This window comes from Lolium perenne, chromosome 6, assembly GCF_019359855.2.
Source record: "Lolium perenne isolate Kyuss_39 chromosome 6, Kyuss_2.0, whole genome shotgun sequence".
Taxonomy (NCBI): Eukaryota; Viridiplantae; Streptophyta; class Magnoliopsida; order Poales; family Poaceae; genus Lolium; species Lolium perenne.
Window position 1 is genome coordinate 91880736 of NC_067249.2, and position 72089 is coordinate 91952824.

The following is a 72089-nucleotide window of genomic DNA, read 5'->3' on the forward strand; positions in this document are numbered from 1 at the left end:
CTTATATTGTAAGCTAAGTTGGGTTCGCCTCGAACCCAGGAGTATTCCTCTTAGGACCCAAGAGGAGCTCCGAGATGACATGTGTATGATATTTGTAATAATAAATGAATGAGTTATGGACCTGCTATGTTCTGTTGTACTACTCTGAGGGATGTAATATTTGCGGAATGGTACTTCGTGAATGTTATATCAACGACTGGCATACTACAACATGCAGTGGTATGCAGGGTCACCACAAATGATGTTACTATATGTAAGATATTAACAATGGAGATGGTTGGCTTGTTTTACTAGTTAAGTAGCTTTCACGGGCTTGCAGGGAAATTTTTCCGAGGTGGAACTTCCGAATATGCCATATATAGGGCATGTGCACCAAGGGCATATTCGAGAAGTTCCGCCACGAGAGATTTCCCAACCCTTTCCCCAACATTGTTAGAGGAGATGGAGTCTTCCACGGGCTTGCAGGAAAAAATTTCCGAGGCGGAACTTCCAAAGATGCCATAGGGCGTGTGCACCAAGGGCATATTCGACAAGTTCCGCCACGGGAGATTTCCCAACCCTTTCCTCCATCCATGGTGATGAAACTCTCCATCCATGTTGGCTTGTTGAGCTGCTTCCCATGGTGTATCGATGCTCCTTCTATAGGCAAGGCGCCGCTTCTACTTTGTCTTCTTCTTCCTCCGACAGGGCGTCGTGCGCTACATACTTTAGCTCATCGAGCAGGGCGTCCTTATCCTACCGACAGCTTTAGTACCGGTTGCACCCACCAACCGGTACTAAAGGTTACCCACGTGTCCTTATCCCACCGACAGGGCGTCGTGCGCTACATACTTTAGCTCATCGAGCAGGGCATCCTTATCCTGCCGACAGCTTTAGTACCGGTTGCACCCACCAACCGGTACTAAAGGTTACCCACGCGTCCTTATCCCACCGACAGGGCGTCGTGCGCTACATACTTTAGCTCATCGAGCAGGGCGTCCTTATCCTGCCGACAGCTTTAGTACCGGTTGCACCCACCAACCGGTACTAAAGGTTACCCACGCGTCCTTATCCCACCGACAGGGCGTCGTGCGCTACATACTTTATCTCATCGAGCAGGGCGTCCTTATCCTGCCGACAGCTTTAGTACCGGTTGCACCCACCAACCGGTACTAAAGGTTTGCCTCTGTCTTCCCGCCTATTTTCTTCCCGCGCTTGCCACCGGTTCCCGCCTCTGTCTTCTCGCCATTTTTTCACTATATATATGTAGGCTTGGCCACCATTTACATATCACATCTAGACTCATATCTGCAAACCTCATCATTCTCTCCCATGGCTTCCATCGTATCTCTAACCCCCCGGGAGGCGGAGGCGCTTTGCGCCTCGAACTACCCCTGCCCGCCGGGCTACCGCGTTCCGACCGGCTGGTTGCTAAGCGTCGGAGGCGTACCGGTCCCTCCAGTCCCTCTAGGTGTGGCACGCGAGATGGCCATCACGAACCACTACTACTTCGAGCTCACGCCAGAGCAGCGGAGGAATCCCCAGTGGCATCCGACTACAGCCCGACTTGGGAAAGCTTCTTCATCAATCGGCGTGAGAGGGCGCTTTCCAGGCACGAGGAGGGCGGCCCGCCTCCTTCGAACTTCAACGAGGCCGGCCGTCGCCTGTGGTGGCGCGGCCAGACTCTCCAGGGCGTCATGGCCTACCGTGGCCCCCGCCTGCGCTACCCTCAGTCCCAGCCCACGCGTGCTCACCCGCTGACGTTCCAGTACCGCGACCCCGATGCCAGCGACGATGATGACGGCGACTACGACGACTACAGTGGCGACTACTACAGGGCTAGGCACGAGTATGACTGAATGACTCCAACAGTAGAATTTGGCCATGTATCTTTAATTTTCAGTTAAGCTATGTACTTTTAATTCGAGTTCAATCGTAATAAAATTTTATTCCCGCCCTTTCTTTCCCGCCTTTTTTCTCCCACGCGCGGCGTCGTGGCGGGAAAGTTTCCCGCGCGGACGACGGGAGTAAAGAAAAGAAATAGTAAACAAAAAAGAAAAATAAGAAATAGAAAAAGAAATAGAAAATAAGAAATAGAAAAATAAATAGAAAATAAGAAATAGAAAAGAAAAGAAAAAGAAAAAGAAAAAGAAAAGAAAAAGAAACAGTAAATAAGAAATAGAAAAATGAACATAAAGGAAATAGAAAAAGAAAAGAAAAAGAAACAGTAAATAAGAAATAGAAAAAGAAATAGAAAATAAGAAATAGAAAAGAAAAAAAAGAAACATAAAAGAAAAAGAAAAAGAAACAGTAAATAAGAAATAGAAAAAGAAATAGAAAATAAGAAATAGAAAAACAAATAGAAAATAAGAAATAGAAAAAGAAATAGAAAATAAGAAATAGAAAAGAAAACAAAAAGAAACAGAAAAGAAAAAGAAAAGAAAAAGAAACAGTAAATAAGATTTAGAAAAAGAAATAGAAAACAGCAAAACAAAAAGAAAACAGCAAAAGAAAAAGAAAACAAAAAAATGAATTTGGTACCGGTTGGTATCACCAACCGGTACGAAAGGCCTTTCGTACCGGTTGGTGGTACCAACCGGTACCAAAGGGCTATCCCCCTTGTTAGGACTTAGCACGCGCGGGGCAAAATTTCCCAATTCCTTCTTCCACGCGCCAGAGACCTCACCGAAGCCGACGCCGACTCCGTCATCGCCGTCGCCATAGCGGCCGCCGTCGCCATCGCCATCGCCCTCGCCCTCGCCGTAGCCGCCGCCGTCGCCCTCACCGAAGCCGCCGCCGTCGTCGCCGCGTCGCGCCGCGCCGCTCCACCTCTCCCCGCCGCCGTCGCCCTCACCGAGGTGAGCACCCCGGCCCTCCTCTCCCTCCCTCGCCTCGCCTCCCTCGCGTCGCCTCCTGGCCGCCGCGCGCCTCGCCGGGAGGAGCCCGCGCGCGCGCCGACCGCCGCGCGCGGTCGCCGCCGACCTCCTCACGCACGCGCTAGGTGTTCGAGGAAATGCCCGCGTGGCCGTCGTACTCGTAGCAGCGGTACTCGCGGCGGTGGATGAACTGCGCGGCGCGGCCGTTGTCCTCGGCGATGGAGGCTGCGAGGGTGCGGACGTTGAGCAGCTTGCCGTGCATCCGGGCGGCTGCGGCGGCGGCGTCCTCCCGGCGGACGAAGAGGACGAAGGCAACGCCCTTGCTGCGGCGGGGAGGCGCGGTCCTTGAGGACGGTGACGCGGGCGACCTTGCCGAAGCGGGAGAAGAGCCCGCCCGAGCCGCTGCCGCCCCTGCCGGGCTTGCCGCCCCCGCCGTGGGCGCCGGAAGCGCCGGTGGCGGCGGAGGAGGAGTTGGAGGAGGGCAGCGGGTAGCGGTAGAGGAAGCTGTCGTCCTCGCCGTCGGAGTCGGAGCCCTGCCGCCGCCGGTGAGACATTGTTATTAGCTATTTCCCCAATGCCCCACTTTCTGAGGCTATTTCGGTGCTGTCACGCAAGGGGCGCACGGTGTTGCTGTCCATGCTCCAGTGTTAAGTTGATATCTCATGCTTCTAGAATTAGTGGAGTTCATTTTTCAGTAATGAGTTCCTTCTGGAGTTGAGGCATTTAAAAAAGATGTGCATTGTTGCTCCCAGCTGAGTTTTTTATATGTGTTTATCTTACATAACTGAGTACTCAGTTCTGGACATTTGCAAGATGAGGATACTCTGATGTATTTTTCATATAGTTATTCATATGTGGTATAGGGAAAAAATGACAGTGGGATGCATACCTACACCTCTATAATCTGAGTGTAGATTATTCAGACATAACATGCACTGACGGGTATAACTAACTGGGATTTCTTATATGTTAGGTAGTATCCTAGCCACACCGCTCACAGCTCTGGGGCGCGCCGCCGAGTAGTGTTAGGGTCGAGAAGAGCCAGAGGGCGCGCCGCCGAGTAGTGTTAGGGTCGAGAAGAGCGAGAGGGGGAGGGGGAACGCCGAGTAGTGTTAGGGTCGAGAAGAGCGAGAGGAGGAGGGGGAACGCCGAGTCCGTAAACGTGGCGCCGCGACATCGAGTCAATTGTTATCCATCTAGCAATCTGTTATATGATCATGACATGATGAATGAAATACAATTGCTTTCTTAATTTTGTAGTGACATTGAGGTATGGAGGACGGCACCTTCGTCCGAGATGAGGAGGGGGAAGAAGCGGTGCAGAAATTGATCTATGAGAGTGCCCGTGATCCGGAACCCGACGATGGAGATGACAACGAGTTCCAAGACTTTCTGAATGATTTCGGCGAGGGACTTGAGTCTGAACAAGTTAGAAAAGACAATGAAGTGTCCATCACAAACTCCGGCGAGGTGTATATCTTTGTATCAATTAGTCTATGTTCATCCCTAGATGCATTCATTTATTTGTATTGCACTTATTAACGAATAATTTTTTTCTTTTAGCCTTCTGGATCATCGAGCAAGTCTGTTAGAACAAAACGAGGCCCGACGCGGGTGCTAAAGGGCGAGGGCAGGTTAGCCCTCACGGCATTCAAGGATAATGGTGAACTAGCATCCCAAGGAGTTTTGCCGCAAATTTACAAGTCAAGCCGGAGTCATTGTTAGGGACCATGTACTGATCAGCATTCAAGAGTGGCATAAGCCGAAGAACGCGGAGAGTGGTGCTAGTTATGTCAACGACACGATGAAAAAATTTCTTTGGGACACGCTATTGACAAAGTTCAGCCTACCGGAAGACATGACGGAAGGCCAGAAGAATAAAGTCAAGGAATGGACATTGAAGAAGATGGCCATACAATTCCAGACCTGGAAGAAAAATTTATGGGACAAATATAAGAATGAAGATCCAGTATTCGATGATAATCTAGTGAAGATAAAAGATCACTGGCCCGCATTTAAGGAGTATAAGCAATCGTCTACTTTTGTGTCCCGATCGAAGAAAAATACCAAAAATGCTTCAAAGAAGAAACTTCCGCATCATTTGGGGTCAGGTGGCTACAAGAGTGCCATTCCTAAGTGGACAGCGTTTGAGAATAAACTGATGGATGCAAGAATCACTCCACAGACATGGGACTGGCCCGAACGGTCCAAGTTCTGGTTGTTCGCTCATGGGGCAGGGTTGGACCCAAAGACAGGGTTGATCGTTGCGAAGGGAAAATGGAAGGAAAAAATTAAGGCAATTGTACCGAAGCTTGTAGATGCAATTGAAAAGGCCAGAAAGGGAGAGTACAATCCCGATCGAGAGAATGACGAGCTGACACTCGCTCTGGGGAACCCTGAACACGTTGGACGGGTACGAGCTCGCCCAGGTCTCACCATGAAGGAAGCGTGGCCGGACAGCGCTGACACTTATAGAAGCCGTTCGCGAAAGAAGAAGAAGGACGCCGACATTGTAACGGAATTGTTAACTAGGGTGGAGGCTCTTGAGAGAAATCAGAGGGCACCTGATCAGCCGCTGTTTCTACAGGATCCACAAGCCGATGCTGCCCCATCTTAGCGAAGAAGCAGTGTCGGTTCCTCGCATCTTGACGGATGTGGAGGAAGCTACCCCGTGGATTATGTCACGGAGAAGACAGATTGCGAGCTACATATGTTATTCAGGACCGCGTCCGTTAAGGTGGCGGTCGGCTATGTGTACCCAAGTGAAGATGGAGCAATGCACCATCATATGCCCATTCCACCTGGCTGTGTTCGTGTCGGGGCGGATGAAGTTGTTCCGGGTTTTGAAACAATGGAGCTTGATATTCCTAGAGGTGAAGATGAGAGGACACTGGCCGATGTCAAGCACGGTTTCGCCCTATGGCCGAAGAAGTACATCGTCCTTTTGCAAAGGCCGCCGACTCCTACACATGAGCAGCAAATGCCATCGACTCCTCCTGGTGGCAATCCTGGTGAGCAGCCAAGTCCACACCTACCTGAGAGGGACCCCAGCGTGAGTCCACCATCTCGAGATCCTCCGCGTAAGACAGCGTCCGTTAAGCGGAACGGTACGCCGCCTAGGAAGAAAGCTAGAAAGGAGAAAGAACTGCCGCCTACTGAGAAGTTACCTTGGGAAAAAACTCTAGAGGAAAACGCGGAGGCCGTTCAGGCCGACTTGAAGAAATTTTTTGCACCGAAAGTGCCAGAGATACCTTTCGAGAAGACACTAGATTCGGTGAAAGTTGTGCGTACCATTGAGAATCTATATGACCCTGTACCATCGCCGCCATCTGACTATGCGCGTTCTATTGAAAGGTCGTATGACAAGATGATCGAGGCGACAAAACCCGTTAAATCGGGTATCAGGGAGATAAAAGGGATACACCAAGTCTACCAGCTCGGACAACAACCCGTTCAATCGGTCGCCCCTCTCAAGGTGTTTGACGGGAAGACCGTTCAAAGTTCTCGACAAGACACAACTGATTACGCCTTCGCTGAACGAGCATATCAATTTGTTCAAGGGAAAGATTTGGTCGAGAATCTCAGGAAGGTACCAACATGTATGCGTAACTTGCATTCGTGGTACCTTAATGCCTCAAAGGAAGGGATCGAGACTATCATGGTGCGAGTTAGGGAAGAGCACTACTTCCAGGAGTACTGTGTGAACGTTGACTTCGCCGAACTCTTTCAGTTATACAATCTCCGGGCCCTCGACAAATCAATCATCAGTTGCTATTGTCTGTAAGTGATTTATTTATTTAATTTGAGAAGTCTTTAGCTCAGCTCGTTCATTGTCTGCAGATTATAATCTTTTGTGCGCTATATTATGCAGATCGAAGATGCTCGAATGCAAAAGGGACGATATCACAGACATTGGGTTCATTGACCCGCACACAATGCATGTTAAAACCATATAAAATCCCCTCTATAACAAGGATACACCGCAGACTTTGCTAAGGTTTTTAAAGCGACAACGTGACAAAAAGCTAATAATTTGGCCTTACAACTTCGAGTGAGTCTTACTGTCTTATAACACATTATATTTTGCTCACCGTATGTCAAAATTTTAACTAATGACTTATATATATGACACTACATATTGAAACGTGCGTAGGTTTTACTTTATTCTTCTCGTCATCAATATGGAAATTGGAGAAGTTGAAGTCTTTGACTCACTAAGCAAAAAATCGGAACTATACGTGTCTTGTTATTTAATGCTCAGAAGGTAATTTTAATTCTTATCGGTTTGTTTCGTTAATTTCCTGCTTTGAACTAATTGATGACTCTTTTATGCATTTTCTTTTGTCGAGCAGCGTATGGCAAACTTTTATCAAGGAAGATAAGTCCCGTGAATGGACACCGAAGCTGCGATGGCGTGCAAAAGTAAGTAGTACTACCTAGGTCCACACACCTTTAATTATCATACTTGACTATTGTTTGATTGAATTATATTCTTGTAAAGAAATGCCCGCAACAACCACAAGGGACCGATCTCTGTGGATTCTTCGTTTGCTAGTACATCCGCAGAATTATCAGCGAGAGAACGAATAATGAAAGAAATAAAGAGGTACAAAAACAATCTTCACAAATTTGTTTTCTTATCATAAGTTGTGCTGAGTTTCAGTAATAGTTGTTTCATGTATTCATTTGTATCTTATTCTTTTATAGTTGGCAAGAAAGCGGAACAAGCTCTCAATCGATGACCGCTTCATAGCAATAGGCGAGGAATTGGCGGGATTTTTCCTTCGGGACGTCATACCACCATTCGCAGAGTACCACTATGAATGAAGATGTACATGTTACATATATAGTTGACTCGAAGAGTACCACTATGCTACATGTAATAGACATATATAGAGTACGCCTCGGAGAGTACCACTATGCATGAAGATCGATCTTCATGCATAGTGCTACTTAATTTGCGATCTTATGCAATTACATGTGTGTTATATTATATGCACCAACTTGCTATGCATCATCTTGATCTTCATGTACTACCTAAACCCAAACGCGTTTCTGGTGCATCGACGCGATATGAAACAACCGATATCCCTAAACCCCTCCAAAAACCCTAAAAATCCAATTCTCTGCCGCAATGAAGATTTGGGCAAATTCCTACCGCATGGTGGGAACCTTTGGTACCGGTTCGTATTACCAACCGGTACCAAAGCTTCTTGGCCCTGAGCTCTCCTGGTGGCCCACGTGGAGGCCCCTTTTATACCGGTTCGTAAGCAACCGGTACGAAAGGGGGGGGCTTTAGTGCCGGATAATTAATACCGGTTTCTCAATCGGTACGAATGCCCCTCTGGAACCGGTATAGATGAGCGTTTTTCTACCAGTGGTAGGTTTAGAACTTGTAATTTAGTAGGATTGGTGGTGTTGTCTTGTCTGCGCGTGTATATAAGTACACGGTCAGACCTGTAAGCTGTACCACCGTGAGTTGAGATCAATAAACAAAACACAAGGACCGATACGGCCCTTTGGTGATCAGATTGTTTTGTGTTATGTTGCGGAAGTACTAGCTAGCTGAATCGTATCAATCGATTAGAGGCTAGCTGATTTGGTGTACGAGTACATCCAGGCGGAAGTGCGTGCGTCTCGCAGAAATCACTTCGTCGTCGTACGTCGGAAAGTACTCGACGTACAGGGCTGTGTTTGGTATCAGATCGGCGAAAGTACTGTCGGGTCTGGACCAACACCCACAATACTCCCTCTGTTCATAATTAGTTTGCATTCAAGATTTAGTCAAAGTCAAACTTTGTAAAATTTGATTAAATATTTACAAAAAATATCAACATTCACAATGTAAAATTATAGCATTTGAATCACCATAAGCTATATTTTCATACTATGTGCATCTGGTATTATAGTTGATATTTTTCACTACAATTATGGTCAAACTATTACGTCCTCGCGATAACGAGCGTAACGGGTAGCTGTGCGAGGTCGGTGGCCGCTCCTTTGTCGGCTTCCGTCCTCTGGGTTTGGTCACTGTGTCGCCAAGACGGCACACACGTTTTGGGTATGGGGGTGAGAGAGAAGAAATGAGATGAGAAATAGATTTCTTATTGCCTGCTTAAAAATATTACAATCCGTATGTTTATATAGTAGTTCTATCTAGCAGGATAGGGCTCAAAGACATCTTGAACTTCTAAACACACACGTACTAGCTTCAAAACTCTGACGCTTTCCAAACTAATTTTGAATCTGACGTGATATCTTTGTACTGCTATGCTTCAGCCACCAGCCGTAGACTTCCTTGTATAAGTCTTTCCCCACATAACACAAACTTAATAGTGCTTGACTTTAGAAAATGCTAGAACGCAATCTAATAAAAAACAGAGGGAGTACCATCTCTATTTTGATCTAGCCTGTGTGCATATATCAAATTGAACATGCTCGTTTGATGGAGCACCAATTCATGGTTGACGGCAGGTCTCATCTGTGCCCTGGAAAACCATGTTGTAATTTTCCTGCTAACAGTTTTGCAGTGGCAGCACATAAGCCGACGAAGCGATAGAAGATATGGTACTAGTACAAATTGCATGTTGGTAGTGGTAAAGGCCCCTAAGGTTTATTCATCGTGGTGGTTCGATGCCAATAAGTAGCAACTTGAGCAGAATGAGCGGAAATTAACTGTATTTGATCTAGTGCTCGAACCGATGAGAAGAAGTGAGAAATCTAGAATAGCTTGTTTTGCTTTGGATGCTCACACATCAACTGAGCTCGCCTGGTGCAGGAGCAGCTTCCAGTTTATTTATCTTGAGATACTTGTTGCCTCCGCGCCCTCCTGATGTAGGCATCTCAGATATGTACCACCTGCGAATCTAGCTGGTTGTCATGGCTGACAATGTCAAATCCACAGAAATGAGCAGCTGGAAGCTTGACAGCCAGAGCGGCGACTTGATCGGCCGGCCTTTCCTGGGTTTTGTGCTTCCAATGCAGTCTCAAATCTAGCTAGATCCTCCGCCCATTTGATCCGTGCTGCTACAGATGTGACACGGCCAAGGTAACCGCTATCTTCTGATGCCATCTCGATCATGTGCACCTGGCATTTTCGCCTGCTCCATTTGAAATCTGGCCAAGCTGTATTTCTCCTGGTCAACCCATTGCCCGTGTGGCCGTATTTGACAATTGCCCGGTGATCTAGGCCAAGATGCTGCGCGCGCGCGGAGAGCTGTGCAACATGTGAAATGTCAACGAGATTAGCAGAGAAACGCAGTGGGTTGCACTGCTGGTTTTTTACTTATGACAGATTCTTTCTCCCGCTCCTAGCTGACAGGAACAGGTGGTCCGGAGCTGACCTAAGAGTTAACAAGTGCAGGCCGGTGCGTGACGATGTCACAAGCTTCTGCTACTCGGATCTAGCTAAATTTGGCCAGTACCAAGACCACCACTACAAAGGCTAGCAGTGCCGCCCCTTCTGCACAGCCCCGTAAGCCAGCAAAAACAAAACAGCTCCTCTCTCACATTACTATGAGAATGGCGCTGCTGGTTCTAGCTCTATCCCTTCTGATTCTTGCCCTTGCTGCCCATGTGTCCCGAGCTGATGACAAAGGCTGGGCCGCCGGACATGGCAAGGGTAGATCAAATGGCGTAGGGCCGGTGAAAAATCCACATTGCCCTAAGCCTGGGCGTGGCCCGGATCCCCATGGTAACAATGGCCGCGGACCACCCAAAAATGAGTGCGACGATGAAGAATCATCACCCTTACCGCCTAATGGACCAGCCGGACCTCCCCCTGAACAAGGTAATGGTTCGCCGCCACCTACTTCATCCCCATCGTATTCCCCTCCCATGGTTCCAACCGATCAAACTAATACCCAATCACCATCACCACCATTATATTCTAGTCCCCCGACTACACCTCTACCCTACAAACCCATCGATCCTCCACCACCACCATCATCTAGCCCACCATCACTAGCACCAGCCATCCAACCAACACCTCCATCCAGTCCTCCAGTTACACCTCCACCCGATGAACCTAACAATCAATCGCCACCGCCTCAATCGAATCCTCCATTGAATGTCCCACTGCCTCCATCTAGCCCACTTGTGTCACCTCCAATGGATCCAACTATTGAGCAACCTCCTCCATCTCCAACCACTAATGCTACACCCCCACCGCCACCCTCTAGCCCATCTGCCACATCTCCAACAAACTCAAACAATGAGCACGTCCCTCCATCGCCGCCGCCATCAAGTCCACCAATAGCTCTATCAAGTCCTCCACTGCCGTCATCAAGTCCAACAATCGCTCCAATTACTCCACCACCGCCATTGTCTAGTCCTTCTGCTACACCTCCAATATACCAACCTAATGACCAACCCCCTCCCCCTCCATCATCATCTACTCCGACACCAACAGCTCTAGAAAGTCAACCACCTCCATCAAGTCCACCAGAAATAGCTCCAGCTACTGCTCCACCACCTTCATTTAGCCCCCCTACGGAAGCTCCAGCGCAGGAAGCCAGTGACCACTACCCTCCACCACCGCCATTGTCTAGCCCCCCTGTTGCACCTCCAATATACCAAGCTAATGACCAACCCCCTGCCCCTCCAGCATCATTTAGTCCGCCACCAATAGCTCTAGCAAGTCCACCCCCGCCATCGGATCCACCAGAAATATCTCAAGCTACTCCACCACCACCTTCGTTTAGCCCACCCACGGAAGCTCCAACATATGAAGCCAATGACCACTACCCTCCACCACCGCCATTGTCGAGCCCTCTTGCTACACCTCCAATATACCAAGCTAATGACCAACCCCCTCCCCCTCCAACTTCATATACTCCGCAACCTATAGATTTAGCAAGTCCACCACTTCCATCAAGTCCACCAGAAATAGCTCCAACTACTCCTCCACCACCTCCATTTAGCCCCGCTATGGAAGCTCCAACGTATGAAAATTACCCTCCACCATCGCCATTGTTTATCCCTCCAGCTACACCTCCAATATACCAAGGTAATAACCAACCCCCTCCCCCTCCAACATCATCTACTCCGCCACCAATAGCTCTAGCAAGTCCACCATCTCCATCAATTCCACCGGAAATAACTCCAGCTGCTCCTCCACCACCTCCGTTTAGCCCCCCTATGGAAGCTCCAACGTATGAGGCTAATGACCACTACCCTCCACCACCGCCATCATATAGTCCACCATTATCTCTAGTCAGTCCTCCACCACCATTGTTAAGTCCACCAATCATCCCTCCAACGAATTCCCCACCACCGTCATTGACTCCACCATCGTCAAGTCAACCGGGAAGCACTACAACGCCACCCCCATCTAGTCTAGCAGTACCTCCAACGTACAAAGCTAGCAACCAACCACCACCTCCTCCTTTCAATCCTCCATCATCTCCGTCCAGTCCTCCTGCTCCACCGCCAACATACCAAGCTCACGAGCCGTCTCCGGATCCACCACCATCATCTAGCTCTCCACCAATAGCTCCCTCTACTTCCACACCAGACACATATAGTCCATTTACTCCCCCTCTACCTGCACCTAGTGCTCCATCTAGTCCTCCACCACCTGCAATGCCTAATCAGATGCCACCACCTCCGACCAGTGCTCCATCTAATCCTCCACCACCTCTCACTAACCCTCCCGCTACACCTCCAGCCCACCAAGCTAATGATAAGCCACCTCCTACACCGTCATCATCTAGTACCCCATCACCTTGGTCTAGTCCGCCAGCAACACCACCATCACTGCCAATAATTTCGCCCGCCACACCTCCAACATACCAAGTTAACCAACCACCGCCACCACCACCTAATCCCCTTGCAACACCTCCAACATCTGAAGGTAATAACCAATCACCACCTCCACCACATCTTAGCCCCCATGTCACACCTCCGAATAATCAAGCTAATGGCCAACCACCACCTAACCCCTCGGCAACAACTCCTCCACCCGGCCCTCCTACTGGTACTAACGGATGGGTGCAAGTTCATAACTTCCACGACACCTTGTATTGGCAAATTGGGCGCTTTGCGGTGTTAATATTCAAGCTCGTAAACAAGAAGGACATTTCCCTAGTCGATGTGCTATACGTGAGCATGCAACCTGCGGGAATTGGCAGCAACTACTTCCTCGTGATAAAAGCTGCAGATGAATATAAGAAGGTCGGCAAGTATAATGTGCTCGTGTGGGGTGTGGCCGGGTCAACAGCACAACCATGGAAATTATTGTCATTCCAATTTGTGGGGTACTAAACACACAATGAAGATATTAATTTAAATCTAGTCAGTGCCATTGAATAGCAGTTTAGGGGAAAGATACATAGAAACTGTAAGGTCAAGGTGCACAGGTTCTTACATTACTTAATCATTGTAGCAACGTGGGTTGTGATCCTTCTATATGATTTTCATTTCAATGGTAAATTTTGTTTTTGTTCTTCCGAATTACCCTGAGACTCACGTACTACTAGTAGAGCTGCAACTAGGTTAGGTTTTATTTTATTTTATTCAAAAGACTTTACATTTAATCAGCATAGGAGAGTAAGCTTCGCTAGTGTATAATAACCTATGTTTGCATACCTATTACTTTTTTACATGAATAACTTCAAGCATACAGGGTGCATAACATACAGACATGTGATGCTAGCTTGTGGATCCTAAGGAAATGAATGGTTTTGACACATCCTGCCTCTAGCACGACATGCGAGCGCGTCTTCATCCATATCATCTGCTACAACCGCGTACCATTTTTTAGTTCTAAAGCAGTCGATCCTGCCATCCGATTAAATAAAATATGGTGTTTAATTACAGAAGTCTTTGCCGGAGCAAAGATAGTAACCCAACAAGATTAAAAACAAGAGAGTGGGCAAAAGTCCTCTGCGAGATCTCCTCCCAAACTAGATGAGCCACCATGTCCGGTTGCAACGCCTTATTGTGGAATACCCGCCCAGTCCTCTCCTTCCAAATTCCCCACATGGTGTATCCCTCCGCTTTCCTTTAGGAATCCCCATCATCACCATGCCGTCCCACCAAGAGTCGATGTTGTGTCCCAAGGAGGGGCCACTCCAATTTTGGCTTTCCACTCGAAGATTTTCTCCCTAACCAACTTGGAGAAGCTGCAATCCAACGGGTGTTGCGCTGTTGGGTCATGAGGCCATCCCCGAATAGCCAGATTCTCTGCCTTCAAAATATTTCCATGCCGCACCAACCAAGCAAAGAAATGACACTTTGGCTCCGCGTGTGGCTTGCAAACCTTTACCGTTCTAAAGGGCGAGAAGGCTCCAGTGAACTGACAGCGATATGCTGAGGCTGTGGAGGATCCCCAAGGTTGTCCATCTCGAGGGGATGGCATCGGGGCGAGGCTGTAGTTGTACCTCCTGGAGTGCGGCCCAAAGCACCACGAACTGGGAGAGTTGCGTCGGCCTGGAGAGGTGGAAAAGAGAACGCATCCAATTCCTATCTTGGAGCTCCTTTTGGACCGATCTAGACTTCCTCGTTGCAATAGAGAAAAGGTCGGAAAATTGCAGCTTCAGAGCACCTCCGGGCATCCAACGATAATTATGTCTTTGCACTGTCTCCAATGGAAATATCCGTAGATGCTCTGAACAGATCCATGTCACCTGCATCACAAGCGAGAGCCATACCTTGCCAAGGGTGCGACTCATCCGTCCATGCAAACCAAGGCCGCCGTAGTGTCATAGCCCCACCAAACTTCTCGATGTTGAAAATACCCAGCCCGCCTAACTCCTTTGGTCTACAAACCGAGCTCAAATTAACCAAAGAGTGTGGGAGGGATTCTGGAGCCGCCCCTGGCTTCATCCAAAGGAAGCTGCGTTTTATTCTCTCGATTCTTCTGATGATCCTCGTCGGGAGGTTGAAAACTGCAAGGTGGTAGATAACCATACCCAAGAGAACGGATTGGTAAAGAAGAACCCTTCCCGCTTTGGTGAAGTTCTTGCTCCACCACCCAGCCATCCTGACGCCAAGCTTATCGACGAGAGGCTGAAAATGGATTTCCTTGAGCCGGAAGTGGTGCAGCGGCAGCCCAAGGCACGTGCAAGGGAAAACGCCCCGCTTGGACGGGAAAATTGCAACACCTATGAAATATTCTCCTCAGCGCACCTTACTGGGAAGGCTTTGGATTTTCCCAAAAAAAATTGTAGCCCGCTTGCACCACCAAAGTTGTCCAAGATCTCGCGAACCACTCTAATGTCATGTGGGTTGGAACCCACAAAAAGGCCCACGTCTTCCGCGTAAAGAGACACGGTGAAGCATACATGACGCTGATGAATCGGCTGTAGGATACCCTCTTGAGTACCAAGCCGGAATAGGTGATGGAGAGGATCAATTGCCAAAATAACTAACATGGGAGAGATTGGGTCTCCCTGGAGTAGCCCCCGAGCATGCAGAATCTGTGGCCCTGGCTTCCCATTGGGCAAGATCCTGGAGAAAGCCGAAGATAGCAACATGCAGATCCATCTTCACCATCTATGGCCAAACCCCAACCGCTCCAACAGTTCCAACAAATACGGCCATCTCACCATGTCAAAGCCTTTGCAATATCTAGCTTGAGGAAGAACCCCGAATTATTTTCCTTGAACATTTATTTGATCAAACCTTGCACATGGAGAAAATTGTCGTGGATGCATCTCTTCTTGATGAATGCAATTGGCTATGTGATGGGGATGTGCCCAATGGGGTGCACCATTGGGCTCACTCGCCGAGGTGATGATGGGCTAGAAGGCCTCCAGTCGCTCATGACGACTGGGCTTAAACCCCGGTCGACTGGGCCTAAACCCCAAGGAGCGAGGCGACTGACCCGCATGCCCGTGCGACTGAGGCGCTTGAAGACTTGGGCGCGGTACAAAGGATCCCTGCCTTATAGTGGTCGGTTTAGATACGATCTTATTTCGTGTAACCCTAGATCGAGGGATGACTATATAACCCCCTGGGCTAAACCCTGGAACGGATCCAATCTCGCCATATTCCATCTCCATAGCTCCTAGTCCCCACGCCGACTAGCTGAGCACCCCCATTGTAAACTCTATCAAAGCAATACAACCAAGCAGGACATAGGCCTTTTACTCCTCGGGAGGGGCTGAACCTGGGTGAAACCCGTGTCCCTGTGCACCTCGATCCGAAGATGGCTACGCTTCCCTTGCCCGCATCGATGAAGTGCTAAACCTTTGTCGGCTATGTCGGTATCACCGACTCCGCCGAAGTCCGCCCGACCAGCTGCACGAGCCCTATGTGCCAGGCCAGCTTCTCACCGGCACTCTCCCGCTTTCGGTGGAAACCTACATCGAGGATGAGTCGGCCCTGCAGGACGACGACGACTCGGTGGCTACGACATCAGTCACCGGGTCCATTGTCGCGGTGTCGGTCGCCGATTCCATCACCCCGGTCTCCAACCCAGGCGACTTCGAGGATAACTCCATCTCCTGATCTTCGACAGCGACTGGGAGACCGACTCTGTCGAGGCACCGCTGTACCGCCACATCGCCGTGTTCATGGCCAACGACGACCCGCTGCCGCCGCCCGAGCCATTCACCATGCTGCTCCCAGCGAGGGCGATTGCAACCGATGTCGAGGCGCACCGCGTGGCCCTCGAAGAGCAGAGGAAGAAGGAGCTCGTGGAGCGGCAGAAGTTCCGTGTGGAGCCAGACTTGGCGACGGCGATGTCACTTCACAACCAATGACGCACTCGCTAGCGCATCGAACGCGGCCTTAAGCAGGGCTTCCATAGCACTCGCCTAAACTTTGATGACCCACACGAAGCGGCCCGAGCCGGAAATGACGACGCCCCGGAGACGAGCCGAGCGGCCGCTGATTGAGCAGGCAGAAACCGAGGGGCTCCTCCACCACCTTATTCACCACCACCACACACCGGGGGCCACACGATCCCCCCGCTAGAGGTCGACACCAATGGACTCTCTCTCCACTCATCACCGATGGTCAACGTCGTCGCCGCGCAAGCCTCCCTCACCCATCTCGCTGACAACGATGCCGATCCAACGCACGAAGGCTCTAGTCGCCAAAGCCCTCAAGCAGCAGTACACAACCCAAGACTCTCAGAAGCGCCTCTATTCGCGCTCGTCGGTGAGTCGCACGACCTCATTCGCCGCAGCGTACGCCAACCGCGTGGTTGCCAATGTCAACAACTGCTCGCCATCGGAGCCGCGCGCCATTCGGTCGACCAACAACCCAGTCGACCTGCGCCCTCGCGAGCGATGGTCGCCGCCAGCGGACAGCCAATCGACGTGCACACGCACATGATGAATGACCAAGCCTGGCGTGAACGCAACCACCTCAATGCCAACTACAACGCCCGCCCTGACAACAGGCACGACGACCCAAACTAGGCGCACCAGAGCGCGTTCTCCCGGTTCGGCCCCACTTGCTTCGGTCCCATGATCCGAGGCAAAAAATATCCTGCCGGATTCAAAGGCCCCCGCGACATCGTGAAGTACAACACTTACCTTGACAATGCGGTCAGGATCGAATTCTACACCTTGGCGATGGGCATCCTCGGGCATTCCGAGCTACTCGCCGCTCGCTACCTGCCCCTCATGATGTATGGCGCGAATCGCCAGTGGTTCAACACCCTTTCTCTAAACAACATCAACTCGTGGGAGGAGGCCCGCACCGCCTTCATCCAGCACTTCGCCAACGCGTATGCCCGTGCCACCACCATCGAGGACCTGGATCGCTGTATCCAAGGACACCACGAATTGACTCGCCGATGGGTACAACGCTGGCAGGACATGTGGACAACCTCCAACGGGATCAACGCCGACGCCGCGATCTACTGCTTCAGGCGCTGCTGCCGCTACGAGCCCCTCGTCGCCAAGCTCAAGCAGATCGAGGGACCCCATCACCATGGCCGAGCTTTTTGACATAGTCCAGCGCTACGCCGATGAGGACCCCACGGTCGACTCCGACGACGAGTACGGCCAACGACGCAAGCGCCGCCCGGCTTGCAGTGACGGTCGCCGCAATGACTACCGTTTCGGCTGCACCCGCCCGGTGGTGGCAAGCGACGCAACAACCAGGGTGCCCACATTGACTTCATCACCAACGCTAGTTACGGGTAGCGCGACCCCAAGTACTCTCGCTGCGACAATCGTGGCCCACGAGAGGAGTGCCCTCCTAACAAGCGCTTCGACGCACAGAGCCTACTCGGCGCGCCCTGTATCTATAACATCAAGGAGGGGAAACCCTCCACGCATACGACTGCGAATTGCTTCTCACTCAAGAAAATCGAGAAAGCCCGCCGCACCAAGGAGAACGGAGGCGGTGACTAGCACAAGGATCACCACAAGGACCAGGGAAAGCCAAAGGACAACGCCTTCAGCTGCAGCGCCGGATCCCCTGCACACCTTCACCGGGGTCGGCGACCGATGCGACACGAAAGTCCTCTCTCGCGCGATGGCTATCAATGCAGTCGTCACGGAAGTCTCGCGCTGGCTTAACTGGTTCGAACAGAACATCACCTGGTGCCGGGACGACCACACTCCACACATCGAGTACCCAGGGCGAGTCGCCCTGATTGTCAAGCCCAACGTCGCCGACTATTGGCTCTCCAAGACTCTGATGGATGGGGGAAGCTCCATCAACATCATGTACTAGGACACCTTCCAGCGGCTCCAGCTACCCGACTCGCGCCTCGAAAGGACGAGCGTCAAGTTCCACAACATCGTCCACAGTCGGAAGGCCTACCCGGTAACATTCGGCACGCCGATGAACTATCACACCGAACGAATCTCCTTCGAGGAACCCCTACCACTGCGTCCTCGGCCGGCAGGTGTTCGCCAAGTTCATGGCCGCGCCGCACTACGCCTACAACATAATGAAGATGTCGGGCCCCCGCGGCGTCATCACCATCCGTGGAAGTCCAGAGATGGTCCTGGAGTGCGAGGACAACAACACCAAGATCGCTAACGCCATCATCACCACGAACGCAACAACGCCACCGAGCTTGCCAAGTACCCGATGGACAACAACAACCCCGCCATCCTAGAGAAGTCGACCGAGCTCCACTCGAAGTTGTTGACCTTCCAGGCCACGACCGATACACGCCGAGTCGACGTTGTATATGGTGATACTAGTAGACAAGTTACCATTGGGACGGGCCTATCCGCCAATAGGAAAGCACACTCATCAAGTTCCTCCATGAGAATCGAGATATCTTTGCATGGAAACCTTCTGATATGCCAGGTGTCCCGAGAGAACTTGCTTAGCATAAACTCCACGTCGACCCCACGGCGTGTCCTGACAAACAGACGATGCGACCCATGGGTGAAGAACGACGACGTGCAACCACCGAAGAAGTAAACCGGCTACTCGCCGCCAGATTCATCATGGAAATCAAGCACCCTAAGTGGCTGGCAAACCCAGTCCTGGTGCTGAAAAAGAATAAAATGTGGCGAATGTGTATCGACTACACTAGCCTCAATCAGGCCTGCCCCAAGGATCCGTTCGTCCTCCCGAATCGATTAGGTCATCGACGCAACTGATGGCTCAAAGTCTCTATGCTTCCTCGACGCTTAATCTAGGTACAACCAGATCAAGATGGTTGTTGAAGATCAAGAGAAGACGGCGTTCATCACACACCGCGCGTACTGCTCCACCGCCATGACATTCGGCCTCAGAAACACCGGAGCCACATACCAGTGGTGCATGCAGAACTACCTCGAGAAGAAAATCGGGCGCAACGTTCATATGTACATCGATGACATCATGGTCAAGTCATCTCGGAAGGACGACCTAGTTGCCGACCTCACCGAGACATTCGCCAACCTCCGGCGCTACCAGATCAAGCTGAATCCCCTTAACTGCACCTTCGGTGTACCGACAGGGTAGCTGCTTGGCTACGTCGTTTCCGCGAGAGGGATTGAAGCCAACCCAGAGAAGATATCAGCCGTCATGCGCATCACCAGGCCCGCATGCCTACTCGATGCTCAGAAGCTCGTCGGGCGGGTCGCCACTCTCAGTCGCTTCATCCCCCGACTCGGCGACAAGGCCATGCCTCTCTATCGCCTCTTGAAGAAGTCAGGCTCCTTAGAGTGGACGAGTGAAGCCCAGGAAGCCCTCAAGCCCCTCAAAGCAGCTCCCCAAAACACCCCAATCATCGCCGCACCACTACCCAAGGAACCCATACTCCTACATCGCCGCGTTGAATCGTGCCATCAGTGCAGTCATGGTCGTCGAGCGCAAGGAGGAAGGCAATGGGAAACTCGTACAACACCCGGTGTACTACATCAGCGAAGCGCTAACCGAGAAAGGTACCCACATTTCCAGAAGCTGGTCTACTCTGTGTTCTGGGCCCAACGACGACTGGCCCCGTACTTCCATGAGCACCCTGTCAAGGTCGTCGCATCGACTTCGATGTATGATATCATCCTCAACCGGGACGCGACCGGGCGGGTCGCCAAGTGGGTAGTCGAGCTCTTTGTCCACAACATCACCTACGAACCTCACCATGCCATCAAGTCCCAAGAACTCGCGGACTTCTTCATCGACTGGGAGGAGCATCAAAAAAACCCTCCCTGACTGAGAGCAAGCATTGGACCCTATACTTTGATGGCTAAAAGAACCTAGAGGGCGCCGGAGGAGGAATCCCCAAAAGGAGGCACAATGAGGTACGTCCTGTAGCTTTAGTTCAAGACCTGCACCAACAATGTGGCCGAGTATGAGGCACTCCTCCAGGGCATGTGCGTCGCCAAGGAAACGACACTAGTAGGAAAAGCCTTATAGGTGAGATCTTAGTTCTGTGGCGCACCACCCAAAAATGCGCCACAGAAAGTTATTTTGTGGCGCACCAGGCACGGTGCGCCACCGAAATAGCTTAATTTTGTGGCGCAGCAAGAATCCGTGCGCCACACAAACTTGGTGGGGCCCACACCGTGCCACCCTCAATCATTGGTTTCGCTATTTCTATGGCGCACTGCTCTTGGTGCGCCCCAGAAATAAGCTATTCTGTGGCGCACTGGCTCCGCTGCGCCACAGAAATAAGATATTCTGTGGCGCACCACCGCGGTGCGCCACAAAAATAAGCTATTCTGTGGCGCACTGGCTCCGCTGCGCCACAGAAATAAGGTATTCTGTGGCGCACTGTGTCAGGTGCGCCACAGAATTAGCGAACCAGATATACAAAAGTAGAGCCAACCTCCCACCTACCACACTACCCAAGCCATTCTTCTTCCTCCATCTAGCTCGTACCATTTTGGCCATACTTTTCACTTGCTTGGGTATTTATTGCACTTACTTTGGTTGATACATAATTGGAGTTGAGGAGAAGGCTCTCCATACTCTCTCCTCCTCTCCAACTCATCGATCGCGGTCTCGTCTCGGTATCGAATCTACAAGGTGAGTAGTTGGAGACGACATACATATACTTGGAGGAGACATGCATATGCTTCTAGACTTGTGTGGCCGTCGTGTGTATGGATGCTTGTTGCAGGTGAAGCGCTTGTGTGTGTGCCGGTGTGGTGCATGGATGTTTGCCGAAATGTTGACTCATGTCCGTTTCGGCAAATTTTGGCACTACCCATATGTCCTACCTTGAGGAGAGGTCATGCCGAATTTTTTCGCTCCATGTAATACCTTGAGGAGAGGTACGGCCCATGCATATGTGTGCATGTGTTGCAGTTCTAATTTCATGTTCTATGTATACCATTTGCAGGCAAGCATGGTCCTCTCGATGATTTCCGCTCGAATATGCTCCAGATAAGATGTCCGTGTCGATCATGCAAACTCGAGCGCTGGATCAACCCTGATTCCGGACAACTGGAGGAGCACCTACTGAGGCGCGGTTTCATGCAAGACAACCAGGCGCGGCCGGCCCCATCAAATGGTGCGCATGAAGACCATGTCGAGCGAGTCGACTATCATCATGAAGAAGACTATCATCATGTCGACGGAGACTATCATCATGAAGAAGAAGTCGGTGATGTCTACTCACGCTTCTTTTCCAGTAGACAGTGTTGGGCCTTCAAGAGCAGAGGTTTGTAGAACAGCAGCAAGTTTTCCCTTAAGTGGATCACCCAAGGTTTATCGAACTCAGGGAGGAAGAGGTCAAAGATATCCCTCTCATGCAACCCTGCAACCACAAAGCAAGAAGTCTCTTGTGTCCCCAACACACCTAATACACTTGTCAGATGTATAGGTGCACTAGTTCGGCGAAGAGATAGTGAAATACAGGTGGTATGAATATATATGAGCAGTAGTAACGGCACCAGAAAATAGCTTGATGCTACGACTGGCGTGTGATTGATGGTGGTAATATTGCAGGCAGTACAGATGCAGTAGAACAGTAAACAAGCAGCGATTTCATTATTTGGGAACAAGGCCTAGGGATCATACTTTCACTAGTGGACACTCTCAACATTGATCACATAACAGAATAAATAGATAAATGCTATACTCTACACTCTCTTGTTGGATGATGAACACCACTAATTGTGTAGGATTACACGAACCCTCAATGCCGGAGTTAACAAGCTCCACAATATTCGATATTCATGTTTAAATAACCTTAGAGTGCACGATAGATCAACACAATTATACCGAGTACTAACATAGCATGCACACCGTCACCGACAGACTATGAAAGGAGGAATAGATCACATCAATACCATCATAGTAAAAGCTAACTTCATAATCTACAAGAGATCACAATCATAGCATATACCAAGTACTTCATGATGCACACACTGTCAACATTACATCATGGAGGAGGAATAGACTACTTTAATAACATCACTAGAGTAGCACATAGATGAATTGTGATACAAAACTCATATGAATCTCAATTATGTAAGGCAGCTCATGAGATCATTGTATTGAAGTACATAGGAAGAGAGATTAACCACATAGCTACCGGTACAGCCCCTTAGCCTCGATGGAGAACTACTCCCTCCTCATGGGAGACAGCAGCGTTGATGAAGATGGCGGTGGAGATGGCAGCGGTGTCGATGGAGAAGCCTTCCGGGGGCACTTCCCCGTCCCGGCGGCGTGCCGGAACAGAGACTCCTGTCCCCCAGATCTTGGCTTCGCGATGGCGGCGGCTCTGGAAGGTTTCTCGTACCGTGGCTTTTCCGTATCGAAGACTTAGGTCAGGGGATTCTTATAGGCGAAGAGGCGGCGTCAGAAGGGGTCTGGGGCCACCAGACACTAGGGCGGCGCCCTCCCCCCCCTCTGGGCCGCGCCGCCACCATGTGTGGGCCCCCTGTGGCCCCTCTCTGGCGGCTCTCGGGTGTTCTGGAAGCTTCATGCAATCCTAAGACTCTGGGCGTTGATTTCGTCCAATTCCGAGAATATTTCCTTACTAGGATTTCTGAAACCAAAAACAGCAGAAAACAGGAACTGGCTCTTCGGCATCTCGTTAATAGGTTAGTTCCGGAAAATGCATAAATATGACATAAAGTATGCATAAAACATGTAGATATCATCAATAATGTGGCATGGAACATAAGAAATTATCGATACGTCGGAGACGTATCAGTCGGCGGAGAAGATCATCATGAAGAAGAAGATGCCGGCGGAGAAGATCATCATGATGAAGAAGAAGATTCCGGCGCGACCCCGCTAATCTTGGCCTTGCGGGACTCTCATGTTCAAGATCTGCTCCTCCAGGAGACGAGGAACGACAGAGCTGCAACCAGAGAGAGCCAAGATGTCGCAAATGGAGAAAGACGGGATGACTCCGATCTTTCCTGGGTGCCGTCCACAGGATACATGCTTGCATGTAACGCTTGATTATCTGCATATGAAGACGCAGAACAAGTGGACCGACTCCAGCTTCAGCAAGAACTTGAAATTCCGGCACGATGGTCTCCCGGGGGGAACACATTGCCAAGTAGTACCCAGGAGGCCAAGAAAGTCGTGTGCCCTATTGACCTACCGCACGAAAAATACCACGCCTGCATCAATGATTGCGTGATTTATCGGGGACAGTACAAGGACAGAACCACATGTCCGGTGTGCGGCCACATACGGTACAAGGTTGGGAAAAAGAAGGTACCTCGAAAAGTGGTATGGTACTTTCCTATCACTCTCCGTCTGAAGCGGTATTTCGTGGATCCTAAGGAAGCAAAGCTCATGCAATGGCACGCGGAAAGGGGAGAAGCCCGAAGAAGATCCGGAGATGGGCTATATGCTGACACACCCTTAAGACGCTGGCCAGTGGGAAGCCTTGGACATCGCCTTCCCTAGGTTCCGGGGCGACGCAAGGAACATCAGGCTGGGTATGAGCACCGATGGACTCAATCCGTTCGGCAACCAGAGTAGCATGCATAGCACCTGGCCTATGTTTGTATGGCCTTACAACCTACCCCCGTGGTTGTGCACCAAACAAAGGTACAAACACCTGAGTATTCTCATTCAGGGGCCGACACAACCAGGTGTCGACAAGCATTTGTATCTCGGGCTCCTGAAAGAGGAGTTAGACACGTTGTGGAACACGCCACCCCATACATGGGACGCCTATACTAGAAATTATTTTGATATGAGAGCTGCATTGATCACGACGGTCACGAACTATCCTGGTTACGCATATGTATCTGCCCAGGTCGGCCACGGATTCAACGGCTGTGTGAAGAGCATAGACGAGACCCCGCATCTACAGCTACCAAGGGATCCCGGGTCCTCGAAAACCGTTTACCCAGGTGCTCGAAGGTGGCGTCGCTTGGATCACCCGTGGAGAAAACGCGGTGATCTTTTCGATGGTAAAAATGAGCCCGATGGACCCCCACGCCTGAGGAGCGGCGCAGAAATCGACGATCTTCTGAAAAATTGGAAGGAGTGCCCAGCGCCGGGAAAGAAGCGACCGAAGCCAGAGCCGCTGCTCGGTGTATGGAAAGCAAGGTCTGTTTTCCACGACTTGGAGTACTGGAAGGTCCTCCACACGCCCCATAGCCTCGATGTCATGCACATTACGAAGAACGTTACCGAGAGTCTGCTTGGTACTCTTTGCAACTCAAAAAAGTCCAAGGATGGACCGAAAGCAAGATACGATCTGAAACATTTTGGCATCAGGAAAGATCTTCAAGCCCCCGATACTGATGATGACAACGACGGCGATGATGATGCTGATCAGACGGAAGGGACTCAATGTCTCCACAAAAGGGCTAAGAAGAACGCGGTGCTGCTTCCCGCTGCCTGCTTCACAACGATTCCGGAGGAGCTCGAGCAGTTTTTCAGGTGCCTCCTAGGAGTGAAAGTTCCTCACGGTTACTCGTTGAAGATAAGCAAATATCTGGACGTAGCGAAGAAGAGGTTCACCGGGATGAAGTCTCACGATTTCCACGTGCTCATGACGCAGATCCTTCCCGTTGCGATCCGAGGGATAATGGACGAGCACGTCTGTGATACGCTGTTTGGCCTTTGCAACTTTTTTGACGTTATCACCAGGAAGTCGATCGGTGTGAGGAAGCTCAAGATTCTACAGGATGAGATCGTGGTGATACTATGTGAGCTTGAGATTTACTTCCCGCCCGCATTCTGTGATATATGCGTCCATCTCCTTCTCCATGCCGTTGATGACATCAGGCAGCTCGGCCCGACGTTCCTCCACAACATGATGCCTTTCAAAAGGCAGAACGTTGTCATGAAAGGATACGTTCGCAATAGGGCTCGTCCAGACGCAAGCATGGCCAAGGGGTTTCTAACCTATGAGTGCATCTCCTTCTGCTAGAATTATCTAAGCACCGAGGACGACGAGGATCATGTTGGTCTACCCCTTAGGACGCACCTCGGCAGGCTCGCTGGAGTCGGTGACTGCGAGGGCTACCGCTCAGTCCATGTCGGCCTTGTCAATCGACGCGACGACTTTGACAGGGCTCACCGGGTCGCGGTACAGCACTTAAAACTGATCGGACCTTTCGTGCAAGAGCACAAAAGCATGATCGAGCATAATTACATCGATATGGGCCGGCCGAGGAAGATGGGAGGCGTAACCAAAGAGCACAACTCCAGCTTCACGCTTTGGTTCAAGCAAACTCAACTGCTTGAAGCACAGAGAAAAAGGCCTTCTACCGAAGATGAAAAACTCATATACACCTTATCACAGGGCCTGGGCATAACGCAAGGACCTATCAGGGGTACGACATCAATGGTTATAGATTCTACACCGAGGAAAAGGACGGAAATAGTGAAAATCAAAACTCAGGAGTAACTATGCTGTCATACGCCGATGACGAGACTAATGTCAAGGATAGATTTTTTGGAAGGATCGAGGAGATATGGGAGCTCAATTACTGTGGAGAGACGGTGCCAATGTTTCGTGTGAGATGGGCCAAGAAGGTCGAAAAAAAAGGTCGATATTTCACCACCATGGTTATACCTGATGCAAAATCGAAGAACGCATTCGCGAAAAATGAGCCATGGGTACTCGTTAGACAAGTTGACCAATGCTTCTTCATCACCGATCCGTCGAGGCCTAGCCGTGTTGTCGTGAGGAGGGGCAAGAGGAGAATCATAGGAATGCAAGGAGACGCCAACGAGGAAGACTTGGACAAGAACGGTGACCCGAAGATCAAGGAGGAATTCGACAAGCACTTCGACATGCCTACTACTAGTAAAGTAAGAAGGAAGACCTCCCTACCCTCTAAAGGTTGTCCGTTCACGAGTAGAAATCTCAAGGTGGCCGGCATAAAGTATTCAACCGCCAACAACCGAAAGGGCAAGAAGATTGTGAAGAGACGCTAGAGCTCGGAGCCGGGACGAAGAAGATCTTTTTTTGGTCTATCACATGTGTGTGAGTGTGTGTGTTAGACAAGTACATGCATGTGTGTGTGATAGAAACATGAACATGTTTGTATGAGACAAGTAATTTATAATTCTCTACTAATTACTAAATAATGTTGTGTTATTTATTGAAATGTAACTAAAATATATAAAAAAAGAAAAATTGTGTGGCAGCCAGGGTTCGAACCTGGCTACTAATGGGCTAACATTGGCCTTAACTACTAGGCTAGTGCTAAGTATCTGTCAGGACATAGCAGTAACCCGTTTTTTTTTCCTAAATGTCTAAATACTGTGGCGCACGCCCCTCTAGGTGCGCCACAGAATTTAGACACTTGGTGAAATAATCGACTTGAACCTTTCTTCCCCACTCACAACATCAGTTTCTTCCCCGACGAGCCAACCGTAGCGCCCACTGTGCTCTCGCAACCACCGCCACCGCCACCGCCTAGCGCCGCCGAGGAGGAGGAGGACCGCCACCGCCTAGCACCGCCGAGGAGGAGGAGGACCGCCACGCCGCCGCCGAGCAGGACGCCCGAGCCCGAGCCGCCGCCGCAGATCGAGGAGGAGGAGGACCGCCACGCCGCCGTAGAGGAGGAGGAGGAGGACAACACCGCCGCCATCGCAACCCTGCGCCGCCGCCTTTCGGTGAGAGCCCCTCTCCCATGTCCCCACTCCCTTGTCCCCCTCCACACTGCCCTGTGCCCATCCCCAATCCTACCACCACCAGCGTCCTGCTCGATTAGTCCTTCTTTCTGGTGCTTTTGGGATGCTGGGTGATTTCCTTGTTTAGAACTTGGATGGCCAATTCATCTTATATCATCCCTAGAGTAGCATTTGTCCATGTAATCGTCTGATTGAATCCTAATGCAATGCAGTGAAGATCATTTCATCTAAGAAGGCTGAATAAACAACAAGAAATACTAATGCAATGTGAATTATTTGTTTATATGTTTGGTATGTTGGTTTTGCAGTAAACAATTAATTGGTCTCTTGTATTTTGCAGTAAACAATTATTTGTTTATTTGTTTATAATATAGCTAATCTCCATTTCTCCACCAAGCATAAGCTTTAAAATGCCTAGATGTACTGTAAAAGAAGAACAAAGTGAATAGATGAATGTTGTAAAAGAAGAACACTTAATGCTTGTTTTGGTTGATTTTTACTTGCTATTGTTGAATTGCTTCCTGACTTGGAGTAATCAACCATATATCTAAATAAATGCTATCAAGAATAATGTTGTAGAAAAATAAATATTGTCAAGAATAATGCAAAATAAATGATGTCAAGCTTGCTACTTTTTTAATTCATTTCTTGCTATTTTTTTAATTCATTGCTTGCAGTAGAGCTAATAAAGTTCTTGAAGTTCTCTCTGAAAAAGAATGAAGTTTGTTTAAATGAAAATTAAAATGAAGCAGCCACTACTCTGTTGATGTACATGGTTCAATAAAATGAACAATGCAGTAGGTTTTTCAATACAATGCATTAGGTTTTTTAATAAAATGAAATGCTACTGCCTAGTTGATTTTGAATTACTACTAGGATTTTTTGGCAGTAGAAAATTTAGGTTTAGAAAATGAAAATGCTTGGGTTAATAAAATGAAATGTTATTTGTTGATTTTGAATTACTGCTTGGGGTTTCAAGATAATAATGCTACTAGTACATGAAATGCTACTGTTTAAATTCATTTATGAAATGATCATGCTCATGCTCCCTGGTTGTAAGATGAGAATGCATAGATGGTTTTAGTTCACCTCTGGCCACTGATTAAATAGATGTTTTTAGTATATATACAATATATATTCCTGAACAAAAAATGCCTCTGCCTAGCAAGAATATTCCTCTAACTATCAATATGACAGGTTTTGTAGAATATTCCTGAACCAAAAATGCCTCTGCCTAGCAAGAACCATCAGTACATTGTCTCTCCTGACCAAATATGACAGATTTTTAAGAATATTCATGAACCAAAAATGGACAGTCTCTCCTGACCCATTTTGGGGAATATTCCCAATGGCTTGTCTCTGACCCATTTTGGAGAATATTCCCTCTTGTGGATTGACATCACAATTCGTAAAAAGGAACTTATGGCATTGTCCTATGTAACACAACTGTTCAGCTTGTGTTCTCATACCCTCTATGCCCTCCATCCTATATAAATGCCTAGTGTAGTGAACTAGAAAATCACACCAAACATGGAGAACATCTCCTGGAGTGCAAAGAGGAGGAGCACTGGCTCCAGTGGTGCCTCTGGCTCCAGGGATGCCTCTCTTTCCAAGACTTTTTCTATGGGTAGGGCAGACAAATAGTTGTTAGTGTATCATAGGATAAGTGTGCAAGAGAGAGAAGAAGCTGCTGCCAGGCGCAGGGAGAGTGAGAGGGAAGAAGCAGCAGCTGCTCGCTTGAACCAGCTAGGTGTGTTCTCTTACACAAAAGTTCTCCCAGTTCCAAAATCCAGACCTAAGCCTATTCCCAAAATGAAAAAGTATAAGCATCAGTTGAGGGAAGGAGGACCCACAGAGGTGTTGCCCTACTATGTAGAACCAAATCTTGAAGAAAAGGTTAAAGCTGGAGTTATCTTGTGCTGGCTGAGGAAGGGCATGAAAAAATGAAAGATTTGGTATCCTAGTTAATTTTTCTGAATAATTATGTAATGTAAGGGTTGATGCATGTAATGCTGGCTGTAATGTAAGGGTTGATGTAATAATGAATAAAAGGGTATTGTGGATTTGGTATCCTAGTTAATTTTCTGCCTTTTCCTTAGTGAATTTTGATTTTCCATTGTGGTGTTCTGGATCATCAAACCAAAAGCATGTTCCACACTATTTGTGTTTTTAGATATGCCTAAGCATTGAAAGAAGAAGCATTTGCCACTGTTCATGCTCATGCTCATTCTCATGATCAACTTGCCACTATTTGTGTTTTTAGATATGCTACTGGTTGAATTCATTTATAAAATGACCATGCTCATGCTCCCAATGCCACTTGCCCAATGCCACTGCCTGTATATAATTAAATGCATATTTAGATGTTGTACCACTGCATATTTACTATTAAATGAAATGCTACTGCCTACTATTTTGTTCAACGGACAAAAAAATGCTAACAGTTGGTTAAGAAGGTGATTGTTGTTGGGTTTCCCACTGAATGACTGCAGAAGATGCTCCAGGTTAAGAAGATGATTGTTGTTGTAGTGCTCTAGGTTAAAAAATAGATGCTCCATGTTTGTTGTATTTGTAGATGCTCCAGGTTTTGTTTGATGTATTGTAGATGGGCAACTTTGTATGGTGGATATATGGTGGCTATGGTGGATATATGGTGTATATGGTGGATATTTTTGCAATGATTTCATTGAGTTGCCCATTTCTCCCAAAGTGTTGATTAACTTCCATTTCGGTTGAGAAATGGGCACTCCTACGTAGAAAAATTAGCAAAGGTCATGCCGAAATTTTGAATTTTTTGGTTGACTTTTGTACTAACTTTTTGCCTCTTTTTAATGAAGTGCAAATAAACATGTCGGGCAGCACTTCTAAGCCCAGGAGCTAGAACGAAGAAGCGAGAGAGGCCAACAAGGGCTTCTGGGAGGACTACGAGCGGCGCCGGAAGGCCGCCGCCGAGTCCACCGGGAATGAGGAAGAGGGTCGGGACGCCGCCTCCGAGGGAGAGGGCCGAGGGGCCGCCGATGACACCGGCGATGAGGGAGAGGGCCGGGACGCCGCCTCCGAGGGAGAGGGCCGGGGGGCCACCACGGACACCGGCGACGAGGACGAGACCTGGGACGACGCCGCCGAGACCGGTGAAGAGATTGTGGCCAACCGCAAGGAAGGTGATAGCGGCGGCAACCCTCAGGAGGGTAATAAGAAGAGGACGGCGAGGAGGCCAAGGAGGGATCAGAGGCCGCAAGTGCTCGCCAACGTCATCGAAACTATCACGGTAGTCTCCGAAAGTGGCCTACCGATGGAGCCTTCGTGGGTTGCCAAAGGGTACAACATGCAACTAGGGTGCATCGTCCGTGAAACCGTGCCGATCCTAACTAAGGACATAAGAAGCGAGGACAATGCGGCTATCGCCCAATCCCTCATCCTGAAGCTTCACCAACGATACACGTTCCCGGATCCGTTCAATAAGAAGGTGGACTCTTTAGCTCTCATGAAGATGAGCACCGCCTTGAGCAGCTGGAAGAACCGGCTGAAGAGAAAGATTGAGGCCGGTGAAAGCTGGGAGAGGATAAGTAGGAAAGACCCGTCGCTCTCCATAGAATACTTTAATGCATTAAAGTCTTACTTAGAGACTGACAGTGTTAAAAAATGGACCGCCTGGGGGAAGAAAATGCGGGAATTGAACTTAGGGACCCACCATTGCGGAAGCGGCGGTTACCGGGGAAAACAGCCCACTTGGGACAAGGAGGATGCCGAGATGGTACGTCTGGGGAAAGAAAACCCCTGGCACAAAATCGAGGATGTACAGGCTAGGAACTTTGTCGGGTCCCGCTACTACTTAGACGGGAAGACGGGGGAATTTATTACGGATTATAAAGACGTGAGCGATTTTGAGACGTACCTGGTAAGGATAGTCTATATTATTTCGCTCATCTTATTAGGCAATGAAGCCAAATGGGCTAACCTTAAGTTCCTTTGTCTGAAGGATGATGAGTTGAAGGCTAGTTGTACGGCTGGCCCATCGTCCCAGGGGTCGACAGAACCGTGGGACACGCCTTTCAATAGGGGATGAATAAATACAAGAACAGGGACCTGGACAAGCCACCGACGTCGGGTGGCCGTGTGTCCGGCTTTGGCACAAGTATGAAGCTATCCGAGTAATACGGATCGGATGCCAAGACGAGAAATCTGGAGAGGAGGTCGTCGGCTAAGGATAAATCCGAGGTTCAGGAGCTGAAGAAGAAGAAGGCGGAGTCACTAGAGAAGCTGGTGGCCGAAAAGCCTGTGGAGAACACTGAGATGATGAACAAGTTATTGGACAAGAAGATCCGTCAGATCATCCACCCTGGGTTGATGGAGGGGTTAGCTGCTTGGAATGCGGGAGGTCAAGTGGGGCTGATACATGTGCCCAGCATCAGCGGCAGCAAGTCAAGCTTCCACGTGTCGCCGACGCTGCCGCTCCACCCACCGCCGCCGCTCCACCCGATGCCGCATCTCCAACTGGTCGCACCGACGCCCCCAACCGCCGCCCTTGTATCGATAGTATCCGAGATCGACGCCATCCAGAAGGTAAACTCATTAGTTAGTCCTTCGCGTCATCTTCTTTAACTATATATAGCTTTCGTGACTGCCATCTCACGATGCCCAACATGGCGCCCCTGACTCAGGATGAACAGTGCATACTGCTGCATACGGTGGAGCCCGGCGGCAAGTTGGTGGAAGTTGCTAGCGGCCTTGTCATGGCTTCCCGCGTTATGCACAACGGTATATTGGCGGAATACGTGGTGAAGGTCAAGTTGGTACTGGTAGTGCCGGAGTACCGCTGCGTCATCCCCCCTTTCAACCTCCGGGCATAGACGAGGGCGACGTTTTGCCCCTTGGGGATTGCACCTCATGGCTTATGACATGGCCGAAGAACCAGATTCGTCTGGGGGGTCTTCCGAGTGCTAGGAACAGCACCGGTGCCACCTCCCCTATCATCCGGCCCAAGATCGCCCGCGCCGACGACACCCTTAAGGAAATGGCGGTCGCCGCCCCTACTACACTGAAGGAACCGGCGGTCGCTGGCACCACCACACGCCACCAACAGCTGTTGGGAGCGCTCCCGCAACGACCATCGACCAGACGCACGGTATGCCAAGCGGCGGCATCGCAACCGCCACCACCTAAGGTCCAGGACATGGCGCCACTTGATGGCAACGATGTAGATGATGATGATGATGATGATGATGACATCGATGCCTACATCAACAGTGGCGCCTGCAGCCAAGATATGTACATGCCTCCTATGGATGAACAAGCTTTCCGCACTCACGGAGATCAACTTGGTCGTTCCACTACAGTCACGAAGCAGCGCCTGGTCTTCACGGGTTTTTCTCAAGACACTCCTCCGGAGGCTGGCAATCCAGCTCAAGTCAATCCTGCTACCGTTTTTAGCCCTAACACGCTGCGTAAGACGATCATCGGGGAGCCACCCAAATCAACCCCAGCAGCAACCCAAGCAACCTCAGAAGCACCACTAGCACCGACCCCAGCAGCACCCGAAGCACCACCATCAACACCACCAGCACCCCCAGCAGGTCAGGTGAAGAAGGAAAGGAAGAGAGGAGCCAAGAAGGGTGCATCTTTGAGCCAGCCTGCTCCTAAGAGGATCCAGGCCGACGACATGGTACCACCTACACCAGATGGCTTTCCCCGGTGTCATGAAGCTAGTAAGCCAATACTGCCTCCGGACATGGAAAACCTTGCAATTGGACCAATGCTCCCTTTGCAGCACACTATTAATTATCTAGAGAGCGTCCTTCTTAAATAAAAGGATCCAAATTACCCGGTGTTCTCGGTCAAGGTGCCAAAAGACCCGAACTTCGTCCATGAAGACCCCGCGGATACCTTCTTCATAGCGTTCGAGGACGTCTTCAATCTATTTCACTCGAAACGGCTCGACTATAACTTGGTCCACCTATACGCGATCAATCTTCAGATGAAGATCAACAGAGAGAGACCCCCCACATCGCGGTAGAGGATCCCTGCTAAATGCACGATAGCCAGCTCCAGGACGGCTCAAGGACACAGACCAAGGCGGTGCAGTACCTCCAGAGCTTCATGCTCATGTACAAAGAGGGCAACACCATTCTTCTGCCTGTCCTTTCCGAGTAAGTACACATCCGCTCACGGCCGTTGTAACTTATATTTTCTTATATATTTCTTCCATTGCCAATCATTTCCATCATTCCATTTCAATTGCATGTGTTGAGAAATGACAAATACTGCACACTCATCATCCTTTGCCCGAAGTGGTCACTAGCCCAGTATTTCGACTCATCGAATACGACGACGAAGAAAGACTACAAGAGAATAATGGGTGTTCTCGATGAGGCTATCCTTGGCTACTCCAAAAATGGAGGCACCTTCGACAAGAATGGGCAATATATCAGGCCGGACATGAAAAAGCCCGGGTTCAAGCACGTGATCGACTTCCCTTGCATCAAGCAGCCAGCTGGCAGCATTAAGGAGGCCTTCTATGTCCTCCATCACCTGGAAGGGTTTGTCGAGGATGCAGAGATGATGTGTATGCCACCTAGTAAGCGAGACCCCATTAAAATGTCGAGGGACATGAATGATGATGATCTTAGAGAAGACTTCCATCGCATCCAAGTAAAGCTCTCAAAAATTATCATACAATATGTATCCAACGGATCGGGGCTCTTACACCAACTCAGACGGTTGTCTAAGAGGGATATCGAAGAACGCCTTGATGACCCAAAAGTATAGGGGATCGCAACAGTCTTCGAGGGAAGTAAAACCCAATTTATTGATTCGACACAAGGGGAGCCAAAGAATATTTTTAAGCCTTAACAGCGGAGTTGTCAATTTAGCTGCACCTGGAAACAAACTTGCTCGCAATAGTTTATCAGTAGCAACAGTTTTATAGCAGTAGCAGTAGTGAAATATAAGCAGCAGTGTAATAAAGACAACAGTAGTGATTATAGTAAACAGCAGGATTAAAATACTGTAGGCACAGGGATGGATGAACGGGCGCTGCATGGATAAGATAACTCATGTAATAATCAAGACTAGGCATTTGCAGGTAATAATAAAACAGTATCCAAGTACTAAATAACCATAGGCATGTGTTCCGTATATAGTCGTACGTGCTCGCAATGAGAAACTTGCACAACATCTTTTGTCCTACCAGCCGGTGGCAGCCGTGCCTCTAGGGAAACTACTGGTAATTAAGGTACTCCTTTTAATAGAGTACCGGAGCAAAGCATTAACACTCCGTGAACACATGTGATCCTCATATCACAGCCTTCCCCTCCGGTTGTCCCATTTTCTGTCACTTTGGGGCCTCGGGTTCCGGACAGCAATATGTGTATACAACTTGCAGGGAAGATCATAAAACAATGAATATCATCATGAATCAATAACATGTTCAGATCTGAAATCATGGCACTCGGGCCCTAGTGACAAGTATTAAGCATAACAAGTTGCAACAATATCATAAAAGTAACAACAACGGATACTAGGCACCATGCCCTAACAATCTTATGGCTATTACATGAACAATCTCATCCAATCCCTACCATCCCCTTCAGCCTACAGCGAGGGATTTACTCACACATGGATGGGGGAAGCATGGATGGTTGATGGAGAGGCGTCGGTTGTCGAGGGTACTCCTCGCCAATGCCCTCCGATAGGGGCTTAGGGTTGATGGAATCCTGTAGGCTGACACGAGACATCGGTTCACAGACAAGCGGGGAAAGCGATTTACCCAGGTTCGGGGCCCTCGATGAGGTAAAACCCTTAAGTCCTGCCTGTATGTTCTTTGATTATGATGACAATGGGTTACAATGGGGTGCCGAATAGTTCGGCTGAGATCTAGTCGAGATTGCTATTGCTAGGGTTACCTAGCTCTAAGCTTTTCCTGGCTAAGATTGCTAAGATTGTTCGTGTCCTTCGGCAGCCCCTCTCCTGGCCTTTATATAGGAGGCCAGGTCTCAAGGGTCCTAACTGAGTACGACTAGGTTTACAGTACTTTTAGATCTAATCTTTCCTTGTTGACTGCTTCTTTGTCTTGCCCGCCAAGGTTTCTTCCGGTGCGCTGTCCAGGTGGGCCATCTAGTCTTCGGGTGTCTTCATGGGCCTCCAATTGGTCAATACAGGATAGGGTAACGTCGGTTACTCGAAGGGTAGTGCCCACGTCAGTAGCCCCCGAGTGTCTAGCCGAAGATAATTCGGGTAGAGACTAATGCATGTCTTCTCATGATATTCTTCTCCTTCATTGTTCTTGTTTATCTTGATTCTGCTTCATCTTCTTTTTATCGGGTGCGCGTCAGCGCTCCCGATGGGAGTAGCCCCCGAGTCTAGGTACGGATGCTTGCAATCCGTGCGTAGACTCAAGTTGTACTACTCGAATACTTTCCTCTGCCGAGTTTTCTCGCAGGTCTTCATGGGTCATCCGATACATTTTCTTTACGCAAAGGATAATGAGTAACGTGCCCAACTTTTGTTGGTTAACTGCCGATGGCAAAACAACGTTACCCTACACAGAATCAAGTCCCCGGGCATGATCCTGGAGTGAAAAAAAACTTTCATTGGGTGTGCATCATGCACTCCCGATGGGGAGTGTTTGGGTGCAATCGCTTGTAACCGAGTGCAGTTTCTTTTTCTTTCGACTGCTCATTCTGTCGAGTCTTCCTTTTATCGGGTGCGCGTCAGTGCTCCCGATGGGAGTAGCCCCCGAGTCTAGGTACGGATGCTTGTAATCCGTGCGTAGACTCAAGTCTTTTACCCAATAACTTTTCATGTTTCCTTCGAGTGCTTCTAGTTTTTTTTATGACGTCACAGTTGTGGGCCGATTGACGGGATTTGACTTGACGTGTAACTGCTGTGGGCCAATTGATAGGACTTGACCTGACGGGCCCACCCTAGTTCTGCGCAGGCAGTTTTTAGGGCCTGACTAGTGCACGCGCGGCGATCGAGGCGTCTCCTCAATTTTCGCGCGACGTGGGAATAATGGGCCGCCGGTTCCACTCCTTCAAGCGCCACGTGTACAGTCAGATCTGCTCCTCCCCCCACGATGTATTGTGGAGTTATGGCCATGTCTGGGCTCAAATTCTTATGGGATAAATAGGAGGCCCCCTTTCTTTTTTACCTTTTACCCCGTTCACTGCTCATCTTCTCCTTCAAGCCTCCTGTTCTTCCGCCTCTCCATCAGAAGCTTCGTTCACCATGGGCAAAAAGAAGAGTGGCAGCGCATCGGAGGCGGCTAAAGTTAGCCGCGACTGGAACGCCTCTGCCATTACCAACCGCGACCTCAACAAACTTTGCGCCCTCGGCTTCATCTCCGCATCTGAGGATGACATTCGTCTCCCAGGTTCGGTTTCTCGCCCAAGTCCCCCAAAGGGCTTCACCGTCATGTTTGTCTCTTTTCTGTTCCGTGGCCTCTCTCTTCCGGCGCACGAGTTTCTTCGTTCCCTCCTTTTCTTCTACGGGATTCAGCTCTGGCAGCTGACCCCAAATTCCATCCTCCACCTTTCCATTTTTATCACTGTCTGCGAAGCCTTCCTCGGCATTGAGCCTCACTGGGGCCTTGGAGGAAGATCTTCTATGTGAAGCGTCATAATGATAGCAACGGCCCCCCCGTTGTCGGCGGCGTCGGCTTCGTTGTCAGGAAGGAGGTCGACTACTTCGACTATCCAATGAAGGAATCCGTCCAGGGCTGGCGCAACAAGTGGTTCTACCTTCGGGACCCTGCTGTTCCTGGGTGGCGCTCAAATCTCCCTCTTTTTGACGATGTCCTGGTGGCTCATAAGAAGAAGTCTTGGAACAACGCCCTTTCTCCCGAAGAAAAGGCGACAGCCGATGAGCTATTCAAGCAAATTGTCACTTTGAAGAATTCAGGAGGCCTGGCGATGTGCGGTACTGAAGTGGTTTCAGTGTTCCTACAACGTCGAGTGCAGCCGCTGATGTCTCTCCCTCACCAGCTGTGGCTTTTCACTGGCAAAAACGACAAGTCGAGGGTCAACTCTACCGACCTGTCGGCAGAGAAGCTCCAGAACGAGGTTCGTCGCCTAACATGCCTCAGCACCAAGGACACCATTGTCTTGACATCGGCGCGCCCTCCTTATGATTTCAAGCATCTTCCGTCCGAGGTAACCTTGTCGTTCTTCGTTTACGGCCATTACTTCTTCTTTCTATTTGTGCCTTACATGTTTTCTATCCTTCCGCAGGTTCCCGCTGTCGCCCAATGCTATCCTCCCTCACCCGAAAGCTGCGTAGTATTAGAGGATGACGACGACGATTCTGAGGGAACCGAGGATGCCCAGCAGGCCCTTGAGGACAGCGATGTCCAAGAGGAGGAAGCTACCGAAGATGACGCCTTTCTCAAGAGCAGACGTCGCAAGCAGGTACATGATAATCTTATCACTTCGGCTGAATCAAGTCCTAAAGGAGGAGATAATGATGCCGACGAAGCTGCTTCGCCTCCTCCTGCTAAGAAGGGTTCAACAAGTTTCTTCGTGGACGAAGATAATCTGGACCTGTGAGCATTTATACTCTTTTTACTTATATTTCTTGTCACCTTGTATGCTAACTGCGCGCTGTTCTTAAACAGCTCTGTCGATGATGACGACGATGTTCCTCTCGCAAAGAGGGCTAAACTAGCTTCTGAGAGAGCAGCATCGGCTAAGGAATCGAACCCTTCCCCTACCAAGTCGACACCTCCATCCCGAACGGGTGTAGAGAAGGTCCCATTATCGAGAGTTATTCCTCCTGATGATGCTCCCACTCCGCCGACTGGCCGCGATCACGTAAGTACTTAATCTGTCTGGCTTTACTGAATTTCCATCACCTGACTCCTCTTGATTTTTCCTGGCTGCAGCCAATTTACGCTACAGTCGATGCTGTGGCGGACTTTGCTGAACAATTTACTCGCCTAGAGGCCGAAAATGCCCAACTTTGGAAGGCTGTCAAGTCTTCGGCTGATCAAGCGGTCGAAGCCAACAGGATCGCTGCCGATGCCAAGAGTGAGAACGCCTTGTTGAAGGAGGAGGTAAAGAGGCTGAAGCGTCAGATGAAGGATGATCAAGATGTCAGGCGTGCAGCGGCGGCTGCAATTGACGAGAAGGAAGGTGTCCTCCGCGAATCCATCAAGGATTTACTGGGTAAAAATCCTTATGGTGTTCCGCTCCTTTCTTGATGCTTTCTCCATTGATTACTGATACATCTCTTTTTCAGAGGCCGCCAATTTAACTGTCAGCCGACGCCATCAGCTTCGGGAGGATTCCACAGCCGATGCTTTGTCACTTGCTGCTGAGTCAAACGTCCAGATTCTCAGGTTACTGCAGAAGTCCAAGGGAGCTCTGTCGAAGTTATACTCGATGATCTTCCCAAAGGCGAAGCTGGACAAAACTCTCGACGAGATGGCGGAAGCTTTCCTTGTCGATCCTTCCGAGCCTGTAGAGGTACTGAAATGTCGCAGCCGCTTGATGGGTGCAGTTCTTACTTTCCAGTTGCTTATGGGCCACGGGATGGGGTCGGAATTGGAAGAGTTCTCTAAGGCGCTGCCTGCTGATGATGAAAATCATCTAGTCAACCTTGAGCCTTTCAAGAGATCGGCAATAACTTGCGCCAACCGGCTTCTGAAGTTGGTGGATGAAGCACAAGCCGAGCCTATCCCTAAGTCAGCCCCCGGTTCAACGTCGGCGAATCCGTGAACCGTTATTTGATTTGTTGTACATAAGATTATCGTAACTCTTTTTAAATTCGGCTCTGTTGCCAAACATCCTTTTGCCTGTATGATGTGCACTCAATACTCCCGATGGGAGTTTTTATATTAATGCTTGGTCTGAACTGAGGATGTACTGCAGATTCCTTCATCTTCTTCCCGTGCCGAGCTTTTTTCGAATTCATCGGGAAATGACGAGTTAGGCCTTGTTCGTCAGTTACGTGACCAGGTGTCTAGTCTGAATAAAGACATTACTTCCCTTCGTGCAATGGCTGCCTTGGTGAAGAAGAAGGGAGAAATAGCGACTGCCGTCGAACAATACGCTCTCGATGGTCTTCATGTTGCTTCCGAAAGCCTAGGCTGTGAGTGTTTCCTCTGGATCAGGCACCCGAAACCTTGTCTGGTTTGTTCACCCGATTCAAGTCTCCCGAGAGGATTCGGCTGCTGGTGCGGAAAGAGCTTCTAGCTGGTGCTGAGCTTGCCTTTGCTTCAATATTGGCATGTCATCCATCTTTGGATTTGAGAGCCGTGGCAAACACTGAAAGGGATTTAGGCCAATACTATGATGTTGCTCGAGGTCCTGCTCACACCATTGTTTCTCGGATGGAATCATGCCTCGAAAAGGAACTGAAGGCCCATTGGGACCGGGGATCCCGATTATAAATGGAATAACCTTGTATTCGCATAAGATTGTTTACTGCGTACGCTGTACGCTTATGTTATTTTGATTGATATTTTGTTGTCGAGTGCGGCTGAGTGATCAGTTCAACCTGCTTACTCGATGACTTCGTTGTATTTTATGCAATGTTATTGCGAAGTCGATATGTAATTTATGCAAAAATTCGGCTTCGTCACACGGTGCACCGGTTTGAGCCTTATCTTAATGTAACCATCGACTGCAGCTCTCGCGTATTTTTCGAGGCTTGGATTGGTTGTTTTTGTGTGTCATTAATCTTAGCTCTCGCTGAGAGTATTTAATTAATGTCATCGTGTGGGCCAGCGCTCCCGATGGGAGTTAGAGCCGATGGAAAAAGGTTCCGAACGTTACGTTCGGATGCCAAAGCCTGAAGCAAGAAAAAGGGTAACAGAAATCTGATTAGATCTTTATTCATAATGTAATGCAACCTTGTAGGCCGTTAAATGAAAAAACAATCGTATCCTATGTATAAAACCATCGCAATTGCGCAATGTTCCATGGATTCTGGACATCTTTTCCTGAGGCTGGATTTTTGAGCCGATAAGCTCCTCCTGGTATCACTTCGGTGATGATGTATGGTCCTTCCCATGGAGATTCTAGCTTCAAAGGTCTTTTTTGCTTCAACCGAAGTACCATATCTCCAACACTGAAATTTCGACGGCGTATCCGTCGACTGTGATAATTTCTCAGAGCTTGTTGGTAGACCGTTGTTCTTGCCAAGGCGATATCTCGTGCTTCGTCAAGGTGATCGACAGCATCTTGTAGCGCGATATTGGAGGAGGACTCTGTGTACGCCGTTACTCGAGGTGCTTCAAATCGGATGTCGGCTGGTAGAACTGCTTCGGCTCCGTACACCAAGAAGAATGGAGTGTATTGAGTCGACCTGTTGGGGGTGGTACGTAAACTCCATAGCACAGATGGTAACTCTTCAACCCAGGCTCCACCTGCACCTTTAAGGCGTTTCTTTAAACCATCCCCTATTAAACCATTGATCCTTTCTACCTGGCCATTGGTCTGGGGGTGAGAGACTGATGCGAATTTCAATTTGATTCCTCCATCATCACAAAATTTCCTGAACTCCTCGGAATCAAAATTGGAACCGTTGTCTGTGACGATGCTGTGGGGCATACCAAATCGACAGGTCATTCCTTTGAAGAATTGAACCGCCGTTTCAGCCTTTTGGTTTCGCACTGGTACTGCCTCAATCCACTTAGTGAATTTGTCGACTGCAACCAGTAAGTACGTGTGTCCTCCGGGTGACGATCTTGGCAGTGGTCCAACTTGATCGAGTCCCCATTGAGCGAACGGCCATGCCAAGGGTATTGTCATTAAATCTGTTGCAGGAGCGTGTGGTTTCGACGAGAAACGTTGGCACGCATCGCACTTCATGACTAGATCCCTGGCATCCGATGCTGCCGTTGGCCAGTAAAATCCTGCCCTAAAGGCTTTCGCCACAAGGGCTCTGCTTCCTGCATGATGCCCACAGGTTCCTTCATGTATCTCGCATAACAATGCTTTTCCATCGTCAATGGCGATGCACCTTTGGAAGATCCCTGAGATGCTACGCTTGTAAAGCTCGCCATTTATCACCGTAAAAGCCTTTGATCGTCTGACGATTCGTTTAGCTTCCACAGGGTCTTCCGGCAGCTCTTGCTTCGACAGGTAGGCTAGGAATGGTTTGGTCCATAGTGGCTCGAGGAGGAGAACTTGTTCGGCAGGGAGGCCTGGAGATTCTTCAGTCGAAGGTTTTTGTAATGAGCTTTTCTCCAACTCTTCAACCGATGGTTTTGCAGATGGCTTTTCTTTGATTGATCTTTGAGCGATCACTTCGTAAAAAACTCCATCTGGAATTGACAAGGTATCAACTTGTCAATGCCTATGGATTGTAGGCTAGGGTTTAGTTAGAAGTAGAGGGCAAGTAGATCTCGAAGGTTTCAGCCGAAAAGTACTCGACGATTATGAAAACTAGGGTTTGTAACAATGATTCGATTGCCTCTTCGTCCCTCGACTCCCCCTTTATATAGGAGGCGGAGCCGAGGGTTTCGTTTTGTACAAGTTACAGAGTCCGGGACGGTATCTAACTCATCCCGCCAGATTTACAAATAACACTTCCTATTACAATTCTAACTTTCCTTAATATATCTTGGGCTCCCGAATCTTCTTTATTCTTCGGGTATTGGGCCTTCAATAAACCCCGGGTACTATCTTCGGCAGGCCCATTTGGGATGCCTATGTCAGTAGCCCCCGAGATTTTGCTTGAATCGTAGAGTCAGGGAAAATCTCCACTGTTTATTTTTACTCGAGAGCTTTAACTTTTTTATATTTCTTCACATAAAATTCTATATTGTACAGGGATACTGGTAGTTGGGGCTAGTTCATCTGACGGATCAGGTACTAGTTAACTGCTCTAGTGGCAATCCGCAAAAACCTACTTCGAGATCACGTCCCTGGACATGATTCCGGATATCGGTGTAAACTTCGACAGGTGCCGCTTAAGGTCTTACCATTCGTCGAGTCCCGTCAAATTTATCGAGTACCTAACGCGTCCGTTAGGATTTTTCTTCGTATCTGTTGATACGGATAAAAGTAGCAGAGCGCAGTCTTCGGCGATGCCACGCCCAGCAGAACGGATCTGGGGTCTTACCTTCGCAAATTTGCGGCATTCAGAAATTGATCGCAACTTTGGCGTTCTGAGAATATATTGTCGAGTGCTTTTCCGGCTGTTGGAATGGCACATTTTATCGAGTCAAATATGACTTATATTGCTCTCCCGATGGGAGTATATGTAGAGTTAATTATAACTCGAAATATACTCTCTTGCTTTTCTATCTTTTCTTTGTTAATTTCATCGGGCACGCGAACAGCGTTCCCGATGGGAGTAGCCCCCGAGGCTACAACCAAAAACTTGTGCTTGGTTGTAGGCTCAACATTTTAGTCCACCTTGTCGCTATATTGTCATTATTTCCCAATATGATCTCTCTTCTTCTTTTTTTTATCTCTCGGGTGCGCGAACAGCGCTCCCGATGGGAGTAGCCCCCGAGGCTACAGCCAAGAACTTGTGCTTGGTTGTAGGCTCCCGCAATTTCTATATTGCCATACTCGAAATTTTACTTTTTATCGAAGTAGCCCCCGAGCATTTGGGCAAAAACTTGTATTTGATCAAAGGCTCCCGAAGTATTTAATAACTTCTCCTGTCGCCAATCTTCTTTTATTTTTCTTGTCGGCATGCTTCCCTTAACCAAATTTACTTCATCTCTGTTAATAGTCGTGATTTTTCTGCCTTGTGGGTCCATTGTTTCCACCACGTTGACACGTCGTGCAAGTGGGGGACACACGTCCTCCGCTTTTTCTGGCGCACGTACAGTAACGCCTATCTCAGTAAAAATACCTTTTTACCCTTTTATCTAGAAGATCTTTTTTCACCACACGATTTCTTCATCCAACGGTGCATTGCTTCGCCCGATTCTTATATAAACCTTTCTTCAACCTCCGTTCACTCCTTCGCTTGCGCCGCACATCTGTTCCCCTTTGCAAAAACTTCCCCTGCGCCCAACTCTCTCTGATCTTCCGCACTCACGAACATTGCTTTTTCCATTGCCGTTGATGCCACCGCGCACGCGACTCACTCGCCACAGCACTCCAGAGTCCAAGATGGCCGCCGAAGATCTTGAGTGGGAGAGATCTAAAATCTCCAACCAGGATGTCAACACGCTGAAGAGGCTAGGCCTGATGAAGAAAGAAGACGCCATCCGCTTTCCCAGCGAAGAAAGCTACCCCAACCCTCCAATGGAGTACCGGGTTAGTTTCGTTGATCACCTCATCCGCGGCCTTTCGGCCCCAATTCACGATTTCCTCCGCGGCCTTCTTTTTGTTTACGGGATTCAACTGCACCAGTTGACCCCCAATTCCATCCTTCACATTTCCATTTTTATCACACTGTGCGAATGCTTCCTTGGAATCCCTCCTAATTGGGCTCTGTGGAAACGCATTTTCTGCCTCCGCCGCAATGGCTCCCACAACGCCACCTATAACATAGGCGGCGTTGTTATCTGTGTCCGAACTGACGTTGATTATTTCGACGTCAAGTTTCCTGATTCTGTCCAAGGATGGCGCAAAAGATGGCTCTACATTCACGAAGAAAGTGCCAACTCCGTGGAACACAACATAATCCCTTTCGACGGAAGTGCCAAAATTCAGCGCCGCCGTTCCTGGGACGCTGAAGCTTCCGAAGAAGAGAAAAAGGCGACAGAAGCACTTATGTCTCGTATTCATCAGCTTCAAAATACTCGAGGCAAAGAACTATCCGGTGTTCAAATCACTGCCTACTTCCTTAGGATTAGAGTGCAGCCTCTTCAGGCTCGCAAAAATCCACTTTGGACGTATTCTGGTGAAAACGACGCCAATAGAATCTCCAGTGATCTTTCTGCAAAGGACTTGGAGAAATTGATTCGAAGAGTTTCCCGCCTGGCCAAGAAGGATCCTATTCCCTCCTCTTGTCGCGTGGAACCATACAGCGCCGCCAATCCTCTTCCCGAGGTATTTTGTCTTCTTGAGTTTCTGTATTGTTCCGAACTTTCCCTGCATCTCATTAATTTTCCTGTTGTCGCTATTTTCCTGCAGAACCATCCTACTATGGCTTCCCTTCCTCCTCTTCCTGAGGATGGAGAAGTCGAAGAACAGGCTATTGTTGCCGAAGACAACCAAGGTTCTTCTCTTCCTGAAAGTGAAGTCGCAGGTTCTCACAAATCTACGGCTTCCCATGAAAAAGAAGTTGAATCAAGCCGCCGAGTCGACGCAATCCCTTCCTCCTGCTGTTTCCCCAAGGAACAAAAGGAAAAGGAATGATGCCGAGGATTCTGGCACTTCTAAGGCTGAAAAAGTTGTTCCTTCTCATCCGAAGGCAGCTTATGATCCTTATATTGAATCCCTCGTCAGCTCGTAAGTCACCTTTATTTCTCCCTTTTTCTGTACTCGAGGTGTTTATCTTGTCTTGCTTTTTATGCTGCCGATTTTTGATCAACAGTGATGACGAGGAAGAAGTACCAACTGTTGACGTGGCTCCTCGGACAAGCACGTCATATACTGTACTTGCCTCAGACACGCTAGTTGAAGGAGAAGAATCCTCGCCTCCTCAACAAAACGTCGTCACCACAACTCCGCCAAAGAAGCCCCCTTGCTCCTTCACCAAAAAGGACAAGGATTGAAACGATTGTTGAACCTGCCCCTCAATTGGGCAGCTCGTTGACTCTGCTCTTAGATGATGTAAGTTTGTCGATATCTATATTTCCCCTATTTTGCTTTTTTCACGCCTTCACTTTCTTTTTCATGCCGATGTTTCTTTTGCTGTATTCTTCTTTGACAGCCCATGATCAAAGAGCTTATCCGCATCGGATCCCAATTTATTGGGTACCGTGAATATGCTAGCAGAGCCGAAGGTAACAACTTTTATACTTGCCATTTTTTCTTGACTTTTTGCTCCTGTTGCTTGTCGCGGTTTTTGATCTTTCTTCTTTTTTTTTTATATCTCGACAGAGAAACTTGCAGAGGCCAACAAACGTGCCGACGCACTTGCTCAAAAACTTGAGCAAAGTGAGGCGGCTCGCAAGAAGGCTGAACTTGTTGCTAGCGAAGCCAAAGCAGAGGCTGATGAAGCCAAAGCAAAAGCTGCTAGTGTCGAGGAACTGCAGAAAAGACTTGAGGATGCTGAATCTGCCTTAAACGAGCATAAAGCTGCACAAGCTTCTCGTGAGCAGGGGATCCTCAAGCGCCTGAAATCACAAAGTCGACGCACTCACAGTAATATTATTGATCCCTTCTATTTTTTATGAGAACCGATGTTTCTTGTTGTTGACCAACGTTTTGTTTCCTTGGCAGACCAAACAAACCAAGATTTTGATCTGGAGAATCCTGTCAATGACCCTCTCCTTGACGCACTTACTTATCTGGAGCTTCATGGGTCCGAAATTCGTGAAGGCGTGGCCAATGCAAATGCAGGATTGTCGGCGCTGTTCCCCTACTTCTTCCCGAAGAAAGAGGAGCCCCCGACTTTCCTTACCCTTGCCAAGACTTTCAATTCACCAGAAGATCTTGGACTAAAGATGCGTCAGGAGAACATGAAGATTCTTTGTCGAAAGCACCGTTGCTCTAGTTGCCGACAGCCAACAGATCGTTGATTGGACGAAAGTTGGCGACACCGAGCAAATAGAGCAATCCGTATGGAGGTCCCCGATTAAGGCAGCCAAGCCCAACACGAAGAAAATCTTGGCTTATCTCGGGATCAAACCAGCTTCGACTCCTAGCTCATCAAGGCCGGAGGTCTAGTTGCATGCCTCTTTGTTTTTCTTTCTCTGTTTCTTTTGCTCTTGTCGCCAAAGTAGTTATTTGGCGACACGTACTTCGTTAGCTCCACTGTAAGGCCTTTGTAATTATTCCGAAAGATTAATGAAAACTCTATCTTTTGCTTGTTGATTGATGTTGTCTTTTAAATTTCAGTTGGTATTTGATAACTACACTCCATCTTCCACTCCTTCCAATGTTTCGCCTTCTTCTTCTCGCTCAAAGAGAACTCTTGCTGATGCTACACCTGTCGAAGATTCCTTGCCGCGAGAATTGGATGAACTTCGGCAGCAACTTCGGTATGCAAAGAAGCAAACACTTGTGATGATGGAAAAATCTCGCAAGTCATCTCGAAGCCGAAAAAATTGCACTTCAAAGAAGCTCGTGAGGCCGTGGCTGCCAAGGAAATCGCCGCTTCCGAGGCTGAAAAGGCGACTACTCGAGAAAATTTCATGCTCGAGTTGATGAATGAAGCTAGTGCGGATATGTCGGGTATGCTTGTTTCAACCTCAATATCTTCCGTCTTCATGCTACGTCTCTTAAAATTTTCTGCTCCGTTGTTTTAATAGGTTCCTTTACTGATGCTGTTGCCGAAGAAGAGAGGGTAAATACTAGGACGAACCTCCTCGTTAATCTTTCCCTTGATCATGGTTCTTTGTTTTGGGCTACCCCAGAGAGGACCCGCCAGATTGTCAGATTTCAGGATCGCGCTTCTCAAACTCGCGACTTCCTTGACTTCTGTACCAAGACCCTGTCCATGGTTTATAATTCCATGTTTCCTCGGAACGTTCAACCAAAGACTCTTCCCGAGTTAATGGAGAAATTCAAGGATGCCCACAGGATCCATGATTTTGTCAAAGCTCAACTGGTAGCTGGCGCCAGATTTGCTCTTATCATGCTTCAGATCAGCCACTCAAATCTTGACCTGACCCAAGTTGTTGCGAAAGTTCATCAGAAAGTAAAGCGCCGAAGAGTTGGTGTCGACCGAATTAACACGAAGGTTTCGCCTGTAGCCGAAGAAATGATTGAAGACCTTCTTCGGATGGATGCCGACTTTTTTGCCGATGGTCATTATGCTGACTTTCTTGGCACTGCTCCTGAAGAAAACAGAATTACCCTTGACGATATACTGAATCATGATTAATTATTTTCCTTTTGTAGATAACTCTTCTTTGTAACCCATGACTGTGATTATATTGTGAAGCAATCATTATATTTCTATATTTGTCTAGCCCCCGAGTGTTTCGGTGGCTATTTACTGTATTTGTATATTGCGAGGTTTTGAACCAAGGCATTTATTTAATATGTATTGATGGCGAATATCAGCCCCCGAGCTTCTTTATTGAGTACTATTTTGTATTTGTATTGACTCACGAGGTATTTTAGTACCAAGGCAAGGCTTTTCTTTGTCGATGAACTATATTGAAATTCGTCGGGTCAAAGACTTTGAGCATGTCGATAAAGAAAAGTTATATTGACACTATCTTTATTATATTGCAGCACCGCGAGCCCGCCTCATTAAAAACCTTTCCCGGCCCCACTCGGTGCCCCGAAAAAGGAAAAGAGTGCGTCTGAAAACTCGCGGGCGTTTCAATACATTGAAGTTTTACAAGGACTATATTTCGACTCTAGGCGTAGAACCGCCTGAGTTGCGCCACGTTCCAGGGGTTTTGCTCCTCCACCCCTGTCTTCTTGTCCTTTATCCTGTATGCTCCTCCTCCGATTACTTCCGTGACAATGTAAGGGCCAAGCCATGGTGACTCGAGTTTTTCATGACTTTTTTGCGTTAGCCGAAGAACTAGGTCTCCCACCTGAAAAGATCTTGGCCGCAAACGTCGACTGTGGTAATTCTTCAAGTCCTGTTGGTATTTGGTTACCCTTGATAGTACCTCGTCTCGAGCTTCGTCGAGTGCGTCGACGTCGTCTTCCAATGTTATCTTGGAAGTTTCTTCATTATACTCTGTGACTCTGGGGGAGTCGTGCTCTATTTCTATTGGTAGTACTGCCTCTGCTCCATGGACCAGGAAAAACGGTGTCTCCTGTGTCGCTGTATTTGGTGTTGTTCGGATGCTCCACAACACACTTGGTAGTTCTTCCGCCAGGTATGTCGAGCTTTTTCCGGTGGTCCTAACAGGCGTTTCTTGATGCCATTGCAGATGATGCCATTGGCTTTCTCGACTTGCCCATTGGTTTGAGGATGTGCAATCGACGCGAAGTGCAACTTGATACCCACTTCTTCGCAATAATCTTTGAATTCGTGGGATGTGAAGTTACCGCCATTGTACGTGATTTACGATGCGTGGGGCACTCCAAATCTGAAGACGAGTCCTTTTATGAATTTTATCGCGGATGCTCCATCCGGTGAATTTATCGGCTTCGCTTCTATCCACTTTGTAAATTTGTCGACAGCTACTAGCATGTACTCCTTTCCTCCTGGCCAGGATTTGTGTAACTTGCCCACCATATCAAGTCCCCATTGGGCAAAGGGCCATGACAATGGTATTGGTGTTAGTTCTGCTGGCCGGAGAGTGGGGTTTTGCGGCAAACCTTTGACACGCGTCGCAAGTTCTTACTATTTCCTTAGCGTCCTCGATTGCCGTCAACCAAGAGAATCCTGCCCGAAAAACCTTGGCTGCAATAGCTCGACTACTTGCGTGGTGGCCACATATTCCTTCGTGTACATCCTTCAAAATTATTCTTCCTTCTTCGGTGTGACACATCTCTGCAGGACGCCTGAAATACTTCGCTTGTACAATTCTCCTTTGACCACCGTGAAAGCTTTGGAGCGTCGAATTACTCGTCTTGCCTCAAGCTGGATCATCGGGTATTTCTTTCCGAGGATGTACGATATGTACGTCTGCATCCATGGTATCTCGTATCACCATGACCAGGTCCTGATCTTCTTCTTCTTCTTCCTCTTGCTTTTCCTTGGTAGCCCCCGAGGGTTTCTTCTCCTTCTTTTTTGATTTTGTCGATTTTGTAGATCTCTCTGCTATCTCTTCCCAAAATACACTGGCGGAATCGCAAGGCATTGCGACCCGATGTTTGCAAGAACGTCGGCTTCGTCGTTGCTCAATCTGCTAATATGATTTACTTCGCATCCATCAAACAACTTTTCGAGCTCGTTGTACACCTCCTTGTATGCCATCATGCTATCATTGACTGCGTCACATTGGTTCATGACTTGCTGAGCCACCAATTGTGAGTCGCCAAATATTTTTAATCGAGTTGCACCGCAAGCTTTCGCCATCTTCATCCCGTGTATGAGGGCTTCATATTCTGCGTCATTGTTAGATGCGTTAGGGAACGTCATCCGACGGATGTACTTCAACTTGTCGCCTTCGTGATATGAGTACTACTCTGCGCCAGCCTCCTTCTAGTCTTTTGGACCCATCAAAGTTCATGGTCCAGGTTCTCGACAAATCTGGAGGTCCTGTGTTTTGCAACTCCATCCATTCTGCGATGAAGTCCGGCAGAACTTGCGACTTGATTGCTTTTCTTTTTCATACGTGATGTCCCGAGGGAAAGTTCTATTCCCCAAAGGGAGACACGACCCGTAGCTTCGGATTGTTTAGTATATTTGACAAGGGAGCTTCATTGACCACTATGATCGGGTGTGCCGAAAAATAGTGGCGTAATTTTCGTGCTGTTGTGAGCACTCCCTATGCTAGCTTTTGGTACTGAGGGTACCTTTGTTTTGATGGCGATAAAACTTCGGCGATGAAGTATACTGGCCTCTGTACTCCGTGGAGTTTTCCTTCTTCTTCTCTTTCGACAACTAGCACCGTGCTCACCACTTGGGGCGTGGCTGCAATATACAGCAGGAGAGGTTCCTTTTCCTTCGGCGCCACCAGAATTGGTGGTGTCGAGATTGTGCGCTTCAAATCCTCGAAGGCTCTATCGGCCTCTTCGTTCCACCGGAATTTATCTCCTTGCTTTATTAGAGCGTAAAATGGTAACGCTTTTTCTCCCAACTTTGGCGACGAATCTGCTCAAAGCTGCGACTCGCCCAGCTAGCTGCTGTATTTCTTTCAACTTTGTTGGCTTCCTCATTGTTATGATAGCTTGTATTTTGTCGGGATTTGCTTCAATCCCTCTTGCCGAGACTAGAAATCCCAGAAGTTCTCCCCGCTGGGACGCCAAAGGAACACTTCGTCGGGTTCAGCTTGAGGCAGAATTTGTTGAGGTTGTCGAAGGTTTCCTTGAGATCCTCGATCAGTGTTGCCCCCTCTTTTGACGTTATGACGACATCGTCGATGTACACTTGCACGTTTTTCCCGATCTGTGTCGCCAGACACTTCTGCATCATCCTCTGGTATGTTGCTCCCGCGTTTTTTAAACCGAAAGGCATTGTTCTGTAACAAAACACGCCGTAAGGTGTTATGAACGCTGTTTTGGCCTCGTCTTCTTCTTTCAATCTGATCTGGTTATAACCAGAGTATGCGTCCAGGAAGGAAAGACGTTCACATCCAGCCTTGGAGTCGATAATTTGATCGATCCTCGGGAGGGGAAAGTGATCCTTTGGACAATGTTTATTGAGACACGTAAAGTCGACGCACATGCGAAGGACTGTCGTGTGTTTCTTTGGCACCATCACTGGGTTAGCTACCCATGTGGCTTCTGTAGATATCTCTTTGATAAAACCAGCTTCCTCCAGTCGATTTACTTCTGATAGCATAGCTTTGCGGTTTGGTTCCAAAAAACGCCGCAAAGGTTGTTTGATTGGTCTTGCTAATGGATCCAAGTTTAGGTGGTGCTCGGCAAGTTCCCTGGGTACTCCTGGCATGTCAGCTGGGCACCATGCGAAGATTTTCCAGTGCTCACGGAGGAACTCGACGAGCGCGCTTTCCTATGCGATATCCATGTCGTTTGCGATAGATGTCGTCTTTTTCGAGTCTGTCGGGTGAATCTGCACCTCCTTAGAATTTTTCTTGGTATTGAAAGTTGATTCTTTATTTGGCCTTCCAACGTCTGGCAGTACGTCGTAATCGGTCATGCTTTTTGACGCCAAGTACTCAGCTTGCATCCCGAAAGTTTCTGATAGCCGATGAAAATCATTGTCGCATTTATCGGCTAAGGCAAAGCTTTCTTTAACTGTGATTGGTCCCTTTGGTCCAGGCAATCTCCACAACAGGTATGTATAGTGTGGCACCACCATAAATCTAGCATATGCTGGTCGTCCCAACAAAGCGTGGTACTGCGACGGAAAATCCACGACTTCAAATTCCAGCCTCTCGATTCTGTAATTTTCTCGGGTCCCAAACTGAACGTCGAGATTGATCTTCCCCAATGGATAACTTGGTTTCTCCGGTGTGATGCCGTGGAACCTTGTGTCTGTTGGTTTCAAGTTTGATAAGGATATGTTCATCTTCCTCAATGTATCTGCATACATAAGGTTTAGGCTGCTGCCGCTGTCTATGAACACTCGGGAGACATCAAATCCTGCGATAACTGCTGGCAGAATAAGTGCTGACTGCCCTGGTCGAGGGACTTGCTGCGGGTGATCTGCTATTGTGAAGCCAATATCTTGTCCTGACCAATTAAGGTACTCAACTGTTGGTGGAGGCATTTTTTCTGCCATAAACACCTGTCGTGAGATTACTTTACGAGCTCTATTGGACGGCCTTCCCTTACGAATCATTGACACCGCTCCGTTGGAGTTAGGATCAACATAAGGTGGTGGTGGAGGTGCTGCCGCTATTCTCGAGCTGATGCCGATTGTCGTCTGTAATCGCGGGAGGAGGCGGCAAGTGAATCTCGCTTCGGGTTCTCGAGGATTTCTCTGTGTTGCCCGCGCGTTAGCGTTCTCTCGCATATCTTAGCATTGCCTGAAAATTTCGACGGTCTTTCTCGCAGGTGTCCCGACTGTCTTTTACCGTTCTCGTCGAGGAAAAAGTGCATTTGACACGGCCCATTCATCATCTCTTCAGGGGACACGAAAGGCCTTGGGAACCTAGGCCCGCTATTTTGTCCGTTGTTGCGAGAATCATCCCCGTTATCGCCTCGCTATTCACCGCTTCTCCGATAATCATCTCTCGTTGCTTCCTCTGTGCTTGCCCGAAAACCTGCCGAAATTTGCCCTGGAGCGTCATAGTTCGGGTACCGCCGAGGAAATCGTCGCCTCGGTTGATAATTTCGACCACGGTCCTCCTCGCGACTGTGCCGTTTGTTGTGGACAGCGTCTTCTCCATCTGCCCATCTGTTTGCTATCTCCATTAATGCAGAATCGTCTTTGGATTGGTCCTTCCTAAGTCCTCGACAAAATCTCCACGCCTGATTCTGCGACAAATGCATCTATTGCTCTCTCGTCGGATATATTTTACGCGAGTTTTTGATGATATTCCACCTTTGAATATACTTTCTCATTGGCTCATCTGGCTTTTGTCGACACGCTCTCAACTCCTCTAACGACGCAGGTTTTTTGCACGTGGATCTGAAGTTCTTGACGAACACATCCTCGAAACTTTCCCAGCTGTCGATAGATCCTGGAGTGAGTTTCTTTATCCAAGATCGTGCGGCTCCACTCAAATGCACCTGGATGCTTTGCATAGCTATTGCCCTGGTTCCTCCTGTGAGCTTCACTGTCTCGAGATAATCAACTAGCCAATCCTCTGGATCTTGAAGGCCGTCGAACTTCTTGAAGTTGTCGGGTAACTTGAATCCTGAGGGGACTCGAGTTTTTCGGACTCTCCTCGTGAAGCATGGCAGGCCGCACATATCTTCGTCATTAAGCTCTGGAGATTGCCGATGATCCCTTCTGCTTTGCCGCGCTCTGTCGACCCTTGCTTGTCTTCTTTGTGTCTCTTGCTCCACTTGGTCCTTCAGGTGCTGCCGCTGTTGCTGCTGCAGGTCGTGGACTATTTTGCCGTGCCGCTCCTTCGGGAGGCGTTGATACAAACGCTGTCCCCATAGCTCCAACTCCTGCTACCGCCATATTGTATAGTGTTTCCCTTGGATCACCTGGAGGTGGTTTAGATGCAAGGATAAAAGCATGTGTCGCCATATACCCAGCCTCTGGTGTCTTAGGGATGATATTTCCTCTTGTATCTATCGACATGAAGGACATGTCGAGGTTTTGGACCAAGTGCTCTCTTTCTGCCTCGGGTATATGTTGCAACCTTGATCTTGCTCTGTTCCGAGCCTCCCTGTGGCTATCACCCGAAGTTCTAGATTGTCGACTTAGATCTGCCCTTCTCCCCGCCGGATGCGTGCTGCCTCCTTTCTCTGTTTAACTCGGGCCGTCTGTTTTTCCAATTCTACGGCAGCTCGTGCGAGCCTATATTGATATGCTTGTAATTCCTCTGGTGTGGCCGTGGTAGCCATTGGTTCTGTACCGTTCATAGCTCTCGCGGCTCTGTCCCACGCTGCTTGTGAAAGTTGAACTCTATCTCGCGGCTCTGGCCCGACGTATTTGTTGCCCAGGCCTTGTCGCAGGTTGGAGGGATCGACGTATGGATTTCCCAGATCGTCGAAAGCCTCAGATGTTTCCTCTTGATCCTCAATGGCATAAACCTGATGATATTTTGTATTCAGATCTATGTTGGGTTTGGTGACATCATCGTTGAGATTGATGAAGACCTTGCCCACTGTGATAGATTTGTCGATGAAGTCGTAACTGTCGACATCGCTTGAGCCATCGCTTATATATGAGTCCGCAGATGACTCAAACGATATGTCGTTGAAAATCTTGGCGAGTTTCTCTCTTGCTCTGGTGCTGACGTAGCGTGTCGACGAAGTTTCTTCTTCTCCTGACTCGGTTGACGATGCATAGCTTGAAAAATCGGAATCGACGGCCGACGATCCCGACGAAATCGGAATCTCGACACAATACGATCCTTCCTTCTCGACGCGAAAGTGAAACCTTCCGAACGTCATCTCCATGGGCTCCGCCAGATACGCATATGCATCCAAACGGGAGGGTGGGTGAGGAACAAAATCGACAAGACCAGCAGCGATCTGTTTACCTCGATCCATTGTGTTGCTTGCAGTTGACGATGTCGAAGATCTTGAACGTGCCATCGAGATCAGATCCTTACGCCTCTAGTTCCCACAGACGGCGCCAATTGACAAGGTATCAACTTGTCAATGCCTATGGATTGTAGGCTAGGGTTTAGTTAGAAGTAGAGGGCAAGTAGATCTCGAAGGTTTCAGCCGAAAAGTACTCGACGATTATGAAAACTAGGGTTTGTAACAATGATTCGATTGCCTCTTCGTCCCTCGACTCCCCCTTTATATAGGAGGCGGAGCCGAGGGTTTCGTTTTGTACAAGTTACAGAGTCCGGGACGGTATCTAACTCATCCCGCCAGATTTACAAATAACACTTCCTATTACAATTCTAACTTTCCTTAATATATCTTGGGCTCCCGAATCTTCTTTATTCTTCGGGTATTGGGCCTTCAATAAACCCCGGGTACTATCTTCGGCAGGCCCATTTGGGATGCCTATGTCAGGAATAGAGGAGCATGTGGACCCGATGTTCGCCAGAGTGTCGGCCTTCTCGTTACTAGCTCTGCCGATATGCTTAAGCTCACATCCTTCGAATTTAGCCTCCATATTCTGATACAGCTACCGATAACCAACCATGTTGTCACTGACTGTATCGCACAGGTTCATCGACTGCTGGACCACCAGGTTTGAGTCTCCGTAGATTTCTAGGCGCGTAGCACCACACGCCTTCGCCATTTTCATTCCGTGTAGCAGTGCTTCGTATTCTGCTTCGTTGTTTGTCGGCAGGGAGAAGTTCATGCGTAGTATATACCTCATCTTATCTCCCTGTGGTGATATCAGTACCACTCCTGCCCCCGCGCCTGTACTCCGTTTTGACCCATCAAAGTACATCACCCATGACCCCGACATGTCGGGTGTTGCTGGTGTTTGTGACTGGATCCAATCTGCCACAAAATCTGGGAGAATTTGGGATTTTACTGCCGTTCGGTTGACGTAAGTTATGTCGTGTGGTGCTAATTCGATGGCCCATTGAGACACTCGACCCGTGGCTTCCGGATTGGTCATTATGCTCTTCAGGGGTGCTTCGCTCACAACTTTAATCGGGTGCTCCGTGAAGTAGTGCCTCAGCTTGCGAGCCGACCTCCACACTGCATATGCCAACTTCTGGTGATGAGGATACCTCTGCCTCGCGGGGGTGAGTACTTCACTGAGGTAGTAAACGGGCCTCTGCACACCATGAACTCTCCCTGCTTCTTCTCGCTCGACAACCAAAACGCTGCTGAAGACTTGAGCTGTGGCGGCTATGTACATCAGCAGTGTCTCCTTTTCGCGCGGGGTCACGAGCACCGGGAGGTCGATAGGATTTTCTTCAAGTTGTCGAAGGAATCTTGTGCCTCCTTTGTCCACTCGAACTTTTCTGACATTTTCATCAGGTTGTAGAAGGGCAAAGCTTTCTCCCCTAGCTTTGCGATGAACCTGCTAAGCGCTGCTAATCGGCCTGCCAACTGCTGCACTTGGTGCAGATTCTTTGGCGGCTCCATGTCGAGAATAGCTTTGATCTTCAAGGGGTTAGCCTCGATTCCTCTGGCTGATATGAAGTACCCGAGTACTTGTCCTCCTGGCACCCCGAAAAAACATTTCTTCGGATTCAGCTTAATTTTGTATCCGTCCAGATTGTCGAAGGTTTCCCGTAAATCATCAATGAGTGTGGCTGCGTGCTTTGTTTTCACCACGATGTCGTCGATGTATACTTCAATGTTCCTTCCAATCTGCTCCGCGAGGCAGGCTTGCATGCAGCGTTGGTAGGTAGCTCCTGCATTTTTCAACCCGAAGGTCATGACGTTGTAACAGAAAACGCCGTGCGGAGTGATGAACGCGGTTAGCTCCTGGTCCTCCTTTTTTAGTTTGATCTGGTTGTACCCAGAATACGCATCGAGGAAAGAGAGACGATCGCAACCAGCTGTAGAATCGACTATCTGATCTATTCGAGGCAGTGGGAAATGATCTTTCGGGCAGTGCTTGTTAAGGCTAGTGTAATCGACGCACATGCGGAGAGCGGTTGTATCCTTTTTTGGCACCATGACTGGATTAGCCACCCATTCAGATTCCTTAAGCTCTCGGATAAACCCCGCCTTGCGAAGTCGATTAACTTCTTCATCGATTGCTCTTCTTTTAGGTTCGGAAAATCGACGCATCGACTGCTGTACTGGTTTGGCTGTCGGGTCAACATTCAGGGCGTGCTCAACGAGTTCCCTGGGGATACCTGGCATGTCGGATGGTTCCCATGCAAATATCTCCCAGCGCTCACGGAGGAACTTGATGAGCGCGCTTTCCTATGCGACAGCTAAGTCAGCCGAGGTGTTGACCGTCTTCTTCGGATCAGTAGGGTGCACCAGCAGCTTCTTGGTCTCCTTTGCAATATCGAACTCATCGGATCTTGCGTTTCGATTGTCGGCTGGTGGCTGTGTGTGGTCTGTAATGGCATCGATTGCGTTGAGTTCTTCTTTGGCTCCAAACTTTGAAGCGATCTTCTGAAATTCCCTGTCACAGTTGTCTGACCGAGCGAAGCTGCCGTGAACGGTTATTGGGGTCCCGTTGTTGCCTGGCATCTTTAGTTTTAGGTATGCATAATGAGGCACGGCCATGAATTTGGCAAACGCGGGCCTGCCAAGGATGGCGTGGTACTGAGATTCCCAGTCGACTACCTCAAACTCGACCCTTTCCTTCCTGAAATTACTGGGCGTGCCGAAGACTACGTCCAATGATGTTTTGCCCAACGAGTAGGCGGGTCGAGTCGGTATAATGCCATGGAACCCTGTGTCGGATTCTTTCAGCATGTCGACTGTTAAACCCATTGCCCTCATTGTGCTGGCGAATAACAGGTTCAAGCCACTTCCACCGTCCATGAATACTTTGCCCATATTGTATCCTCCGATCTGTGCTTCCAGGACCAGGGCCGCATGACCGGGCCTTGGGACGGCCTTCGGGTGGTCCGCCCTGCTGAAGGTGATGCTCTGTTCCGACCAATCGATAAAATCCGGCGTATCAACCATGGGAACTTCCGCGTATTTCACTTCTCGGGAGAACTTTTTGATTTCTCTTTTCGAGAAGCTGGTTTTGTGGATCATGTTGATTTGTCCGCGCAACGCTGGGAATACGTCGACTGGTACATATTCGTCTTTTTCCATCGGCTCGTATGGTTCTGGTACATATGGTTCTGGCCGACGGTCATAGGACCTTGCTTTCTCTTCCATCATGCGAACTCTTGATGTGGCTTCAGCTCTAAGGTCGTCGCAGAACTGTCGAATCTCTAGGAAGTGTCGGCAGTTCCTTAACAGATGGCTGGACTTTTCCCGACCGTCTTTAGGATCAAAATAAGAGTGGAGATAACACGGTGCCTCAAGCTGCTCTGTAGCTGAGAGGTGTGGCGAACGGGTGCGGCCTCTGATTGACGACATGTCGTAGCATCGAGAGTGGACTGTTGTTCTGCCTTCCTCTTCACGGTGTGAGCTCCTTCGCCTCTTCCTTTGTCCAGCTGTGGCGTCGAGATTTTCTCGGTTGCTCTCTCGTATGCTTCTGGGAGAAATTTTTAGGGCTGTTGCCGAAGGGGAACCCTCCTATGGCACAACCTTTGAGTCGGACACACCGGCCCCGGGGAGGCGAAGAAACCTTCCGGAGTCGATGACGAAGTGGATGCCACTGAAAACAGCTTCCGTGTTGTGAGACGATGCCATAGAATTCGGGTGAAGTTCTTCGCGGCGCGGCACGAACTCGTAGGATCCGCAGCGGATCGGATCTCTTGACTTTGCTGGCGTCGGTGACTTGAGTAAGAACGCCGTGGACGTAACTGGTGCTGCCGATGATCTGCCTTGTGCCGACAGATTTCCCACAGACGGCGCCAATTGTCGAGGGTACTCCTCGCCAATGCCCTCCTATAGGGGCTTAGGGTTGATGGAATCCTGTAGGCTGACACGAGTCATCGGTTCACAGACAAGCGGGGAGAGCGATTTACCCAGGTTCGGGGCCCTCGATGAGGTAAAACCCTTACGTCCTGCCTGTCTGTTCTTTGATTATGATGACAATGGGTTACAATGGGGTGCCGAATAGTTCGGCTGAGATCTAGTCGAGAATGCTATTGCTAGGGTTACCTAGCTCTAAGCTTTTCCTGGCTAAGATTGCTAAGATTGTTCGTGTCCTTCGGCAGCCCCTCTCCTGGCCTTTATATAGGAGGCCAGGTCTCAAGGGTCCTAACCGAGTACGACTAGGTTTACAGTACTTTTAGATCTAATCTTTCCTTGTTGACTGCTTCTTTGTCTTGCCCACCAAGGTTTCTTCCGGTGCGCTGTCCAGGTGGCCCATCTAGCCTTCGGGTGTCTTCATGGGCCTCCAATTGGTCAATACAGGATAGGGTAACGTCGGTTACTCGAAGGGTAGTGCCCACGTCATCGGTGGCGATGATGGCGATGATCTCCTCCAATTCCCCGTCCCGACAGGGTGCCAGAACGGAGTTTCTGATCCCGAGATTGGGTTTCGCGACGGCGGCAGAGTTCTGGATGTCTTCTGGAAAATTGGTTGAACCCCCATGCGTTTTTAGGTCAAGGGCTTTAAGTAGTCCAGAGGGGAGCGTCGGGGGCTGGCCAAGGCGGCGTCACCATAGGGAGTCGCGGCCTAGGGGCCCACCTCGCCGTCATGTGGTGTGCGCACCTCGTGGCCCCCCTCCGTCTCATCTTCTGGCTCCGTAAGTCTTCTGTGAAAATAGGCCCATTGCAATTATTTCCGGGGATTTTCCTGAAAGTTGATTTTCTGCACAAAAATAAGACACCAGGGCAATTCTGCTGAAAACAGCGTTAATCCGTGTTATTTGTATCCAAAATACACAAATTAGAGGCAAAACAATAGCAAAAGTGTTCGGGAAAGTAGATACGTTTTGGACGTATCAACTCCCCCAAGCTTAGCTTATTGCTTGTCCTCAAGCAATTCAGTTAACAACTGAGTGCGATAAAAGAACTTTCACGAACACATTTGCTCATATGATGTAAATATTCTCATTATATGGACGAGTACTTAGGCAATTCATAATAAGATAAATGCAAGTAAAGTCATCTAATAGTTATGTCAATCATGAAAAAGATACCAACAAACTAATAATAAGCAGCATGAAACATATCTATCAGCAGGATTGCAATGCTCATAAAAAGATATGATAAAGTGGTATTTCGCTTGCCCGTATTTGTACATCAAAAGATAAATGCCCAGGCACCTCTGAAATTCATGGAAAGATTAGAAGTAAAGATTATCAAAGATAAAAGCATCAAAGTTATACCACAGTTAACCATATTCTGGGACAAACATATTACAGTAAGAATGACAATTATGCTCTCAAGAAGGTGCTCAAAGAAAGGATGGTGACTCAACATAAAAGTAAAAGATTGACCCTTCGCAGAGGGAAGCAGGGATTAACATGTGCTAGAGCTTTTCATTTTTAAAACAGAAGTAAAATTGTTTTGAGAGGTGTTTGTTGTTGTCAATGAATGGTAGTGGGCACTCTAACTACCTCGTCAAACAGACTTTCAAGAGCAGCTCCCATGAAGGATGTTATCTCTACCAGCAAGGTAAATCATCCCTCTTCTCTTTTGTTTGCACATGTACTTTAGTTTCATTATGGATGACACTCCTCCCAACCTTTGCTTACACAAGCCATGGCTAACCGAATCATTGGGTGCCTTCCAACATTCACATACAATGGAGAATTGTCTTTTTGCAAATTAAGTTGCTTACTGATAAATCAGGGCAAAACATGTGAAGAGAATTATCGATGAAAGTTAATTAATTGGGGCTGGGCACCCCGTTGCCAGCTCTTTTTTCAAAATTATTGGATAAGCGGATGTGCCACTAGTCCATTGGTGAAAGTCTGTCAGGAGTAAATGACAAGGTTGAAAGATGAAACACCACATACTTCCTCATGAGCTATAAAACATTGACACAAATTGAGAAGTACTTTGAAGGTTTTTAAAGGTAGCACATGAAAATCTACTTGGAATGGTTTGAAATGCCATGCATAGGTATTTATGGTGGACACTTTGGAATAACTTGGTTTTCAGGGATTTGGAAGCACGAGCAGCATTCCCGCTCAGTACAAGTGAAGGCTAGCAATAGACTAGGAAGCGACAATCAAGAGAGCAATAACTGTCATAATCATGCTTGCGACAAAATAAAATTAACGGAGGCATAAAAGTGATACGAGAACTCTGAAGCAAAGTAAATCATCGAGGCTTAATTGACTTTTGTTTTTTAGTCATATGCATGCGTGAGCATGTGCCAAGTCAATTCAAATGAATTATTCAGAGGAGGATACCACAATGTCATACCTATCTATGAATAAAACAATGCAAGCAAATATTTATGACATGCTACTCATTATTAATAAATTGGAGCTAAACATGAGAGATCATGAACTACTAGACTTTCATTAAATGACATATACCTCACATGAACCAACTAAGCATGCTCACATGAATGAGTATATGTACAAAAATGAAAACAAATAGAGTTCATACCAGCCTCTCACCACAGTCGAGTTGTCGTAAATCGTCATTATTGCCTTTCACTTGTGTGGCTTGAATAACATGAAATAAAAACCAAGCTCCAACCACCGGAGACCGCTGAACTCCATAATAAACTTTACAAAACCGAAGAAGAAGAACAAATATTTTTGGTGTTTTCGAATTGGAAACAAGAAGGAAAGTAAAATCTTTTTGGATTTTCTTATAGCAAACCAACAATAGTAAATAAACTAAAATAGGAACAAGAAACCAAATAAAAAAATGATAAAGAGAAACAACAGAATTTTTTTTGGTCTTTTTGTGTTTTAGAAAAGAAACAAAGCAAAAACAAGAGAATGAAAACTAAAAGAGTCACACAAACACAAGGTGGCAGAAATCCGTCAAACTTGACAGCAGTACAGTAATCATTTTTTTCGAAAATCTTCTACTGTTCAAATCGAAAAGTGATCAACTAATGAAAGTTAGATGATAACCTGGGGAACATGTACAAAAATTGTCTGCTCAAAATAACGTTCTGGCTATTTTTAGGAATGTTTTTAGTATCAGTCCAGAATCTGTTTTTTAGACAGAACTTCCCCAAATATCATCATCCTCATATTAGAGGCAACTATCGGCACACAAATATAATAAAAAGGTAAAAGTAAAGGTTACTACAGTAGTAACAAACTTCAAAAACTAAAATAAGAGCCTACTGAAATAAAAATAACCGAAAGAGAAACAACCAAAAGAAGCGAAACAAGTATATACAAATGACCGGCAATTGTAATATGCAATGAATGAGTGATGCCGGCATACCTCCCCACTTGGTTTAGGCTTTTGGCCTAAGTGGAGATCAATCCCACGGTGCCCATGAGGTGGCACCTCCGTAATATGATGAAGGAGGATCCTGTCCTTGGTACAAGCTGGAGGACTGTAATATCCCAGGTAATGGGGTTACAAAAATAGAGGAAACAGATGTGTGCATTGCATTCATGCATAGAAAATCTGGGGAATTTTCGCGCTTTAAAGTAAAACAGTCACAGTAACTGAAGTTTCACTTGACCTTGGTGGAATTGAAGTAGCTCATCAAGTCAAGCGCTATAAACCTCAATGTGACTTCGTTAAAACCTTGTTTTGGGTAGAGATGATTTGATCTAAGGGGCTAGATCAAATGGAACTAATAATCAACACAACAACACTTTACTCAATGATCAATTGCTTGATCTTATAAAAGATTATAATATGGTAATCCTTGCCACAACATATGAACATCCATTTAATTGGAAATCAAGCAACAATAAAATGGAGAACCCATTCTTGACTTATCTTCTCCATGTCTCAAACTAATCCATGATCCTACCATGAACCTCATGGTATTTATTTCACTTCATTCTGGGAAACATGACAAGGAGATCAAGTCTAGAAATATATATTCTTCTCCATTCCAAATATAGATACATCAAACCTAGAGGGGTGAGAGTTCTATAATATTTATTAAGGAATCAAGGACAACCCTTGAACTAAAATATTAGGAGATTAACCATTTCATCTTGGAGTAGTGAGATAACCTAATATCACATGGGATAAGATTATATCCATGAATTGATAAAGAAAGGAGGAGACTAATCCAACCAAGTTAGACAAGTGGAATCTTAGCTTAGATACCTAAGAAGTATTAGGAGTACACCATAAACTCTAGGATAACTATTCCTAGGAGATAGAGCTCAAGCTAAGGTGTTATACTCAAGAAAGTTAAGCCAACACTTGAATGTGAGGGAGAGAACTATCCATATACCCAGATGATAATATTAACATTGTTTAAGTAGAACCCTAACAGAATATCTCAGGCATTCTCCTGGGATATAATCTATTGAGGTAACCATAGTAGTCCCATTCAAGAAGGTAAATTAAAAGTACTATACCTAGTTGATCAAGACAATGGAAGTAAGAAACCTATTTAATGAAAAATACCTTAGGAAGCCAAACCTTGATCATTATAAATTGAGTAATGAGCATAAACCCTAAGAACTTGTAGTAGAAGCCATTAAGAACAAGTTGATCATGTCTAATTCATGATCAAACCTTGGAGATATATAACTACCAATTAAAACTTAGTGGGTTAAGCAGATATAATCCAGTACAGGAAATCATAGGGGAACTACTAGCAAATCTAAACCATTTCACAAAGGTTAATTATAGAGACAACTGTATATTAACAACCTTTGTATAGTTCAGCCCTATATCCATCTAAATGATCTAGGAATTGATTCATATTATAAGTGGTGAGAAAGAGCAACACTAGCCAGAGTAATATGGTGTTAAGTCACATATAGAACCTATGCCCATATCTCAAACTAACTTGTGAATTATTTGATGATCACAAGTAAAACCCTAACCTATATCCCAATATTAGTTTGTGTATCACTTGGGTGATCACAACTAAAACCTAAACCACAATTAAGTTCTAACCCATGTGTCATTAGGTAAATAGTATTGGAACCCTAGAATTGTCCATCAATTAAACCTTATGTCCCAATTTGTTAACATATAACTATGCACATCAAATAATAAGCAAGGGATCACTCCCCAAATGGAAACAAGTCCTAATACTAATCTCTGGAATACTTTGAGTTCAAAGTATCAACTACAAAGGATTTGACTCACAAGAAAAACCTAAGAATAAAATGAATATATAAACTCATGTCTACTTGAAATTTGGAATAAAGCTCCCAAACATATAAATAGAACCATATATTTGTGTTAAACAATCTAGTGACATAGTGATTATTCTAAATAGACTTAATAGGATTTAAATAACCAGATACCTGCAAATTCATGTTGAATTTAAATCAACAAAACATGAAATAAAATTTGAAAACAGTAAATAAGAAACAAAACAGAAAATAGAGAGAGGAGGAGCTCACCTGCAGCCCAGCAGCACCGCCACCAGCAGTCCATCACCACAGCCCAGCAACAGCCCAAGCCGCAGCCCACGAGCTGGCCCAATCGACCCACTTACCGTTCACAATTAAAACGAGTGGGGAGACGAACTCGTCTCCTTCCTCTCGCCTGTGGTCGACACCGCGACGAGCTCCACGTCGCCGGCCGCCGATATTGACCCCCAGAACATTGTTGACTGCCACCGAGGCTCTGCCCTTATCCTCTACAAGATCTTTTTCATTCGAAGCGCTAAGATTCACGCCCATTATCGCCATCGATGCATCCCGTCCGTCTCCGATGCCGTACCACCATTGCCGATCATTCCCCGTCGTATAAAAGCACGAGGAGCTTCGTCAGTAAACCCTAGACGCTCGCCGCCCCTCCATAATTTCTCTCAAACCTCCAATCCCTTTATATCCTCTTCACACACCGAGGGTTGCTGCCGGAAGGTTTTCCGGCTAGCCGCCGTTACAGGCCACTCTAGGGTTGGATAAGCAGTCGAGGCGATGCGACCGAGCTCTCTGATCATCTATGAGGAAGGAATCGAGCCGAGAAGGCCTCAATCGCCCGAATCGACGAATTTCTCCCGGCCGGCCATCGCCGGAATCCGCGACTTTGAGCTCTTCTCCGGCCATCACTGCCTTCGCCGACCACCTCGAGCAACCCAGGGTGAGATTGCGCGTCGATTGAGCCTGTATTCGCTTCCTAGCATGCATCCTAGCTCCATATAGATGCTTCGCCGGAGTTTGCCGTCGCGGTATGGCTCGCCGGAGGTAGCTCCGGTGACCAATAGCTGGGGGTGTTGCTACCATACTACTCGCCGTGAAGCCGCGGTTCGAACGCACATAACCGCTCCACCCGAAACTCCCTAGAAATCCCTCGCCGTTGATCGCCGGCGAGTGCTCCGGCGAGGTGGCGTGGCCGGCAGACCATGTTGAGCACTCTGACCCGGTCAATGCTTGTGTGGCATCTGACCTGTCCATAGCCCCACCAGTCAGAGACTGTGTGGGTAGCTTAACTGAGTACGTTTAGTCATTTTTTTTAGTTTTTATTTCAAATTCAATAATTGCTGAAACTTTGCAAATATTTAGAAAATTCATTATAACTCGAAAAAATACAAATGAGATATCAAAATGCTCCTAAAAATAAACTCTATCCAATAAAAATATAATATGAAATTTTTATTTTAAATAAAAAATTAATTGTTTAACTATTATTAATTAAGCATTTTCTTTATTCATAATTGAATTAAAAATTCAATAATTAGGAAAAGATTATAAAATTAAATAAAACCAGTAAATAAATAAAGAAAACAATAAAACTAATTTTAATTATTTGTTATTTTGTTAAATCATTATTAGAGAGATTTAAACCCTGATTAATAATTACCTAATTATTAATTGTTAAAAATAATAAAATGTCAAATTCAATATTATTTTTATTTCCAAGTTACTAATAAGTTCAACTTTTAAATGAAGTTATTAATCGTAGAACTATTGGGTAATTAGTAAACCCTAGTTCCATAAGGAAGAAACCTAGAACCTCATCATTTCATGAGAAACCCTAAAACTCTAATTAAATTAGGAACCCTAGCTCCATTAATTCCTGTGTACCCTAAATTGCTTCTAACCTAAACCCTAGGTTAGAGCATGTGATCATGGTACCTCCTTTCAAAGCATAGAACCATAGTAGCAACTAAATACTTGTCTGGCCACATAAAATATAGTAGACCTATCACTAATAGCTGGATATCCCATATGTTCATCCTCATCAGAAATAAATAATCAAGTAGTGTCAACCAAGTGTAAACCCTAGATCCTATTACCAAAGCCATCATCCTTATTTATCCCTATTTAGCATCACACCATTGTGATGAACCCTAATAGCAACTATACCTACCATTTTAAATTACACTCCCTACTCCACTAAACCCCACTAGTGTTGGATACTTATCAACCATCCTACTTAGGAGCCAATTATTCCTTACTTAATAGAACCAACAGTAAAACCTAGACCACCTCAACCCTAATTGAAATACTTCTTATTACTTAAGAAGTATGTTCTTCAAAAGTTATTCTTTTGAAGTAAATAAAGAATCATCATCAACCCTGCTTATAAGAACCTACAAACACTAGCTAACAATCACCAACCAGATAAATCAACCTTGATAGCAACCATGTATAAATACTTGCTTAGGATACCTAGGCTTAACTCAGCCTTACCAGCCCTAGGTATTGATGAATCCAACATTGTTGCAATCCATCTATTACTTACTCCAGAAACCAATTAGAACCATAGAAAACCAGAGAACTCCACAAACCTAATCATCATAATTGTTCTTCATTAAAGAACATGTTCTTCAAAAGTTATTCTTTTGAAGTATATGATAATTAATCATTAACCATGCCATATAGTACTAAAACTGACAACTATTCTTTACATGTTAACATTATGCCTAATATCATTCTTTGTGTGCTCAATTGATTACTATGTTTTATTATCTACCTGTCCATGATACCAAATAATACTACCTGAATAAGAACCTTGTTTGTGGATCACTCTAAAAGTGCAACACCCTGAACTAATCATTACCACTCACTAATCCTAAATCATCGGGGTTAGATCACGCTTAGAGCGATTGCATCTCATACTTATGCATTATTGCATCCTTGCCAATCTTTTAAACATCGTCCTTACCGGACGATGATGCTATTTCAGAATTTGGAGTTATTGCGTAACGAAGACCTTGCCTGCATAATCTTGCAGTCAAGAAAGGCAAGTTCATCACTTGCTCATGTCATTTGAGTATTTTTATCAAATTACTTGCAAAATACTATGGTTATCACTATTGCATAAAAAGCAAAACCACTATTTTCATAACTATTAATATGACTATGTGGTTGGCAATGGAACCATGGATTGTGTTGATATGGTGGAGGTTCCATTGCAAGGGTATATATCCATCTAGGATTAAACAACAAATGTCGCCAGTGATTCTTGTGCCGTAATACCCGTGTTAACCATAAGATCTGGAGTGGGACGGAATAGTCAATTGTATTTCCACCTCTTGTACATCAACGGATGCGCTTTACCGTAGACCCTTGATCCAAGAGAGGACAAGTGGTACCCTTGATCCAAGAGAGGACAAGTGGTAGGGTGGGGGTCCCGATGAAGTCCCCACGGTAATTGCGGTCTATGATGGGTTGCAGCTGCCGGCGAAGGAGTTCATGGTAGAGACCTGAACTGTTGTCGTGGTCGGGGTCCACCCGTAAGTGGGAATAATGGGACCGGCGAGGACCCAGGGTCGGAGTTTGCAGCAAAGGGTGGGTGTATGAGGCAGCGGAGGAATATGATTGGCTATGACCTTATACCGGGCCTCACACCAAAGGAAGTGTGGACGAGCACGCGGCTCGGTTGGCACCAAGGTTAAGATCTCTTATGGGTAAAGCAACACACCTCTGCAGAGTGTAAAGAACCGTGACCTGTCACTCCCTGTTCCGGGATATGGAACTGCGAACGCTGCCGGAAAGGAGCTCCATGAAGTTCTAGTAAACCGGTGAAGGCTGACGGACATAGTTCTTCTGAATAAAAGCAACCTTTTGAAGAAATGGTTATGAAAACTTGCATTGGTATTAGACTTTCTGGTCTAATGCCGTAGCTAGTGCATTAAACACCTCTTTCCTATAATGAACTTGTTGAGTACGCTCGTACTCATCCCACTCTTAAATCCCCTGCTTAGATATGGAGGCATCGAAGGAGGATCTACAGTGCACTCGAAGAACGAGGAGTCAACAACTACTTCAAGATACAGGAACCTGTCAGAGGAGTCAAATACCACATCCAACAAGGAGAAAACCTAGTTTAGCCATAGAAGGGAACTAGCTTCCTAAACCTAGCTCCTATTTAGCTAGAGTCTATTCTTAGCCTCTGTAGTTAGTGAAATACTCTACAAATAGAGTTCGTGATAGGCTTAGATCACGAGTCGTTCTTCTGGAGTTTATTTGCAGTTTTACCTCATTGTAAAGTAGGAGGCTGTGTGGATCTTTTGTAAAGAGTCGATGTTGTAATTCTATAGACATGCCTTGGACCCGCATATGTTTCTGTTGTACCACTCTGAGCGATATAATACCCGTGGAACTGTGTTTCATTGGTGTTATATCAGACTTGCATACTACACCATGCAGTGGTATGCCGGGTCACCACAGTTGGTATCAGAGCAAATGCTTTGACCCTAGGATTAAAACCCTTTAAATGAGACCTATAGGATTGGTAGTGTCTATAGGAAGTCATCTTAGTTGAAACAAATGCTTCTTATGACTTAAGATGGATATTCATTTGAGAATAATCCTGACACACTTAAGTCAAATTTTCTTATCTATCTTTCCTAAGTGAAGTTAGTTAGCTAATTCCAAGTATGTAGCATACCATTAAGTCCTTAAAACCATAGATGAGTAGATCACAGTTGGTATAAAAAACATGGTAGTCCAAAGAGAGGATACAACCATAAGGAAGATATCCTATTGGAAGATGTGTACCAACACATGTTATAGTTAAATAAGAATTACTCAGACCTGTACTAGAAGTAATATCAAGTGATGAAGATAATTAAAGATATCCTAATAGAAGATGTAGACCCAGACAAGTAATAGGGTAAGTAAAATTTATCTAAACTTGTGAAACAATTGATAGTAAGTGATAACTATGAGTCATATGAGGTAGAAAAGACCATGATGAGTCAATCATGGGAAATAAGGAAGAGTGATAGGAAAAATATATGTCTACTACAAGTTAGAGTTGCTAATCATATATGATTCACCTAGGAATCATTATGTGATGGAATAGAACATCATAAACATTTAGGAGGAGAACAATAAGAAGTCAGGTCTTCAACAACAAAGCAAGAATTGCGTTCCAAAACCATGGGAACTGTGTCAAGTACATCAGAACCCTAGTTACATGGTAAGAACACATGGAAGTTATGTGTTTAGAGTAACCATACTAGAACTAGTGGTATCATACAAAATAGTCCTCAACAGCACTTATATATGATATAATACTTTGTTAGTACTTCCAAACAAATTTAGGTTAACTTTAGCTATCCTAGACCACTTTGTTTCAAGTTTATCTCATTGCAAATGTGCAAATAAGGTAAGGGTTGAGACAAATAGTAGAATCCCATATATTCGTGCTAAGTATCACGATATAAACCTATCTTATGTGGTGTTATATACTACACATCTCAGCCTGATGTTTAGAGATGTCTTACTCAACTAGTATATTCAGGCTTATGATGGTGTGTATTATAAGCACAAAGCTGAATTTTCTTGGATTTTATTGGATTTTCATTGATTGACTAGATCCATACATGAAGTTGGACTTTGATATGCAAGTGCATGTTGCAATATCAAGTTCTTACTTGATGCTATAGATCTAGAGGGTAATGATATTCGTGTGAGGAAGTGACGAATTCTAAAGATTTTGAAGACAAGATAAAGGTTGATCAGGAAAAGGAAGTAAAGTTGTGGGAAGCAACCACAAAACTCTGAAGGAAGTATCAATCAAAACTCATGCTTTGCCTCAACAGAGGAGTACTTTAGTACGGAAGAAGCATGAAGGTGAGAAATCTTGTGATTATGGTGAAGATGAAGCAGATCCATAGTCAACATAGAAGAGGGAATGCATGGAAAATCAATTAGGATACTATACTCATAGTGTCAGCTAGTGGTTTTCTTGCAAAATAAACCCTGAAGCAAGGAAGATGACCTATGAAACCATAGCAGATACAAGAAGACCATAGTTGATATCAGAAGACCACAGTTGTGGTATAGGATCAATACTGCGAGATAAAGTAGAAGATGTCTCGTCCAGTTGATCAGAACCTATAATAGAATCCATTTTTAGATAATAAATAGCCACAATTGGTATCAAGTAATCCACCATTGGATTATTTGTACCAAGAAGTTGTGGACAAATAAAATTTTGTTAACCAAATAACAATTACCTATAATCGTTTAGTCGAAGGATTCCCATTGGATGTCCACAATTGAGTGGATACACCACAAATAGTCTTCGCAAGACCTTAGAAGAGTACAAAACATAAACTAGACCTAGACCAATATTCTAATCATAAGTCCAATAGTTGGAAGAAAAGGAGTTGAAGAACATAAGAAAACTCTAAGGGGTAGAGTAAAGATTGAGTTAGATGTACAATGACTCCATACTTTGAGCAAAATAGAAGAAGAAGGTCTGAACTGAGAGGAAGTTCGGTCTTATTTTCATAAGATTGTTAGACATTACTTTCAGAAGGATGTCAGACCAGAAGCCGAGATTTATACCTCGAGGAAGTAAGAAGTGAACTATAACTTGAGAAAGTGAGTAGTATTTACTCAGAAGTACGAAAGCTCAAGTAAGTCAAGCATAAAGAAGTTGGACGAAGAAAATACCATAGACCAAATACAGCTCAAGAAGGCCAAAGACTGAAGTAGATTGACCATACCAAAACTAAAGTCTATTTGAAAGATTCCTTTCATGGAGCCTAATAAACACAAAATAGTTATAGGTATCAACTATAAACCATGATTGGATGGACTAAATGAGTCTAATCCATTCTTAGAGGAATAAATCACCATGATCAATTCCATAGTAGTACCTTACCAAGTACCATTATTGTAGTTTTGGTAGTAAGAGAAGAACAAAGACCTATTTTATCAAATAGGAGAATGTTATTCAATTAGTCCTCAATTAAGACTGTCAAGACAAGAAGAAGTCCCAATCATTGAATATTCAATGAGAAATGAAACAAGCTTATAATATTGGAGGAAATCATGGAAGTAAAGGAACTAATAGTTGTTTGATGTCAAACACTAATGGATTCCAGGAAGAATCTGGACAAGGGATATATTCAATTATATCCAGTGAGATCACCACGGAGTTCGAGAAAAGTTGCAGTCTATACAAGTCAGATCCACACTCCGGAAACGTGAGAGTGATCAAACTTCGAGGACGAAGTTTAATTTAAGGGGTAGAGACTGTAATATCCCAGGTAATGGGGTTACAAAAATAGAGGAAACAGATGTGTGCATTGCATTCATGCATAGAAAATCTGGGGAATTTTCGCGCTTTAAAGTAAAACAGTCCACAAGAATGGCGAAGTTTCACTTGACCTTGGTGGAATTGAAGTAGCTCATCAAGTCAAGCGCTATAAACCTCAATGTGACTTCGTTAAAACCTTGTTTTGGGTAGAGATGATTTGATCTAAGGGGCTAGATCAAATGGAACTAATAATCAACACAACAACACTTTACTCAATGATCAATTGCTTGATCTTATAAAAGATTATAATATGGTAATCCTTGCCACAACATATGAACATCCATTTAATTGGAAATCAAGCAACAATAAAATGGAGAACCCATTCTTGACTTATCTTCTCCATGTCTCAAACTAATCCATGATCCTACCAAGAACCTCATGGTATTTATTTCACTTCATTCTGGGAAACATGACAAGGAGATCAAGTCTAGAAATATATACTCTTCTCCATTCCAAATATAGATACATCAAACCTAGAGGGGTGAGAGTTCTATAATATTTATTAAGGAATCAAGGACAACCCTTGAACTAAAATATTAGGAGATTAACCATTTCATCTTGGAGTAGTGAGATAACCTAATATCACATGGGATAAGATTATATCCATGAATTGATAAAGAAAGGAGGAGACTAATCCAACCAAGTTAGACAAGTGGAATCTTAGCTTAGATACCTAAGAAGTATTAGGAGTACACCATAAACTCTAGGATAACTATTCCTAGGAGATAGAGCTCAAGCTAAGGTGTTATACTCAAGAAAGTTAAGCCAACACTTGAATGTGAGGGAGAGAACTATCCATATACCCAGATGATAATATTAACATTGTTTAAGTAGAACCCTAACAGAATATCTCAGGCATTCTCCTGGGATATAATCTATTGAGGTAACCATAGTAGTCCCATTCAAGAAGGTAAATTAAAAGTACTATACCTAGTTGATCAAGACAATGGAAGTAAGAAACCTATTTAATGAAAAATACCTTAGGAAGCCAAACCTTGATCATTATAAATTGAGTAATGAGCACAAACCCTAAGAACTTGTAGTAGAAGCCATTAAGAACAAGTTGATCATGTCTAATTCATGATCAAACCTTGGAGATATATAACTACCAATTAAAACTTAGTGGGTTAAGCAGATATAATCCAGTACAGCAAATCATAGGGGAACTACTAGCAAATCTAAACCATTTCACAAAGGTTAATTATAGAGACAACTGTATATTAACAACCTTTGTATAGTTCAGCCCTATATCCATCTAAATGATCTAGGAATTGATTCATATTATAAGTGGTGAGAAAGAGCAACACTAGCCAGAGTAATATGGTGTTAAGTCACATATAGAACCTATGCCCATATCTCAAACTAACTTGTGAATTATTTGATGATCACAAGTAAAACCCTAACCTATATCCCAATATTAGTTTGTGTATCACTTGGGTGATCACAACTAAAACCTAAACCACAATTAAGTTCTAACCCATGTGTCATTAGGTAAATAGTATTGGAACCCTAGAATTGTCCATCAATTAAACCTTATGTC

At 46.8% G+C, this 72089-nt stretch overlaps 1 protein-coding gene across 1 annotated transcript; it reads left to right on the forward strand.

The window, feature by feature from the left end:
* The first annotated feature begins 10352 nt into the window (after positions 1-10352).
* Positions 10353-13310, forward strand: LOC127320932 (uncharacterized). The gene has a single exon (XM_051349995.2). The coding sequence runs from the start codon at positions 10371-10373 to the stop codon at positions 13116-13118; it is 2748 nt and encodes a 915-aa protein (XP_051205955.2). The 5' UTR covers positions 10353-10370; the 3' UTR covers positions 13119-13310.
* The last annotated feature ends 58779 nt before the right edge of the window (positions 13311-72089 follow it).

Bases quoted from the DNA above. Each gene is read 5' to 3' on its own strand.
- LOC127320932 (XM_051349995.2), top strand. From the start codon at position 10,371: ATGAGAATGGCGCTGCTGGTTCTAGCTCTATCCCTTCTGATTCTTGCC.